The 72,089-nt window shown below is 36.7% G+C and overlaps 3 protein-coding genes across 3 annotated transcripts; all 3 read left to right on the forward strand.

Annotated features, from left to right (window-relative positions):
* The first annotated feature begins 13,994 nt into the window (after window positions 1–13,994).
* Window positions 13,995–41,974, forward strand: LOC143538102 (uncharacterized). The gene is made up of 5 exons (XM_077031728.1): window positions 13,995–14,225; window positions 40,120–40,777; window positions 40,896–41,113; window positions 41,165–41,187; window positions 41,458–41,974. The coding sequence occupies exons 1-5, from the start codon at window positions 13,995–13,997 to the stop codon at window positions 41,972–41,974; spliced, it is 1,647 nt and encodes a 548-aa protein (XP_076887843.1).
* A 327-nt stretch (window positions 41,975–42,301) lies between these two features.
* Window positions 42,302–42,613, forward strand: LOC143538104 (uncharacterized). The gene has a single exon (XM_077031729.1). It carries the CDS (start codon window positions 42,302–42,304, stop codon window positions 42,611–42,613), a length of 312 nt encoding a protein of 103 aa, XP_076887844.1.
* A 255-nt stretch (window positions 42,614–42,868) lies between these two features.
* Window positions 42,869–45,068, forward strand: LOC143538105 (uncharacterized). Its single transcript, XM_077031730.1, has 4 exons — window positions 42,869–42,967; window positions 43,076–43,667; window positions 44,780–44,959; window positions 45,061–45,068. The coding sequence occupies exons 1-4, from the start codon at window positions 42,869–42,871 to the stop codon at window positions 45,066–45,068; spliced, it is 879 nt and encodes a 292-aa protein (XP_076887845.1).
* Window positions 45,069–72,089: the final 27,021 nt, after the last annotated feature.

A 72,089-nucleotide genomic window follows, 5' to 3' on the forward strand; every position in this document is an offset into this window, starting at 1 on the left:
GTCTACAGCAAGCCCCGAGAGCTTGGTATGGCACGCTCGCCGACCATCTGAATGATAACGGCTTCAAACGAGGGACTTTCGACTGCACTTTATTTCATAAAACTGTTGGTGACGATCTTCTCCTAGTTCAGATTTATGTCGATGACATTATCTTTGGGTCTACAAACGACACGTTGTGTAAGGAGTTCGAGAAGTCTATGCAAACGAAGTTCGAGATGAGCTCGAAGGGAGAGATGAATTTCTTTCTAGGATTGCAAGTTCACCAGTTTGCAAACGGAATTTTTATTCACCAGACCAAGTATGTGAACGATGTCTTGAGCCGATTCAAGATATCTACCGGAAAAATTCCTTCTACTCCTCTCCCTGTGGGTCACAATTTATCACCGGATGAATTGGAGGATACCGTTGATCCTACCCTCTATCGTGCCATGATCAGTTCTTTAATGTATCTAACGGCTTCTCGTCCCGACATTATGTTTGCTGTTTGTCTTTGTGCTAGGTTTCAAGCAAGTCCCTGAGTGACTCACCTAGCTGCGGTTAAGCGAATACTTCAGTATCTGAGGGGAAATCCAGACATCGGGTTGTGGTACCCCAAGGACGATAACTTTGAGCTTACTGCCTTCTCAGACTCGGACTATGGAGGTTGCAAGATCAACTTCAAATCAACGACTGCAGGTTGTCAATTTTTAGGAAACCGGCTTGTTTCCTGGCAGTGTAAGAAGCAGACAACGGTCTCCACTTTAACCGCCGAAGCTGAGTATGTTGCAGCCTCCAGTTGCTGTTCCTAGGTTTTGTGGATACAACATCTTCACGACTACGGTTTGAAGTTTCTTACTACTCCTATTTTGATTGATAATTCTGTTGCAATTTCTATCACAAAGAATCACGTCCAACATTCAAAAACAAAACATATCGAAATTCAATATCATTTTATACGAGATTGTTTTGAGAAGAAGTTTATTGACCTTGAAAAAGTAAATACTGACTTTCAGAAAGCCGATCTGTTTACCAAAGCTTTTGATAAAACACGTTTTCAATTTTTGCTTGGTCTAAATGGATTGAAGACCCTCGCTGGTATCCTTAAACAAGGATGACTATCTTTATTTTCTGTCAATTTTCTTTTAAAATTTATTTTGGTTTTAGGGGGTGAAAATCTAAAAAAAATAAAAAAATATTATGCTTTTCGTTTGTATAGATAAAACCCAAAAACATTTGAAAATTCAGAAACATCAAAAATATTGTGATTACTTTTCTTAATGTTTTTCCTTTAAATATTTTGAAAAACCAAAAACATTTTAAAAACTAGAAAATACAAAAATATTGTGCTTTTTGTTTATAAGAATAGAGAAAATGACAAAAAGATTGTGTTTTTAAAGTATGTATAGAGAAAAACCAAAAAGATTTTTGCATGCGTTCGCTGAAAATTATGTCAATTATCTATATTTGAAGGACATATACTTGTATATGTTTGGCCCTGATAGTTTCTTGTGAACCTTCAGGATAGTCATTTACCTGATAATGGAAAGTAGTTGGGGCGTTCGTTATGCGTTTTAGATTATTTTTCTCGCTGAAAATTATGTCGGTTATTTAAGTTTGTGAAGCATGCTTGCATGTCTTGGTCCTATTATTCACTTGTTAAATTGATAGGTTAGCCATTTATTTATAGATTTAAGTTAACTTGGGTGATTAATTTTTTTTTTTTTTGTTTTATGCTCCTCAAAATTTTGAGTTTTTGAAACAAAAAGAGAAAATGATAGTACATTGACTATCTTGACTCCAAGTCCAGCAAGAAGTAAGCTTAAAAGACTGTGTGTTTAATCATTGGTGCATGGGTAAATCTTAAAACAAACAAGTAGAGTAAAGTATATGATATAAACATAAAGAAACGCCAAATTGAAAGGGGTGTTAGTCTCTAGGAAAAGTACCGGTGAGGAAATAACCTGTCATACTCAAGCCTTATAATTGTTTGATCACCAAAAATAAAATAAAGCAAATAACAAGCTTTGAGGTTCTAGACACTGTGAGTCTTTATGCGGCTTTATTATCTGGGTATTCATAAGCATGAATATTTCACTCGCTTTTAGAGCAAACCCAAAGTCATTAAACTTGATCACTGCTGTACTTTGTACAAATTTCTAAATTATTGACTTGATCAAAATCCGTTGTTAGTCATACATGGTTCCTCCCTTGCGTGCGTCTTAATACCATTAAGAAACGGACCCCAAGGGATACAATGTATGTAAGCCGGCAGATGGACTCGTGCATACTCACTCATAGTAATAGCAAATCAATGCATTGCTCATAAATTTCTATAAAATTCAAATTTTGATCAACAATATAATGGTTTAAGTCAAGTTGGGGTGATATGGCAAAAATAAAATTAAGCTTGAGCCGAGATTAGAGGCTGATAGTTTCTGATATTCCGTGCTTTAAATGAACCGTTAATCATATCACAAAAACCCTTGAAAGGTTGTTATTAGATTTAAGTGGACAACAATACCAATGACCGACTTAACACCAGTCATAATATCGCTGAAATATAAAACTGTGATGGAAGGGCAATTTGGTCAATATGATTCTCTGCTCAAACTCATATATAAATATATATATATATATATATATGTATACTGTATTAAAATACATATAGGAAGGGTAGGATAGTCATTTCGGCAAAAACTCTTAAAATTAAGAGTGTACAAGTGAATTTGCATATGTTACAACCCAATGTTGCATACAATAGCCTTTTACCTTTGTATGGGTGAGATTTGTGATTTGTCGCAGTTCCATTCCACCGCACCAATTTTTGAAATCCCGCCCAATGTTTACTCTTTCACTCACCTCTCAGCTCACCATCTGAACTCCCACCATCATTCATTCCTGAAATGATTTACAGATCTGCAATCCACAAAAGTTAAGCAGTCCACCGATTTATAGATCCGTCGACGTTCCAGATCGACACTATTGTCTAGATCTAAACGAGGAGATCGGCCGCTGTGTGTTTCCGGAGAAACATGCCTATCTTTTAGCGCTCTCTTTCTCTACCTTTGAAACCTTCAGTCTCTGACATCATACCCTTAAGATAAGATGAAGATGACGGCATCTGCCGCTGTGGTGGTAGGCAACGACGTCTAGGGTTTCATTGAGGTACTAAAATTATGTTTTTTATACAATCTCGATTGTTACACACTAGAGGCGGTCTAGATTTTAAAATTTTATTAATCCAAAGGGAATCCGACGTTTGTATTTAGATATGTGAATTATATTAGTGTTTGAATATGGGGTTTTGTGTTTTGCTGGTGTACAAGTTTGAATTTGTGTTTTGTTTTATGTACATGTTTAAATTTTAAAAGGGAATAAATTTATGTATTTTTTGCTTCATAATATCATGGTTCTTCTAACGATAATCCTAAGTTCCTAGCATAGATTCAGTCAAGATGGTTTTTCCAAATTTTTAGAATTTTTGAATGCCATAAGGCACCAGCAAGAGTGTAAATCTCCAATAGAGTGATTTAGTTACACTTTTCGAATTCTAAAATATTTTTTCATTTTTTCTTAAGGAACAAAGAGCACAAGCTACATGAAGCATACGTTTATTTACTAATTCCGGGTAAGAATATATTAGCCCTTATTATATATTTACTTGTTTTACTGATTTTTGTTTGTTGTATATATGTTTAAGAAGTGTCAACTATGTTTGACACTTCGTTAGACCAATCGTAAGATGAGTACGTATAAAAGAAATTAAAACAAGGATACAAAAAAATAACTAGCCGGTTTGACGGGCCACATGTTGGGTCAAACATTTTTACGTGTTGAGCATAAGTTTTTAACTTGTTTTCATAGTTATCAAATGCGATATGCGCTCGAAAGCGTTGAGGCTGGGTCTAGAGCGTAGGCGATAAGCGCAAAAAAACGCCCGATTTAAAAAAAACCTGTCACACCCTCAAATCCACTAACGGAGTTTTACCGTCAGAGGGTGTGAACTAACAGGATCGGAAGTTATAATCGAACCATAAATAAAGTTTTCAATCCACGAAAACATTTAAGTGTAAATAAATGCGGAAGCATAAAACCTTTAACCAAAAGTTGCGTCACACAGGACGACTTAAAAAAACCCAATAATAATAGTTTAAAACAAGTTTGCATAAACAATAGCGTTCAAAGTAATGCATGATCCTATAACGCGCGCCCGCCTCGGCTACCTGAGAATAACATACTAAAAGTGTCAACACGGGGTTGGTGAGTTCACAAGTGTGTATAAAATAAAGCGTTTGCGTTTACGTTTTGCGTTTAGCGTTTTGCGTTTAGCGTTTTGCGTTACCAGATAGTGTTAAATCAATTATATATCTATAGGTAGCTAGCCTATAAAGCAAGTATTACTAAGTGTTCGACACCGAAGCTGACTGTTTATCATGTGCCTTGCCACTAGGTCTATCCCGACCATGGTAATGTGTTAGCCAAAATTACACCCACCCGACCTCCAGTCGAGCTTAGCGTTGGGTGGGGTTTGTCAAACTCAGTAGTACTACTCAACAGTGACTCACTATTATCCAATACTAAACGGTTCGATGTGAAGGACTTCAGTTGTTTCGTTTGCCACTTAGCCTTTACAAGTGATATATAATCTAATAACAAAATTTAAAAGCGTTTCGGAGTATGTATTCTCCCCCAAGTGAAAAGCGTTTAAAAGAGTTAAAAAGGGGAAACGTGAAACTCACTGTTTGCGAAGAATTCCAAAAACGAGTAAACCAAAGGATGCGCGTCACAGAAAAATCCTCACTAGCGTTCTAAAACAACAAATGAGATTTTCTAAGTGTTGGAACTATTATCGAGTCTCTAGACTCGACATATAATACCTATGCATAAAATTCGTTTCGTGTTTCGTTTGTGAATTGTGTGTGTCTCAACAAACACATTCGTGATATTCCATGTGTGAACAACTATTTACGTGTCAAGTATTAATAGTGTACATATCTAGCAATTATTCCCCGCAAGGGCAATTTGGTCAAAACATAACAATTATTTAACAATTAGCACGTTTCATGTATTTTCACAAAGTTCAGCAGCTAGTTTCATCAAGACAGAATTCTACTTGAAAAATTACTTTATTCAACAGATCATAGCATCTCAATTAATTCACCAAAAATCGTCACAAAAGCATACATGAGTTAGGTTTTCAGAACATATTTTATTGTATTTTTATTCCACATAGATTTCTCACAATGATCAAAACATTACACCAAACTCACAGCAGTCAAAATCATGCGCAACAGAATGTTATTTGTTATTCCCGTTAAATGAAAAATCCAACTAATGCAAGACCAATTGGATTAGGTTCTTAACTCAACAAGTTAACTTCCAGAAGTGGAACCAATCCATTTGGTCTTGTATTTCATGAGATATGATAATTACAAAACAACCTAACAGCAGGTCTCACAATTCAGAATTACACTTCAGTTTTGTAAAATAATAAAAGTTAACTTTTACTCGTCCAAAAATTACAATTTTGGACTTCATAGAAACTAGACTCAACATAGCACCTTTTAGTGTTAACAACCTCTACCAATTTCCACATTAACATTTAGTTACAGTTGTCTAAACATAACTCACAATCTGTCCAGTACCAGTTTTGACCTTTAATCACATTTAAATCGTTTGAACAACCAAAACACCTCCAAATTAGGCGTGGTTGGGTTTTCTGAAAACTAGACTCAGAGTACTACCTTTTAGACTCATAAATAGTTCAGTTTGCTTTTATATTTAACAAGTTACATGTCGTTCAAGTTTAACAATCTCTGCTGTCAAAACTCAGCAAGCACAAACAATTGTCTAAAATGCATCCTAAGCATACAACATATCTCCAAACATGTAACAAACATAATTATTCATCAAAATCAGTAGTAACCCTCTAGGGTTTACAAACAATCAATGATTTAACAACCTTTCACCATTCAAAATCACATATGATCATCTAAATCAATAACCAAGGCATAACCAATCATCATCTAGCATAAATCAAGCATAAGAACACTTAATACATGATATTCAATAATTAGGGTTTCATGTTTATACCTTAAAAACACAGAAACAACCAAGAGAAAGGTGAGAGATGCTTAGAAACGAGTGTGGGATGCTCCGATTATGAAGAACAAGATCAAACGAAGGTGATATGGGTGTGGGTGTGGCTGCCGATCGCAAGAGAGAGGGGAGGGGGGGGGGGGCTGCCGATCGGGTTAGAGAGAGGGAGGGAGGGTTAGGGTTTATTAATATTATTTAATAATAATATGTTACACATAGGTCTCTCAACTTTTAAATATTACTTTTCTAGCCTAAAGTAACTTGTTTGCATCTTGAGTTAGTGTTTTAAAAGATATTATCAAATAACACATAAGCCTAACACATAATTATCACATAATTATTGTTTGGATGTTTTTCGTTTATTCACCAATGGTTTGCGTCAACTCGTTTGCGTTTCGGTGCAATCCCAAAAGACTACACATGTAGTAATTGTCAAGCGTAATTTAAAACTCTATTTTAAATGAAATGAGACGTGCGTTATAGATCAAGTGATCTTAAGTTTGAATTGACGGAGTTTGGATTAACGGAGTTAACCTGAAATTGACGAGTGTCACAAAACCGCACATTAAAAAAACAAAAATTTTAACTTAAATAGAACATCTTATGAAGAACACATACATTCATTCTTCGAATAGTTTATAAAACAAACAAAAACCAAAATCCAAAACATGAAGTTGTACCAAGTACATCATAATAATTAGAAAAACCAAAAACCAAAACATAGAAAAACCAAAATGGCTTTTAATACACATGGAACGGGTTTTTAAATGTAGTTTTAGGGACTCTTAAAGAATAGAAACATGTTTTTAAATAGTATTTAATACGCAAGGGGAGGTTTGGGAAAAGATGACTGCGCTTTAAATGTCCATATATTTTAATTCGAATATAAAGTTTGAAGATTTTTACCTTTGACCTCTAAAGTCAAACAAGGAATTGTGACCTTAATATTATAAATTTGTTGTTTTTCATAGAGAATCAATATTGGATTATGTGTACATGTAACTTGATAGATATTTTCACTCTTGCATTGTCATAGGATTAGATTAGCTTACTTATTTTTTTCGATAGTTACATTATGCTCATGTATCAAGTCAAAGTGATTCTTTTATGCAATCTCAGTGTAGAGAAGAGTTTTTTCAACACAAATGCTTATTGCAAAACTTTTAGGCTCCAGTACGATGGGAGCAATAAAATCAGATGAGGGTTCCTTGGATACTTTCATCTGGCAAACTGTTGAACCTCGTATCTTTTTTCTGTTTGGACCTTTTAATTAATACGTTTATATTGAAATATAGTTATTAGTTAACAAAGCTCATTTTTTCAAATATTAACAAACGTAAAAGAACAGGCTAAAATAAACGTAAACTAACGAACATAAACTGAAAAAATCAAAACTGAATGAAACCGGAAATTGAAACTAAACTCAAACCAAGCCAAAAACGGAAATCGAACTGAAACAAAAAAACGAATAACTAAGAACTAGAACCAAACCAAAACCTAATCAAAACAAAAAAACCGAACAAACTGAAAACGGAACCAAAAATAAAAAAAATCTAAAGCCAAACTAAACAAAACCAAAAAAAATCTAATGGAATGAAAAAAAATGCAAAAAAAAAAATTGTGACCAAAGTGCCCCTGAACTTATTTGATAAATACATGCCATATTTAATTAAAAAATAACTCTGCATTTTACTGTCAAGATGCAATAAAATTTGTTCATATTTAACATTGATAAAATCTAGCATACTTTATATGTAAATAGAGTTACCGTTCTTATAATATATTAGTTGCAATTGTTATGAACATTAGAGTCCTTTGTTTGTATTATGTAAGAAGAATGATTAATATTGCAGTTTTTGTATATGTAGGTTGTTGATACAAGTGTCAGAGTGATAGAAGGTGGAATGGATGTAATCAAGTTGGAAGATTGTGTGTCGTCAAGAACTTCAGCTGCAAAACACATCGTTGAAGCTGCAGTTATGCAAGTTGGAATTGCAGTTAATCAAGTAGGATTCCATTTACAATCTGCAGGTTCCTTTTTAATTTTTGTTAATTATATTTGTTTTAACTATACTGTATGCAAGTTTGATTAGTTGATTTTGTGTTTTGCTTGTTGATTTCTTTGCCAAAGATAGTTCAGGCTATAAGTTATTCAGAGAATTTGTTGATTTCCATGCCAATGCTGTTTCGTTAGTTGTGATGTTTAATGTTTTGTTTTATGGTTTTATTTTTAGGTTAATCGACTTTAAACACTTCTTTTGTTGGCTGTTGCTCCATTCCCGAAAGACGTGCCTCAGTTGAAACAAATTAATGTTGGTAGTGTGATCACCAATCTGTATGAAACTATGGTCCCCGCTTCTTTATACCGGCCTCATGATAGACCATCTGGTTATTCCACGCGAGATTACCTTTTTGCCCTTTGTGTATGAACATCAATCGAGCTGCCCCGGTTTACAGGTTAGATAAAATAGCATTGCATAAAATACTTTGAATGAGTAGTTGATATATTCTTTTTGTAATTTAGATGACATGGATCACCTAATGGTTCATCACATGTTCTTGCATTCAAGTATTGCGAGTCATAAGTGGGCACTTAAAGGTAACTAATAATATTGATTTTAGAATTTCAATGTATTAAAAGAATGAAGTTCCTCTTTTGCATGATGACTGCTTTTTTTATTCGTTTTTCTAGATTTTGCTCGTGATCGTCTCGCTAAAAGCTCGAATCGAACATAGCTTATACGAGCTCGAGCTTATATGAACTTGTTTGATAAATGAGCAAGTATCGAGCTCGAGCTATCTCGCGAGCCTAAACGAATCTGCTCTTTATTATTATTTTTATTTAATATATTAAATTCATATTTATAACAATTTATCTTTATGTTAAAAATTAATGATAATATAAAAAAATATATATTACTTTATGATTAGAATATTATTGAAGTAATATTGACGTGATTTAGTTTGAGTTATATGGGTTAAAAGCTCAAATTAGCTAATATTAAAATGGGTCAAACGGGCCAAAATTTGATTGAACATGTATTCAACTGACTTGAACCCATGTTGGTTAGTTTTATTTTGATATGAGTTAAAGTGTGTGCATAAAACGAGTTGCTCTGATCCGAGCCTGGCATGATCTGGTACCCAACATGGTCCGGCCTGCCCTTTGATCCAAAGTTTGTATATTTATGACAGGGCAGCCAAAGAGATCATGATTCTCTGAATCTGATCATACTTAGTTTACTTTACTTAATTTAAAACCAAAATCACAAACATTACACACGTTTGGGCGTTTAGTCTGTAATGCTTGATCTTTGTTCTATTGTAATAATGTAAATGATGGTTGTATTTGTTTGTTATCATTCAGGCAACCTTTTGATGTCGAGATGGATCCTAATGGATTCAATTCATGCATTCAGGAAATGGCTAATAAATCATGATTAGAGTGTACAAGTGGTGAGCACCTAAAACATTTGATGGTGTGTGCATGAGGCGCCTCAGATGACACTCCATGTTGAACTTCTAACCTAGACGTTTTTTTGTTATTTTATTTTGTACTATCATAAACATGTAAATGTAACCAAATATACCATTTTTTTAAATGTGTTTTTGGTTCTGTGGGTAGTGTTAAAACATTATATACAAGGATATTATATCAATATTAAAATTATTGGTATAAAAAATTAAAATAGTGAATCATATTACTTCATTTAAAAACATATTATACAAGAAAATTCCCTCCTTTTCATTTAATATGATGAGTGTGGTCTTGTACTGAGCCTGTAACGAACCGAGCGAATATTTACGGAATTCTCGTTGTGTTCCTGTCATTTTTAATTATCGCTGCCGTTTCAAATTATTGCAATTCTAGATGTTTGGCAGTTCCAGAAATCTTTAGTACTGTATTTGGTAACCATACTAAATTTAACATTATGTATTGATTTAACGTCTACAGACTACAATTGTGGCTTAGTTACAAATACATAAAATTGATGGTTTGATAAAACACGTCAGAAGTAGCCAAATCTACTCCCGTATATGTAGTAGTCAATGAGGAGAAGATACAAGAAAGTCTCATGGCATAGGTACACAACATCGATGCTACAAATAAGAAAACTAAGAGAAGCACCATACAACATATCACGAGATGATTCGTAAATTAACGAAGAACAATACCCCGTTATAAATTGTCGCCGCCCGCCGCATCGCGCGGGTTTCCTACTAGTATATATATATATATAATATATCGAGTGCAACGTCTGCCTCGATACCAATTGAGATTATTTAAATTATTTTATTTATCGGTTTCAAAATGTGAAACGGATTTTAAGGTATTCGATTATCGAGAGAAAGGTTCTCGGTGATTTTTTTTAAATTTAATTATTCAAATTTATTAATTCTTTAATTTATTTTAATATTTAAGATTCATTGATTTATTTTATTTAAAGTTAAAATTAAATAACTTTTAATTCGTTAATTATGGATAACGAATTAGGGTGTGTTTTTTAACGAACTACAGTCTAGTTCGTTCACCTAATTCGCTTCCGCACTCTGTAACGAAACACATCCAGTTCGTTATACATTTTTAACGAATCAAGACACGAATTGATTCTAATTCGTTATGCCACGTATTATGTATCCTTTAACGAATTGGCTGATTCATTAATTTAACTTTTTAACGAATCTGTTTGATTCGTAAATTGGGAAGCGTGTAAGGATTGGGTATATAGGACGACGTGAAACGAATAGTCCTATACTATTCACCTTTCTTCCTTACTCTTAACATTACCCTGCTCAAATTTTTTATACTTTTTCGATCATCGAATTTCAAACTTTTGAGTATACCAGTGTGTTGATAAGGTATAGATTATCACTTCTTTGTGATTTTCGTCAAAAATGACACACCTTTGATATGCTATTTATGTGTTTTTGATATCAGGGTTTTACGTCTTTTGAGACCCTGCATACTCGGATTCATACTCTGTTTATACACTTAAATTTGATATCTTTTTGTTCGGAATATAATTCCGACACCCTTGGTGATCTTTAATTGCAATTTGATTACTGATTGCCGGGTGTATAATTATTGGTAGTCTTGGACGTTTCAGTTATGTTCATTACTTGACTTATCTGTTGGTTTAGAACCTCGTAAACGGTATTGTTTGCTTCGCAATGAGTTTCCGAGACTTGTTTAGTCATTTTTTCGGCTACTCATCGTAAATTATGGAGTAATTGATCTTCGATTTGCTCCTTTGACCGTCTGTGTTCATGTTAATTTTGACTTTGACTATGAGAGTCAAAGATTAAGTCTAATTAGTGACCATTCGTTATCCTTAGCGAATTGGAACTCCTCCGTGTCCAATTCGTTAAGGATTCACACGAACTAGATTAGCGAATGAATTATTTAACGAATCAGAATTTAATTCGTTCTTTATAACGAACTAGAGGTTAGTTCGCTCCTTTTAATAGTAATTCGCTAAGTCTATTTTGTTAAATTATTTACTTGATAGAGAATCAGTTGATTCGTTACAGTCATATAACGAATCAGCTGTGTCCTTCACGAATGACATATCAAATTTAATTATTTTTAATAAAGTAAATTTTATTGATAAATTCCTAAGTTTTCAAATTATATAAAACAAATCGTGTTTATATATTTTCAATTTACTGATATTTGAATTTATTTATTCAGCATTATGGCTGATCAAATAGATCAAGATCCACCTGTTGCTCAACTAGAACAGCAACAACACCAAGAACAAGAAGGGGTGATCCTGCTACCATTTGACAAGAAACACAACATTTGTGCTTATGCAGATTCAGATGTTGCTGATGAAGTGTTATTTGGGCCTATGCTGGCATTCTTACGACGTTCGGTGATACATTTTGCTATAACTGCTCGACCCAAAGTCTATCTGAGCATTATTAGACAATTCTGGTATACGGCCGAGTACGTTGAAGTAGAAAATCATATTTGAGCCACAATCAATGAAACTCCTATAACAGTGGATATTGAAGTGATTAGACGTGTGCTTCGTTTTAGAGACAATGATGATAATCCTTGTGAGGTCGACAAGAAATTGATCAAGGGTTTGTTCCGTCGTGTATTTTATGGTGGTAACATCGGTGACTCACAATATAACAAGAATGGATTGTGCCCACCAAACAAGTATCTCCTACACGTTTTAATTCATTGTTTGGGTGGTCGTCGAGGTGGATTTGATGAATGCCGAATCATGCTGCAATCGGCTTTTGTAACACTTGTTCTCAACAAACCATTCAACTTCTCAGAAATGACCTTCTATCATCTAAAGGAGCAACTTCTACAAACGACTCAAAAGAAGAAGTTTCTGATGTATCCACATTTTCTAATGCTAATTATTCAAGATCTGATTCCTAATTTGGTCATCGATCAAACTTTGGTAAATGATGAGTTGTAGTTAGAACACATGAAGGCTGACACTGTACGACGAATGACAATATACAGGTCAGAAAAACCAAGGACCAAACGCCTGATTGGTCAGATTATTAATCCTGATTATGTATGTCCTCTCGAGGATCGCTGGATCCATGATGACTCGGATTCTGAGCGTGAGGGAGGAGAAGGTGGGAACGATGGTGGTGATGATGGAGGTGATGGTGGTAATGGAGGAGATGAAGATGGTGGAAATGGTGGTAACGGTGGTAATGGTGATGCAGCTCTCCGAGAACAACAAGCTGCTATTGATGCTGCGTTAGCTGCTACTATTGCAGCTCAACGAGAACGTAAACGAAAGGGTAAAGCACCAGCTTCTGAAAGCTCAGCAAAAAGACGTGTATCAGCTGGAGCTGGAGCTTCTTTTGGTGTTCAACCGTCTCGTCATGCAACTCCTCAACGCCCGGCTGTGCCGCTTACTCCTAGCACTCCGGAGATGACTTTGACGATGACGATGGTTCCTCATGACATGCTTGGTATGATTCCACAATCGGCCATAGCTGAAATACCGATGCCTTCCGCAACACTTTCTACTGTTCCTCCAACACCGTCCATTGGGCCTCCTCCACCTAGTGATGTCTCATTTATGAGAATCACAAGGCCTCAGGGACCAATCCAACCAGTTCATCCATCTTTGTATGCTATGCCACCGAATCGTCAGACAGACATGCTTTTGAATCTTCTTCACTTGTATGAAAATCAAATGTCTGCTGACCGAGTAAATCAAGAACGCCTGATGGAAAACCAGAAGAAGCTGGTCAGTTATGTTTCTTTCTGTCAAAGGGAAACAAGAGCCCTTCGTGAGATTGTTGAGTCTCAGGGGGTGAAACTTAAAGAACAAGAGGAACTTATTCTGCAGCTGACATGTAAAGATGATGCGCTGAAAAAGCTCAAGAATGACGATAAAGATCCTGATGAGTCTGATGCTGGAGGTGAGCCTAAACAAACTCAAGACCCAGCTTCTGGTGCGGTTACGAGTTCTTTTGATGATTCGGGCAAACAGATCATTGTTTATCATGATTATTCGGCTGCCAAACCGATTGAGATGATCGAGGCCGATACGGTTATTTTTATGGATGGTAAGGGGGTGATTCGGAGCATGGTGAATGCTGATGAGATTGTTGTGGGACAGTTTGTTGATAAGTCGCTGACATGAGAGCAGATTGCGATCTTGCTTGGTCTGAATGAAGACGAGATGACCGTGTTAGAAACTGAGCCCGATGCTGAGGTAATTAATGATGATGAGATCTTAAATGATCCTACTGTGGAGATGAGGACGAATTTTATTTATGAGAATGAGGGGGTTGAAGTGGAAGATGTGACTGCTGAGGATTACCCTGATCTGTTTCAACACACCAATGGTGATCAGGGTGCTCCTGTATTTAATGAGAAAACTGTAAAAGAAGCAGAAGATCATCTTGAGAAGACGTCCAAAGGGAAGATGGTCGTTGATACAAGATTTGAATCGCTTGAGAGTCCAACTGATGATGACATTACTAGATGGTTCAGTCATAAGAAAGTTGGTAAGATTATTGATGCATTTCGGTACGTGGATCAGGAACAGAAAGAAGAAGCTGCTGCACGTGCCAAAGCCAACCATAAGACTACATTCAAGGTCGTGTCAAAAGTACAAGGTGATATCGTTTCTTGGCTTTTTGATTCTGATCTTAAAGTATGTATTGTCAAATGGGAGAAAGGCGTCCAGTACTACGAAAGGATGTCAGATGTTCTTTCATTACTGAGATGGGACGTACGTACTCTGGCGTACCGTTCATTTATTAATAGGTGTTGGTGCATTTTGTGACCGTCGCTATGCAATTCTGACCAGCGGAACGCCACAGGCGAAGTTAGCACAACTTCGCCTTAGGCGAAGTTAGCACAACTTCGCCTACTGAAGCCCAGGCCCGAGAATGTTTTATATATATATACGTGTGTCTTGTTTAGGTTTGGGTATCCAGAAATTAGTGTGTGTTTTGAGTAGTTTGTTTGTTTAGAGAGAGTAAGAGACAAAGAGAGTCGTGTGAGACGACCCGAGGTAGAGCTCACCTCAGGTCAGTCATGTTTTCTGTTTGATTATTATATAAATCTGCAGATTTGATTATCCCGTTCTTGTATTTGTTCGTGTGTGTAACCGTGTTCTTAGTCTTCTACACCATTAACGAGTCTAGGAGGATTCCGCACTCCTAGACCTCGTGCGGATCTCGTATCGATCGGCGACCCCCCGGGGGGACTTACATTTGGTATCAGAGCCTTAGGCTCTTATGCTATGGTTCGAGATCGGCGTTTTGGTGTTTCTGGCACGAATCTGATGCATTCTTGGCTGAACAGCACCGCAGGCGAAGTTATGGGATTCAGGCGAAGTTGCCGTCACTGTTCGTAGGGTTTCGGCGATGTTATTGGCCAGGCGAAGTTAGCAGCCAAGCGAAGTTATGGCCAGGCGAAGTTATTGAGGGGCGAAGTTGACTTTTAGGCGAAGTTGACTTTTAGGCGAAGTTAACTTTAGGCGAAGTTAACGAGAAAAAAAAAAGAGTATTTTGGTGTTTTCGTCTGTATGGCCCGGTGTACACGATTATTGTGAGACCGAAGATGTTGTTCCGTCAACGAGTGATCTTGTTATCTCTTGGTCTTACGTGTGAACAAATACGTGTCAACTCTGGATTTGGAGTTGAGGTTGTGAATGGGATATTGTTTGAAACTGGATATTGACACATATTCGTGTGTTTGTGGGCAATGAAATTATTGTTGTTCGAGGTTGACCAACTGAAGAAAGTCAAATTGAACTGAAGGTTTTCGTCATTACTGGATTGCGGTCAGAGCATATTATTTATGTTATTTTCAAGGCGTTCGAGAATTGGATCCTGAAACGTGATGCTTATTTATTAGAGTGAAAATTCTGGAACAAGTTGGATTTAATCGGGAATTAACGTGTTTATGTTCTTGATCGTTATCCCTGGTGATTGAAGATGCTTCGGATTAATTAATGGTCATGTGTTAGATTCTGTCAAGGTGGTTTTGTGATGAAATTGATCACTTGATGTTGAGTAGTTGAAGATTAAACCTTATCGTATGCCGACGAGTTGGTGAAGTTGTGGAGGAAGCCCAACTTCACGTGTTGGTGAAGTCAGATGGACTCACGTGATTGGTTGAGATGATCTATTGGCACGAGGATGCATGCATTTCAAAGACCTCAATCTATATTGTCGGAGAAGCTAACACTGAAGGGGAGATCTGATATGGAAGACGCTGGGTGATTGGTAGATTTGTGAAGCTACATGACAGATTCAGACACGGCTGGTTGACTGCAAACAGAAGATCACCAGTTAAGAGGGGGACTATTGGTGCAAGTCGTGTAACAGATGATCTTTTGTGTTTGTTAGAATTGAGAGCAACGGTCGAAGGGGAGACTGTTGGTGCATTTTGTGACCGTCGCTATGCAATTCTGACCAGTGGAACGCCACAGGCGAAGTTAGCACAACTTCGCCTTAGGCGAAGTTAGCACAACTTCGCCTACTGAAGCCCAGGCCCGAGAATGTTTTATATATATATACGTGTGTCTTGTTTAGGTTTGGGTATCCAGAAATTAGTGTGTGTTTTGAGTAGTTTGTTTGTTTAGAGAGAGTAAGAGACAAGGAGAGTCGTGTGAGACGACCCGAGGTAGAGCTCACCTCGGGTCAGTCGTGTTTTCTGTTTGATTATTATATAAATCTGCAGATTTGATTATCCCGTTCTTGTATTTGTTCGTGTGTGTAATCGTGTTCTTAGTCTTCTACACCATTAACGAGTCTAGGAGGATTCCGCACTCCTAGACCTCGTGCGGATCTCGTATCGATCGGCGACCCCCCGGGGGGACTTACAATAGGGGTGGGAATAAACATGCAAGTTGGTTTCACTAACATCTGCTGTTTGAAGTGGACCACGGGTTCAAATTTTTTAAACCACGGATTCCATCCGTAAGCGTCTCAATGAGATTGACCCAAGGACTGGTTGGAAGAAGTTGGTTCTTAAAGTAAAGCCGCCGAAGACGATGAAGCGTGTGCCAGTGAAGCCGTTGAATCAACACATTTATTTATCTTTCAACCGCTGGTACTATGACAATCGTACGAGCGAGGCCGTCATTGTTTTGGGAAAGGGGTTGAAGACCGAGCTGATCAAGATCATCGATCTGATGTGGTTGGTTAACTTAACAGAGACCGACAGTGATGTGCTACACAAGAATAAGATATTGTTTGTGCGCAATGAAGACTATGACCTGGCTATGCAATTCCAATGGGTTGTGCGTGTTTGTTATGAAAACGGAATTCATAGTTGCAGAGACTGGCAGTCCAAGCGTTTCAAGTAAAGTAAAGCAAAGACAAAGAGCTCAAGACGAGGGGGTGTCTGTTAGTGCACGATTTTGCGTCTCGAGTCTTTGTATTTATCTTTAACGTATTTTTCGTTTTGTTTAATGTAATAAACAATTAACTTATGTGTAGTTCGTTAATGTAATAGTCTAGTTCGCTAAGGATGTTTAGCAAACTAGATCTAAGTTAGTTTCCTCCTGATTCGTTAAGGATGTTTAACGAATCAGGAGATGATTAGTTAAGTTATTTACCTTATTATGTATGTAACGATGTAGAGTCTAGTTCGCTATGGAATGTTAGCGAACTAGATCTATCTTCTATATATAGTGACCTTTGTCACTGTTTATTTAAGTTTTTGAGATTAACGTATCAAACCTCTGTCAAATCTCTCTCTAAAGCTTCAATCTAGTATTATCATACATACATACATACATACATACACCTAATATATATATATATATATATATATATATATATTAGGTGTATGTATGTATGTATGTATGTATGATAATACTAGATTGAAGCATATATATATATATATCATATAACATTCAATTAAACATAACTATGAGCTAGATCCGTACTTAGGCTAATATTATTAACAGATCTGAGATCTGGATTAGTTAAGATAAACCTGAGTTCTAACAAATATTTCACACAAAAAATATACTATATATATTTTTTACAAATCGTTTTTAGGTTAATTTACTTAGCCTTAAATATTGATATTTACCTTTGTAATTTCAAGACGCTCAAACATGTACACCATGTGTGAACAATTTTGCGTCTAAAAGGAAAGAAAGACGATTAATTTTAGATGCTAAAAGAACTGCTTTAGTTGACAGGAAGAAAACTGTTCTACAAAATAACTCTTCAGGTATTTTGTTTTTTCCTTATAAGTATTATTTTTAATTGTTAGAGTTTTTTTAAAAGATGAAACACTTATATGTACTTATTTGGTTTATATTTTTTTTAAGTAAGCAATAATGCTAATCTATTAGTTTTTAATATGTTTAAATGTAGCCCAAAGTCAACATTTACCATTGTCTACCATTTCCGATAATACAAACTACATGGATTATCAAGCAACACCGATTGTCATATTACCATATCATTTAAACGGAAATCACTTCGCAACTTACAATGGAAACCAAATCTTCCATTATTAATTTTAAAATTTTTTTTTGAAATGAATACTAACGTTGACTTTGTTTAATTCAGGTGGTTCTAATATACCGGTTATTGGTTACGAATATAATATCCACGGTCTATCTAATCTTCCAAATTCTAATCCGCATACAACATATTCCTCCTTTAATCCTTGTGTCTCTGGTATGTTAATAAAATGTTGTCGACTATATATTTTGGTTATCAGTTTTTCTTTCTCATGTTTGTGTAATATGTAAAATGATACAATTAATCGATCTTTGACACTTTGCGAAATATTCCCTCATCAACACAAGTAACGCGTTTACAATCTAATAAGGAGAATGTGTCTCCATCAACAACTTCAAATGTCTACTCTTCAAATGTAGTAAACAACAGTTAGTATTTAAAAATATTTCACACAAATACATATACTCTTTTTATTTTTTAACAATCGTTTTTAAAACACTTACTTAGTCTTAAATATTGATATTATTACCTTTGTAATTTCAAGATCCTGAAACATGTACACCATTTGTGATCTCTGTTGCGTCCAAAAGGAAAGAAAGACGATCAATTTTAGATGCGAAAAGAACTGCTTCAGTTGGCATAAACAAAAGTGGTCTACAAAATACCTCTTCAGGTATTTTGCGTTTTCTTTATAAGTATTAGTTTCATTTTTGGTAGTTTTTTTAAATAAATGAAACAGTTACATGTAAAAAAATTATGATACCTTTACTTATACAATCATCAATCATGATGATGATTGTATAAGTAAAGGTATCATAATTTTTTTAGTTATAGATGTTACAATTTAACACAAAATAAGATTTTGATATAATTTAATTATTAATTAAAAACATAGATAACAATATTTTATTTAAAATATTATGTGTATTTGTCGTAATTTTTTTAAAACCTTTATAATAACTTTTATTTATTTAATTATTGGTCGTCTAATTAAAGATAATGTTAAAGAATGAGCAAACGCGTCTTGTGTTGTTGATGACATTCCAGAGTCATCTAGGACCTTTTGTAGAAGGTCAAGAAAAAGAACTCCTATAATAGCTATACCTATGGCTGATTTAAGTGAACATGCTACAATTGTTGGTTATCAAAATATTGTAGATGTTTATAAAGGAATATCATCAGGTATAATATATATTTCATATTTTAATTTCAATCAATTATTATGTATTTATCGATACTAAGTAACTACAGATCATGATATTTTAATTTTTGTAGAATATGTTGATCATGGAAATCAACCCGTTATGTGTCTAAGTTGTAATGCATTGTTGTGGAAAGCCGAAGTTAACAGACCAAGTAGTAGTAATGAAGAAGGAGCTTTTTCCCTTTGTTGTTATAATGGCAAAGTCGAACTTCCCGATGTTAGACAACCAGATGAAACTTATCTAGAACTATTTCGTGGTGAAAGCACCATGAGCAAGTATTTCTTGAAAAACATTAGACGTTTCAATTCGATGTTTTCGTTTACGTCTATGGTAGGAAAGATTGACCATTCCATAAATAGAGTGACGAGAGTGACGAGAGAGATTTGAGACCAAACGGACGTTGCTTGTATTAGATCTTTATTACACAAGCTATATACAAGATCTAGTGTTCATAAACAAGTTAAACAAGATCCAAACGAGCACTAAAGGTATGTTCTTGACCCTTTAAAGTTTACGTTTTATAAGCGTTTAGCCTTGAAACTTAGAACAAGAATAGATCGGGTATAAATGAAACATAATGTTGTAAACTTGAGGTTAAAACGAACCTAATGAACCTGTATACATAAACGGCTCGTTTAAGATAAACCTTAGAACTAATATTGAACGTTTTGAGCTTAAAGATCCAAACTTTATGTCTTTCCGGGCCAAGTTTTTCCCGAACAAGACCATGGGAATGATAACGGGTTCGGTTAACATCATATCCAAGGATTTATTGATAAAGCGAGGATGATTTTGGGGATTAAGGTCGAACAGCGACGGCTGCCGAACAACTTCGCCTACAAGCCAACTTCGCCTGCAAGCAAGTTCGCTTGCAAGCAGGTTCGCCTACTGATCAACTTCGCTGTTGTTTAAGTTCGCTGCAAGCTAAGTTCGCCCATAGATAACTTCCCTATAAGCAAGTTCGCCAGTCAAGTTCGCCAGTGAAGTTTGCCAGTCAAGTTCGCTTAAGTTAAGTTCGCTTAAGCTAAGTTCGCTTGCGAATACAGGAGAGTTAAAATAATAATTTAAAATCCTAATGAAAAATACGTTAAGACAGTTAACGAAAATAAAATTTTTCCAAGCTGACCGGGCAGCTTAATCCCAGTCAGGGGCTCTGCCCTTTGGACCCCGCTATGGGCTGCTGCCCCTAGAACCCCGCTGCCAGGGGCGCTGCCCCCGGACCCCTGTTCGTTGTGGGTTATATAAAGATAGAAGAGCGATATGAGTAGTAATAGTTAATTGACAAATGTAAATATTATACAGTTAGCCGTGCACAGCTCAAGAAGGGAATAACTATTAACGGTGAACGTAACCGCATTCAGGTGAGTTTCTAGCCCCATTTCTGTGTTATGTTTTCGGGGATGTGTGCATACTCGATGTGATTGTTAATACATTTATCCTAAGTGATAAGTGTATGTCTTATGTGATTATGTGAAAGGTAAGAATGATTGCTTGTCGGTACGTGAACGATTTTCGGATATTGCACGCACTGTCAAGTTATAATGTTATGTATGGACTATGAATGATATGTATGTATGTTATGAATAAATGTAAGAGATAGAAAGGTAGAAAAAGGGACTGGACCCTAATAATATCCAAGGCAGAAAAGGGACTGGACCCTTATAATATCCAAGGCAGAAAAAGGGACCGGACCCTAATAATATCCGAGGCAGAATAGAATAGAGTAAAGTAGAATTTGAGTTATGAAAGTATGAATAAAAGAATGTATGTACGTATGTAAAGTATGTTATGTTATTAACTAGAACTCACTCAGCATAGCTGACTTTTAGTATGCACGCAGGTGAGTAGAATGAGACAGCTCGCTTGAGGGGAATACGTGTCATTGAATAAGAGGCTGGCATCGGAAGACGTTTATGTTTAATATTATGATATTTTGAAAGACAAAATGTTTATTTTAAGACAAGTTATGGATTAATGTAATGTTTATGAAAGTTTTTATATTCCGCGTATGTTTTTATTAACTTTGATGATTAGAACTATGTTGATGAGTAAATCCAACGCCCAAATGTGAGGCACCGGTAACGGGGCCTTACAGAAAACGAGATTTCAAACCGTCAACGTGTATTTGGGTAAATACTTTAACGATATTCTTCAACTTTGGTTATGATATTATTTTTTAGTATATTTTTATTATATTTAATCAAACTAAATATATTTTTTTTGTGGGCAGTGATAATAATTCAAAGGTCGATGAGCAAGAAAAGCATACTATTAATTATTTGAAGACAGTGTTAGATTCAAATAATCATTTGGTCCAAGCTTATCGAATGGTACGAGATTGTTTTGAAGAAAACCTCAACTAGATTCGAAGTTGCGTATTATTGGAACAAGACAACATGATGCCAAACAATATAACTTACCATCCATTTCTGAAGTTGCTGCTTTAATCATTGGTAATATTGGTGATGTCACACCCCGACCAAAGGCGGCGGAACATGCCGGGGCGTAACGTATGATTGGACAGTAGCTCAAAAGACACTAATTAAAGCGAAAATAATTATTTAATTTCATTAACATTAAATCAAGTATACAAAATTCAATAAACAGAATAAATACATTATACTTTTTGGGTTTTGAATAAATATCCTAAAGTCAAACTATTGTCTTCAATCTTGAATAATATCAACTACTTGTACCTGTAGCCTGTATAAAAATACAGTTAACATGAATGTTGGTGAGAGTACATAAGTTTTAGTTGATATATATATATATATATAGATAAATCACAATTCATATGTAAATGATGAGTATTACAATAATTATGAAAATGTAAACAACTAAATAGATATGGACCCGTTCTTATTGATACGGAATCAATGTATTTGGGTAAATGTATGATCATACTAGATGAGGATAGATGAGGATGAGATACTAACTACCAAATATAAAATAAACAATTAAGCACATAGAGCATTATCATAGAGCATGCAATAATTACACATAAACATGTATTGAATTGTGTTTTGAATAGATGTGGAAATAAAAATGAGTATTTTGAATAGGGTATACATGCCAACCCAAAATTTAAAAGATGAAAAAGGGGGATATGTAAACTCACCTTATAGAGTGGGATAAGCGAGGACGAGATAATAAAAGAAAGAGCTAGGATGAAAACGGTCAAGCTTCTCGAGATTTGCCGACAATTAATCCTAGTTGATAACAATAAAGTGAGTTAAATATAAAACATGACGTATCTTGGGTCTCGATGAGGTTATTAATCTTATTGTCATTTCATTATGGTTGTTGAGATTATTATCATTAGCGTGATTATCATTATTGTTATTAATATTATTATTATTATTATTATTATTATTATTATTATTATTATTATATACTTCCTTTATATAGAAAAAAGATATATTATAAAGTGATATCAAAGTTGCAAAAGCTAAGACGAAAACGAGCCTTTATAATGAACAAAAATTTGGGGTTATTAAGCGAGTTGGTATCACATATGTATTTACACATACATACATACATACATACATACATACATGCATGCATACATACATACATACATACATATATATATATATATACATATACATATATATATAAAGAATTTTCTGGAAAAAACTAAAGTTCAATGACGAAGAAACAACAAGACTAGAGGTTCGGTTTAACAAATTTTTCGTTTATTAAATGTTATAAACATAATTTATTATAAAAGAAAATTGTTTAAAAGAGTTTTTAAAAAATAAAAATCAAAAATCGCGTCCAGGGCGGCTCGAACCCGCGCCTGGCTGTTCTAAGAGTTTAGACAGGCATGCACCAGCCATTGGGCTGGTGCTACAACTTGTTAAAAGCACAGTCACATATATATTTATACAGATTTGCCAAAGAACCCCAAAATCAATATAAACCCTAATTCTGGTTTCGTTTAATTAGTTTATAGTTGATTCGAATTGTGTTAGGGTTTTAGTTTGTTGATTAAAAACGAGTATAAATCAATGTTTAATAACCGTAATTGATGATGAATTGAGTGATAAGGGCCGTTTAGGGTTACGACTCAAAGCTTGAATGCGAAATCGATCTTAACAACAGCGTAGGGGTTATTTGACTTAGGGGTTTGTGTCGCGATGTAGTAAGAAGGGTGTAGGCGAGTTTAATTGCAAAATGATCGAGTTTATATAGTTTTATGAAGGGGGTTTGAGCTGCGGTTCGTGATGAGCGAAATTGTTGTCAATTGTTGTCAATTCGTTAATGTTTACTAAAATTAAAGTGTCGGTAGACGCGTTTATGATTGTAGATTGATTTAGCATAATCAATTTCGTGATTTAGGCCGTTAATTACGGATCAAGAAGAAGGAGGGGGTGTATTGCGTCGGTAGTGAGAGGGAGAAGGAGGAGGGAAAGAGGTTGAATATTATTTGTAATCAGGTCCTCGATATACGGTTGATGGTTCGAAAGGGAATTAAAGTTAGTTGAGGGGTAAATTTTGTACATGAAATATAGTTATAATCAAATAAAAATAAATAAATAAATAAAATATTAAAAAATGACGAACTTTATTGATCGAATACCCGAACCCGAAACCGAAACCGAACCCAGGTCGGGTAATGATATAAAACCGAAAGGGAACGGAAAACCCAAATTGTTACAACATTCACTACTTTAGGAAATTTCATCCTGAAAATAAAGAAAAACATAACATAAAGAAGGAAGGTAATTGCCAAGAGATCTCTATTTTATATATATATATATATATATATATATATATATATATATATATATATATATATATATATATAACACAGATCTTCAGGTGACCCAAATAATGCTACAAACGGAGTACATGATAAGGACACTTATATATAGGATGTACCATCAGCGTATCCACTATGCCCTTATCACATCGTCATTTGTATCATTACCCAAAATCACCCTCGGTTCTGAGTTATGACACAAACCGTATTCACTATGAGTTCCATGCGGGGACTTTGATAATTATGTGTGCACTCATAATTATTTAGGTCGTCGCATGATGCACAAAGTTCGTCCCGTTGTGCGGGTTCGATAAACAAGGTAAATGAAAAAAAAATAAACTTTTTAAGTCGATAAATAAATGGAACTATCTGAGCAAGAGCAATAAAAATAAATAAATAAATGAGTGAAATTTGATTAGCATAAATAGCTAGTAACAACTTTGCAAAATAAAGCGAAATTACTAAGTTAATCGTCAACAGTAATAATAACTAAATAGATAGAAGGAATTTTGAATAGAAATACTTAGGATGACAACAAAATTCATGAATAAGTATTCACATAGACAGGTTCACATAACAAACGAATCACATGATTAGAAAAATATAATAACATATGAGGCTCGAAATCGAGATTATGAAATCGAATGAGAAAAGAGTGGCGTGAGAATGAAGTGAGTTTGGATGGTTTGGGTAGTCATGCATTAAAATATCGAAATAAAATTTGTACATTTGACTCCTATTAGATAACTATGTACAACACATGTTCATAGTCCCAATTTCCAAAATGTTTGTAGGAAATTGGTCATAGGTAGTTTATGATACAAATACGGTACTATTAGATAACTCTGCACATCACCATGCATATAGTCCCGGTAAATAATCGGTCATAGGCCACCTAAATTAAGATAATAAATCGTGTAACAATAAATAGTGCAATAAACGACAAGATAGGAATAATTGAGAGATTGAATGCCATTATAAATAATCAAAATTCTCATTCATAACTAAACTGGAGATTTAATGAAGTCAATACATTATATTTAAATGAAAAGAACTAAATAAAAGAAACGTCTTTTGCGTAGCATGTCTTCATAAAGGGTTAGGCTTAAACTTGGGAGCCGTAGATGTAACACACTTGTCCTTGAGTAGCTTGGTCACTTGAGGTTGATTGGTTGATCGGGGTTTGGTTGACTTGAATTGGTTGAATGGGTTGGACTTGAATTCCTTGGATGGGTTGAGCTTGGATTGGATGAAGTTGATTTACTTGGGCTTGGTAAGCTTGATATTGGGCGGTTTGGGTTGGGTAGGATTGAATTTGTTTCATGTGCTCGAGTCTTGCGCATGCATTGCGATAATGGTTAGGGTCTCCATAATTGTAGCAAGCTCTCAAAGTTGAGGGTGATTGAGTAAACGGTTGAGCATAAGGTAAGGGTTGGGTAAGAGGTGAGGTAAATGGTTGCATCATGAGTTGATTGCGTTCGCGGCATGTGGTAAAGAGGTGACCAAATCGATTGCAATGGGTGCATTGTCGACACTTGAGGTTAGGCGAATGGTGAAAGTTATAGTATGACATAATGGGTGGGGTGTAACATCCCGTTTTTCGAGTTTTGGTTAATAAATAAAATACGAGTCATTATGAGTTGGGCTAGTGTTGGGTTAAATGGATATGGGTTATGGACTTGGGTTATGAAAGAAAGAGGAAAAAACCATGGGCTTAAGCCCATGATCCATAAATATATAAACCCTTAATCACCCATTTAATTCATTTCACACACATTCCATACACCTCCTAAAACACACACTTAAGCTCTCTATAGTCTCTCTCTCTCTAGCCGAAATCACCAAGGAAAACCGATCCCGATCCCAGGTAATGATAGTATGATATTGTATGAGCTTAAACCCGATGGATATAATCACGAAACAACGAGCCGACACCGTTAAACCGTTTAAGTCACGAGATCCGGGTGGTATCGGGTATAAACCGAACCTATGATGAGCTTAGGGGTCACCCTAGCTCAGATCTGGATCGAACGGGACGAAAAACGGTGAAAAACGAGTTAAAACTCGTTTTTCCGGCAAATCCGCGGTTTTCCAGTGGCGGCGCCGGAAAAGTTAATACGAGGAAAATGATGTCAGGGAATGTTCTGACATTCCCTGACCTAAACCTAATTTGATAACAGGTGGTTAACGAATTATTGGTAATTCGTTAATGGGGAGTTAACGAATTCGAAGCGTTTCGTCAAGCGATTCGTTGGGGATAAAATAACGAACTAGCTTCTGATTCTCCATGACCATTCATTAAAGAAGATAACGAATTAGAAGGTCCAATTTGTTATATGGACTGGTTCGCTATGGGTTGATTCGTTAAGGAGTCCAGTTCGTTAAAGGGTTCAATTCGTTATAGGAACCAGTTCGCTAGGATAAGCCAATTCGTTATGAACCAGTAACGAATTAGAAGTTTAACGAGATGACAAGAACAGTCCCTGGACTTAGAAAAAAATGATAGTAATTAATACGCGTAATTGTTATACAGTTAGTCGTGCAAAGTTAAAGAGGGGAATAACTATAAACGGTGAACGTAATCGCGTTCAGGTGAGTTTCTAGCCCCACTTCCTTGTGATGTTTTTGGGGTTGTGTGCATACTCGATGTGATAGTTAATACACTTACCTTAGGTGGTAAGTGTATGCCTTGTATGATTTATGTATGATGATTGCTTGACGGTGCGTGAACGATCTTCGGATATTGCATGTACCGTCAGGTGGTAGTTAAAGATATGATTGATATGTATGATGTAAGATATGATGTATGTATGAATATATATGATGTATGCATAATGTATGTATGATATGTTGATGGTACATGAACGCTCTTCAGAGATTGCACGTATTGTCAAGGAAAGTATGCAAGAACATGTATGGTACAGTGGCATGAAACAAAGGGACCAGACCCTAATAATATCTGTGATGGTAGGGACCAGACCCTAATAATATCTGTGATGTTGGGGACCATACCCTTTGTAATATCTGTGATGTTAGGGACCAGACCCTTATAATATCTGTGAGGTTATAGGGCAGAAGGCTTTTTAAATAGGATGGATAGTTATATATGAAGAGTAAGAATGATTAATGTACACCCCTTCGGGAACGTGTGCAAGTATGAGAACAGATTGTATGTTTTATGATTAACTAGAACTCACTCAGCGTAACTGACTTTTAGTATGCACACATGTGTGTAGATTGAGGCAGCTTGCATAAGAGAAAGCACATGGAATGAACTTGAAGAAGCTGGCATCTCAAGAAATGTTATGTTATTTTAAAGACAATGTTTTATGTTTAAATAATTTGAATGCCTGTTAAGACAAGAAAGGATGGTTATGTGATATAATGGTTTGAATGTTTTAGTATTCTGTGAATGTTTTTATTAACTCTGATATTGTGAACTGTGTTTATGAGTAAATCCAACGTCCAATGTAGGGCACCGGTAACGGGGCCTTACAACGGGTTTAAGAATCCTACATGCATAGACTCGAACAGAGAATGGGATTAAAGTAAGAAAATAAAGAAGATGCCAGTACGAGAATGCCATGTGTGACTCAAACAAGCTAAGTGAAGGTAAAGTATGTAATTAAATTCACATGTAAAGTAGAATGATGAATGGACGTTTGCGTAATTGCAAAATAAATAATGTATGAATACTAGCTTGATTGCTAGGGATAGGAGTATATGATGATATGAATTGTTTGATTGTCTAACTGTTAGAAGTAGAACTAGCACAAGTGGAGTCACAAGGGGAAGTGTATAGGACACGGAGAGTAACGTGATCATATAATCACAGCTGGCCACTGTTATTACCTGTTAGCCTTACTATCCTTGTACTAAATGGTTCCTTAAGTGATGACGTTTGTGTTTCCTTATAAAATACGAATGACTGGAGCTAAGAAAGCTGCTGGAAAAGGAGGACGTACAGGGCGTCGTGGCAGGCCACACGTTGTCCGAGAACCTTCAGTGGAAGAAGCTACTAACATTGAAGGCGAAGGAAGTGCAGCTGGTTGAAATCCGAGTAACAATGAGGGAGTTCAACTGGATCCCGCGATTCAAACTGCTATTGCTCAAGCGGTAGCAGCTGCTGTGAAAAACATGAATCCCAAGAAGTCTGTTGGAGGCCGTGAAGGAACCACTGAGAGGGCGGAAGGGGATGGTAAGAAGGATGAAGAAGGGGGGAGGGAAGAATCGAGCGTGGTTAAATCGGTGAAGGTGGATGATAGAAAAAGGGGCCGAGGTGGATGCAACTACAAGTCTTTCAAAGGCTGTGATCCACCAAAGCTAACTGGCTTGGGAGACACAATCGCTACTCTCCAATGGATAACCGCGATGGACAAAACTATCCGAATTAGCGAATGTCATCCCGACCAAGCTGTGGGGTATGCTACCCAATCATTAGGTTAGGAGGCGATGTACTGGTGGGAGACAGTTGAGCAGAGGAAGAGTCGAGAAGAGATCAAGGCCTTGAGATGGGACGATCTGAAGGAGTTAGTGATGAAAAGATTCTGTGCAGATGCAGAGGTAGAGAAGGTTGAGATGAAGTTCTTGAGTCTGAAGGCGGGTAAGATGACGTACCGCGAATACCTCACTGAATTCAACCGTCTGTCAAGGTTGGTGCCAGATATGGTGAACACCGAGGCCAAGTGGATCAAATGCTACCTTAGGGGACTGCCATAGAATGTTCGCGTCTTGGTCAAGGCTGGTAGACCAGGTACTTTTGATTCTGCTGTGGGACTCACGGAAACGGTTTATGAGGACTGTAACATTCGTTATTTTTCAAATCCGAAACCCGAAACATTTATTATTATTAATATTTTCTTTTCTTAACTCTTTTGTCTCATTAATTATTCGAATGTTCAATGATAAATAAATTATTGCGCCGTTTAAACATATGTAATTTTCTTTTATTGATTTTTTTTATTTATCGATTTAACTATGAGTTATGTACAAAATCCAACCCTAGCTAACATTTATCCACTTGTGTACCCAATCCTAAATTTTAGGGACTACATTGCAAAAATTATCCAAAACCCATCTCTTTCTTCTCCCTTTCCCGTCACCACTGTCGCCCCCCCCCCTTGCTCCATGACCCACGATTAAGGCCTGGAATCACGGAATTGACTTTGTATAAATGTTAAGTGATCAAAAACGCGTCCAAATCATACCTTAAATTGTGTTAATCAACAACCATTTGACAGCTATAACTCGTTTAATGAACCGCGACCCAATTGATCCCTAAAACCTATAAATACTGGTCTTCAGTGTAATTAAATAGACACACACCATCCTCTTCCCCTCGTCGTCATAACCCCTCAAATCAGTTGAATTGACCTCGTCGTTTTCTTGTTTGTTCGTCATCAAACCCGCTGGCCGAGTTTTGCTCTTGTTCACCCACGTCTGATCTTCGTTAGAGGTAATTAAATACATGGTTAGAATCGCGATGTTGTGTAGATCAAAAGCCCTAGACTTGATTTGATTCATTGTAAACGGATTGGATCAATTGATTTCTAGGGTTTGTTTAAACCAATCTGTTATGAACTGATAGTGTATATAATTAATGAAAACCAAATCTGTTTGCAAGTACTGGTCAGCCCAGCTGGGTAACTCATGAACGTTTGGGGAGCAGAGATCGCGGGTTCGACCCTCTGCCACCCCGTTTTACTTTTTTTCTGTTTGTATTTTGTTAAACAAGTTATTTTCAATGATTTAAAATCCTAAATAAATGATAAATAATTTATATTTTATTAAAACCATCATATTAACTCGTTGCTTTTCCAAATCTCGGTTAAAACTAGATATAGATATACATATGTATAATAGTTATTAAAAGTTTATAAGGGTTTTTGTAATGAATACTTAAAAAGATTTTGTTTAATTAGAATACGAAAATTAAGGTATATAATAATAATTTGGCTAGGTAATTTATAAACAAATGACGTTTTTATAAATATATATTGTTACCGCTTAAATAATATTAGTACGAATATTTTATAAACTGTCATATTTTATGCAATATTAAGTTATAAGTAATCCTTATTAATCTTGAAATTTTAAATAAAATATGTTATACGCTCAATTCCCGTTCCTATCTCGTTTTCACTCTTAGTCCATTTGTTAATTTGTAGTTTTCCCGTTATTACACTTGTTAGGATTTGACTTTGCTACCTCTCGAGCGCGACGCTTATTCTCCTAACAATCTTAGCGTATTTATTCATTTGCTTACTCTCTAAGGTGAGTTTACATATCCCCCTTTTTCCATCTTTTATATTTTGGGGGTAGCATGTATACCATATTCAAGTTTACTTATGTTTTATTCCAACATCTATTCAAAAAGCAATTCAATATACGTTTATGTGTGATTATTGCATGTTCTATGATAAATGCTCTATGTGCTTAATTGTTTATTTTATGTTTGGTGGTTGGTATCTCATCCTCATCTATCCTCATCTAGTATGATCATACGTTTACCCAAGTATGTTGATTTCGTATCAATAAGAACGGGACCACATCTATTTAGTTGTTTACATTTTCATAGAAATAGTAATACTCATCATTTACATATGAATTGTGGTTTTTATCTATATATGTATATCAACTAAAACTTATGTATTCTCACCAACATTCGTGTTGACAAACTCTATTTTTATACATGCTACAGGTACAAGTAAATTACATTGTTCAAGATCGAAGAATTTAGTTTGACCTTAGGATATTTTCAAAAATACAAAACATGATGTAATAGTTGTTCTGTTTATTGAATTTGTGTACTTGTTTGATATTAATGAATTAAATAATTATTGTCACTTTAATTAGTGTCTCTCGAGCTACTGTCCAATCAATACGTTACGCCCCGGCATGTTCCGCCTTTGGTCGGGGTGTGACAAGGATTTGACAGATGAGGTGGCTATGGAAGAGAAGAAGGAGAAGAAGTGGGTCGCTCCTGCCAAACGACCTGGTACTCAGTTATGGAACCCCAAGAACAAGCAGCCGAGAGTTTGGGAAAAGAGGTCGTGTAAGACCTTCAGAAAGATGCATGGTGGTGACTGTAAGTGGGGTAAGAGTTCTGATGTGTGTAACAAGTGCGGAAAGGCTCATGGTGGGGAATGCAGGATGGGGTCGAATGCATGTTATAAGTGCGGGAAAGTAGGGCATTATGCCAATGAGTGAAATGCAAAGCCAGCATGTTACAAATGTGGCAAGACAGGCCATATGGCAAGGGAGTGCACTGATGGTGAGGCTGGAGGTAGTGGGAAGAAAGATGCTGATCAAGCAAGGCCGAGGACTAGAGCCTACATGCTGACCCAGGAACAAGCCAGACAGATTCCTGATGTTGTGACTGGTACGTTTTTAGTAGACGGTATTTCTGCTTCAGTATTATGTTATTCGAGTGCGAATAGAAGTTTTGTAGCTACGACATTTAGTAAACTAGCTAAAATGAAAAGTTGCCGAGTGTCTGAAACCCATAGTAGAAACCACTAGTGACACTTCGGTTAAAATAACAAAAATGGTTAAGGATTGTAAGATAGAGCTAGAGGGACATGAGTTCCCTATTACTTTGTATGTTATGACCTTTTGAGGGTTCGATGTAGTTTTGGGAATGGATTGGTTGTCCGAGTATGAAGCTCAGATAGTATGTAAAAGTAGGATAATAAAGCTAAAGTCATTGGACGGTAGTGCGGTGACGGTTTATGGTGATAAAGAAAGTTCAGGGTTTAACGTCATTTCAATGATAAAAGCCGAAGGGTTATTAAGACGAGGGTGTGGTGCCTACCTGGCATATGTTGTCAACGCTACGGCCGAGACGAAAAAAAATGAAAGATTTTCCTATCGTGTGCGACTACCCAGAATTATTCCTTGAGGATCTTCCAGGGTTACCACCGGAACGTGAGATAGAATTCCAGATAGATTTAATACCAGGAGCCCAGCCCGTCGCGAAAGCACCTTACCGTCTAGCGCCGTCTGATATGAAAGAATTGATGTCCCAATTGCAAGAACTCCTCGACAAAGGTTTTATAAGGCAAAGTGTTTCCCCGTGGGGCGCGCCAGTGTTGTTTGTGATGAAGAAAGATGGAAGTATGAGGACGTGCATAGATTATCGTGAGTTTAACTAGCTTATGGTGAAGAATAGATATCCTTTGCCTAGGATTGATGATCTGTTTGACCAACTGCAAGGTTCAAGTTGGTTCTCACGAATAGATCTTATATCAGGATATCATCAGCTGAAAGGGAAAGAGACTGACATCCGTAAAACAGCGTTATGGACGCGGTATGGACACTATGAGTTACTCGTAATGTCATTCGGTCTAACGAATGTTCCCGCAGCATTTATGGACATGATGAATAGGGTATGTCGGCCGATGTTGGATAAGTCAGTTATCGTCTTCATTGACGACATATTGATTTATTCAAGAAGTGAGTCTGACCATGCCGAGCATCTGAGAGAAGTGTTGGAAGTTCTGAAGAAAGAGAAGTTGTTTGCTAAGTTTTCAAAATGCGCATTCTGGTTGCGAGAAGTGCAATTTCTAGGTAACGTGATCAATCCTGAAGGGAATACCGTGGACCCAGCTAAGATTGAGGCAATAACAAATTGGAAGACTCCACAGAATCTGACTGATATACGAAGCTTCTTAAGGTTAGCTGGCTACTATAGGAGATTCATCGAAGGTTTCTCCAAGATAGCCGCACCGTTGACCGGTATGACCCGAAAGTCGATAGTATTCAGTTGGGGTAAGTTTCAAGAAGAGGCTTTTTAGGTGTTAAAGAAGAGACTCACGCAAGCTCCAATCCTTGCTTTACCCGATGGTGACGAGGATTTGGTTGTTTGTACTGATGCTTCGCATCGTGGGTTAGGTTGCGTGTTGATGCAACGAGGAAAGGTGATAGCTTACGCATCTAGACAGTTGAAAGTCCATGAGAGTACTTATCCGACGCATGATTTGGAGCTAGCAGCAGTAGTGCATGCTCTCAAGATATGGAGACACTATCTGTATGGTACTAAGTGTACCATTTACACAGATCATAAGAGTTTAAAGTACTTCTTCGAGCAGAAGGAATTGAACATGAGGAAGAGAAGATGGTTAGAATTGATAAAGGATTACGACTGTGATATTAAGTACTAACGTGGTCGCTGATGCGCTAAGCCGTAAGAATGAGGAAGTCATTGCAACAGTGAATTCATACAAGTTGATTATGAACTCAAGCTTATTTGAAGAAATCATCAAGGTGCAATCAGAAGTGCTGGTAGATGAAGGGCTAGTAAAGAAAGGATTTTCGGCCAGCAAGATGAGTTGATGGAAAGCACGCATGGTGTTAAGACTAGGTTTGACCGTATGTGGATTCCACGCCATGGAGATCTCAGAGGTCGAAAAGCTCATAAGTCAAGATATTCGATTCATCCAGGAGCTACTAAGATGTACCAAGATTTGAAAAGAGATTATTGGTGGCCGGGAATGAAGAATGATGTAGTAGATTATGTCAGTAAGTGCTTAACTTGTTTACAAGTCAAAGCGGAGCATAAGGCTTATGGGAAGATGCAACCTTTGGAGATACCAGAATGGAAATGGGAACACATAACCATGGATTTCATAACTAATCTACCTTGTACAGCTAAGCATCATGATACCATCTGGGTGATAGTGGATCGTTTGACCAAGAGTGCTCACTTTCTGCCTATACGAGAGGCTATCTCGTCAGAAACGTTAGCAAGTTTGTTCATCGAAGAGGTTGTATCTAAGAATGGAGTGCCACTGTCGATTGTGTCTGATAGAGATACTCGGTTTACTTCGAGGTTCTGGAAGAAGTTCCATGAAGCTATGGGAACGAGACTGAACATTAGTACGGCGTATCATCCTCAAACAGATGGACAGTCTGAAAGGACGATCCAAACCCTTGAGGATATGCTACGTGTTTGTGTTTTAGACTTTGGAGGAAGTTGGGACGATCATCTGCATCTAGCAGAGTTCTCTTATAACAACAGCTACCATTCAAATATTGGTATGCCATCATTCGAGATGTTGTATGGAAGACGTTGTAGAACTCCAGTATCCTGGGAAGAGATTGGTCAAAAGGAGATGGGAAGCCTAGAGGTTGTGCAAGAAACCTCCTCAAAGTTCGATCAGATCAAAGCGAGAATGAAAGCTGCTCAAGACAGACATAAGTCGTATGCTGATAAGCGACGACGACCGATTGAGTTTAATGTTGGTGACAATGTGATGCTCAGGGTCTCGCCTTGGAAAGGAATTATTCGTTTTAGGAAGAGGGGAAAGTTGAGTCCGAGGTACATTGGACCGTTCAAGATCTTAGATCGTGTAGGTGAAGTGGCTTACAAGTTGGACTTGCCAGAAGAGTTAGAAGGAATTCACTCCACCTTCCATGTTTCTCATCTGAGAAAATGTTTGGCTGATGACACGTCGCACGTGCCATTAATGGACATTGAGGTAGATGAACAGTTGAACTACATTGAGAAACCAATCGAGATAGTTGACCACAAGGAAAAGCAGCTTCGCCATAAAGTTATCCCACTAGTGAAAGTGATATGGAAGCATTGCAAGGGATCGGATGCTACATGGGAAGTTGAAGAAGAGTTGTGCAAGTTTTATCCAGATTTGTTTTAGTAATAGTTAGGTTTCGGGGACGAAACCTCTTTAAGGAGGGAAGACTTGTAACATCCCGTTTTTCGACTTTCGGTTAATAAATAAAATACGAGTCATTATGAGTTGGGCTAGTGTTGGGTTAAATGGATATGGGTTATGGACTTGGGTTATGAAAGAAAGAGGAAAAGACCATGGGCTTAAGCCCATGATCCATAAATATATGAACCCTTAATCACCCATTTAATTCATTTCACACACATTCCATACACCTCCCAAAACACACACTTAAACGCTCTCTCTAGTCTCTCTCTCTCTCTAGCCGAAATCACCAAGGAAAACCGATCCCGATCCAAGGTAATGATAGTATGATATTTTATGAGCTTAAACCCGTTGGATATAATCATGAAACGACGAGCCGACACCGTTAAACCGTTTAAGTCACGAGATCCGGGTGGTCTCGGGTATAAACCGAACCTATGATGAGCTTAGGGGTCACCCTAGCTCAGATCTGGATCGAACGGGACGAAAAACGGTGAAAAACGAGTTATAACTCGTTTTTCCGGCGAATCCACGGTTTTCCGGCAGCGGCGCCGGAAAGGCGGCGTCGGAAAAGTTAATACGAGGAAAATGATGTCAGGGAATGTTCTGACATTCCCTGACCTAACCCTAATTCGCTAACCGGAAGTTAAAGAATTAGAGGTAATTCGTTAACGGGGAGTTAACGAATTAGAAGCGTTTCATCAAGCGATTCGTTGAGGATAAAATAACGAACTAGCTTCTGATTCGCCATGACCATTCATTAAAGGAGATAACGAATTAGAAGGTCCGATTCGTTATATGGACCGGTTTGCTATGGGCTGATTCGTAAAGGAGTCCAGTTCGTTAAAGGGTTCAATTCGTTATAGGAACCAGTTCGCTAGGATAAGCCAATTCGTTATGAACCAGTAACGAATTAGAAGTTTAAAGAAATGATAAGAACAGTCCCTGTACTTAGAAAAAGAATGATTTAATTATAAAGAAGCCCTTGAACTTTAAGTAGCAAATTAATTAATGATTCAAAATGCTAATGGAAAATTTTAAGTAGCTCGACCTCAGCCAGGGGCTCTGCCCCTTGGACCCTACTAGGGGCTTCCGCCCCTAGACCCCGCTGCCAGGGGCGCTGCCCCCGGACCCCCGTTCGTTGAGGGTTATATGTGGACTAGAAATACGATATGGATAGTGATAGTAATTAATAGGCGTAATTGTTATACAGTAAGTCGTGCACAGCTAAAGAGGGGAATAACTATAAAAGGTGAACATAATCGCGTTCAGGTGAGTTTCTAGCCCCATTTCCTTGCTATGTTTTCGGGGCTGTGTGCATACTCGATGTGATAGTTAATACACTTACCTTAAGTGGTAAGTGTATGCCTTGTATGATTTATGTATGATGATTGCTTGACGGTGCGTGAACGATCTTCGAATATTGCATGTACCGTCAGGTGGTAGTTAAAGGTATGATTGATATGTATGATGTAAGATATGATGTATGTATGAATATATATGATGTATGCATAATGTATGTATGATATGTTGATGGTACATGAACGCTCTTCGGAGATTGCATGTATTGTCAAGGAAAGTATGTAAGAACAGGTATGGTACAGGGGCATGAAACAAAGGGACTAGACCCTAATAATATCTGTGATGGTAGGGACCAGACCCTAATAATAACTGTGATGGTAGGGACCAGACCCTAATAATATCTGTGATGGTAGGGACCAGACCCTAATAATATCTGTGATGTTGGGGACCAGACCCTTTATAATATCTGTGATGTTAGGGACCAGACCCTTATAATATCTGTGAGGTTATAGGTGGAAGGCTCTTTAAATAGGATGGATAGTTATATATGAAGTGTAAGAATGATTAATGTACACCCCTTCTGGCACGTGTGCAAGTATGAGAACAAATTGTATGTTGTATGATTAACTAGAACTCACTCAGCGTAACTGACTTTTAGTATTCACGCATGTGAGTAGATTGAGGCAGCTTGCATAAGAGGAAGCACATGGCATGAACTTGAAGAAGCTGGCATCTCAAGAAATGTTATGTTAATTTTAAAGACAATGTTTTATGTTTAAATAATTTGAATGCCTGTTAAGACAAGAAAGGATGGTTATGTGATATAATGGTTTGAATGTTTTAGTATTCCGTGAATGTTTTTATTAACTCTGATATTATGAACTGTGTTTATGAGTAAATCCAATATCCAATGTAGGGAACCGGTAACGGGGCCTTACATGGTGTCCTGTGTAGGGCTTCTTGGTGGGTTGGGTTTGCGATTGGGCCTAGACATAGTTTTGGGAATTCGACTTTTATTTATTGTTGCGGTAGTGGGGAGAGTTGTTGTTGTGCTTGAAGGATTCGGGCTTAGAAGACTCGAGTTTGGAGATTCGGGCTTGGGTTATTCGGTGGGCTCGGATGCAGGCTTATCATTGGGCTTCTTGGAATTTTTCCCCGTCAAGGTCCCAGCCTTGACGTGGTTTTCGGTGAGGGTACCGGCTAGGGTGATGGCATCATGGAGGGTTTGAGGGTCACGACTTAGGACGGAATCTTGGATTTGCATAGGCAAACCCGAGTTGTACTTGCCGATTGAACGTTCAAGGGAGTGACCATGTGAGGGATGAGAAGGCTCAGTTAATGGAAACGATCGTTGTAGATGGCGCCATTTCCACTTTCTTGTTTCAAATTCCAAAACCCCTCTTCCAACTTCCGAATCTCATGTTTCGGACAAAACTTCTTGAGCATGATTTTCTTGAGGTCATCCCATGGAAATGCCATGGCAACCTCAGCGCCAAGCGTGCGTTTCTCACCGTTCCACCAATTGAGGGCATTCTTCTTAAGCATGCTCGAGACGTAAGTGGTTTTCTTATCCTCAGGACATTCACAATGGAGGAATATGCTCTCCATTTCTTTGAACCATTGGAGGAGAATGGTAGCACCGTCGATACCGAAGTATTCGGGCGGGTTGGCACTCTTGAATTGTTTGAGGGGGTAAGCAATTGGGTTCGAAGTTGTGGATGATGAAGAAGCATTCACAGTTTTCAATTGAGAGATGATCGTTGGGAGGGCTTCCACGATCCTTTGGCGATGTGGGATGATTGGAATTGGTGCGACAGTTACGGTTGATAAGGCAGGAAGAAGACATGCTACAATGACGACACGTGAAAAAAATTTATTATGTTTTGGGGAAAAATTTGTATATCTATGTGAAATTTCGAGTTTTGTGAAAATTCATGAGAATACAAAATAAAATTTTAATAACCTTAACTTAGACTATTGATGAAATTGATAATTTGAAAAAATATTCATTCTTAACAAAATAGAAAAATTTAAACAAAAATCTCATCGTTGATATAAGAGTGTGATCGTCACATGACCACGTTTGATACAATGAGGGTAGCAGTTTCGGGTACGTTTGGTGTGATATGCTTTGGCATAATAAGTTCCACACCCTTACCGAACACTCCAGGAAGGCAACCAGGTCTCGCAGTTGATTGAGATTTATGTGCATTGCACTTCCTTAGGCTCGCAAGCCTTGGTGTCAAGGGTTCGGTAAACAAGTGCGTCCCTCTTACAGTTACTACATATCCGTCCCACGAATCATCCTCAAGGAGGGAGGTGAAAAAGGCGGGATTTCTTAAGGTTTTGAAAACAATTTTGAGAGTCAGGCATAGCCCCAGATTAAGTGTGTGATTTTGTGTACAAGAATAATATTAAATCATTAAATAGTATTTAAGCTACTGCAATCAATAATATAATTCAAGGTGCAAACACGTAAAGGCATATCACGTATAGGGACCCTAAGCATGCTAGTAGGCCGTTAAATCTAACCACCTATCTTATAGCCTTCGGATCTGATACCAATCTGTCACACCCCGACCAAAGGCGGCGGAACATGCCGGGGCGTAACGTATGATTGGACAGTATCTCAAAAGTCACTAATTAAAGCGACAATAATTATTTAATTTCATTAACATTAAATCAAGTACACAAAATTCAATAAATAGAATAAATACATTAGACTTTTTGGGTTTTGAATAAATATCCTAAACTCAAACTATTTTCTTCAATCTTGAATAATATCAACTACTTGTACCTGTAGCATGTATAAAAGTAGAGTTTGTCAACACGAATATTGGTGAGAGTACATAAGTTTTAGTTGATATATATATATATATATATATATATATATAAATCACAATTCATATGTAAATGATGAGTATTACAATTCTTATGAAAATGTAAACAACTAAATAGATGTGGACCCGTTCTTAGTGATACGAAATCAATGTACTTGGGTAAATGTATGATCATACTAGATGAGGATAGATGAGGATGTGATACCAACCACCAAACATAAAATAAACAATTAAGCACATAGAGCATTATCATAGAGCATGCAATAATCACACATAAACATATATTGAATTGTGTTTTGAATAGATGTGAAAATAAAAATGAGTAATTTAAATAGGGTATACATGCCACCCCCAAAATTTAAAAGATGAAAAAGGGGGATATGTAAACTCACCTTATAGAGTGGGATAAGCGAGGATAAGATAATAAAAGAAAGAGCTAGGATGAAAACGGTCAAGCTTCTCGAGATTTGCCGACAATTAATCCTAGTTGATAACGATAAAGTGTGTTAAATATAAAATAAGACGGATCTTGGGTCTCGATGAGGTTATTAATCTTATTGTCATTTCATTATGGTTGTTGAGATTATTATCATTAGCGTGATTATCATTATTGTTATTAATATTATTTCTATTATTATTATTATTCATGTTTACTTCCTTTATATAATAAAAAGATATTTTATAAAGTGATATAAAAGTTGCAAAAGCTAAGACGAAAACGAGCCTTTATAATGAACAAAAATTTGGGGTTATTAAGCGAGTTGATATCACATATATATTTATACATACATACATACATACATACATACATATATATATATAAAGAATTTTATGGAGAAAAATTAAAGTTCAATGACGAGGAAACAACAAGACTAGAGGCTCGGTTTAACAAATTTTTCGTTTATTAAATGTTATAAACATAAGTTATTATAAAAGAAACTTAACCCCGTTAATTATTTTTCGTTTATTAAATGTCACTAAGTAATCGAGGGGGGGTGAGCCATGTAGGATAATGAAAAATCCAAGTCACTAGCCATATCAGCAAAAACTTAACCCCGTTAATTATTTTTAACGGGGGATCATAAAACAAAAAACCTTGAAAAGGTGAGACTGATAGCGGGAAATACCGGAGATGGGATTATTATTGGCCAACCCATTAAAGGAGGGATTATTTAAATCCAATATATTAAACAATGACGAACTTTATTGATCAAAAACCCGAACCCGAACCCGGGTCGGGTAATGATTACAAAACCAAAAGGGAACGAAAAACCCGAAATGTTACAGGTGACGCTGTTGATAACCGAGATATAATTATTACGTAGAAATATGGTTCGTTAAAGCGTATCAGTGAACTTCATCCATCATATACACCTCTTGAATACCCGTTGTTTCATCCTATTGGTGAGGATGGTTATCAGGTTAATATACTTCATAAGAATGTTTCATCTTCATCAACCGCAGCACGCAAGAAGGTTACAATGCGTGAGTTTTTTGTTTATCATATTCAAGATAGGCCAAAATCATTTTCAACCATGTTAAATGGTAGGCGTTTGTTTCAGCAAATTTTAGTTGACAAATATACGATTATTGAGGCTCAAAGATTACATTTTATATGCGGTAAACAACATGAACTTAGGTGTGATACTTACCAAACTTTACGAGGTATGCAATCTGGTGGAAATATTGATGTTTCAACAGCTGGTCAACGTGTTATTCTACCATCCTCATTTACTGGCGGAGCAAGATATATGATGCAAAATTATCTAGACGCTATGTGTCTTTGTAGATGGTTCAGCTATCCTGATTTTTTCATAACCATAACATGTAATCCCAATTGGCCAGAAGTTAAAAGATTTCTTAAGGATACAACGTTAAAGTCGGAGGATAGACCTGATATATTATGTCGGCTTTTTAAGCTCAAGCTTGATGCAATGATTAAGTTGGTGAAGGATAAGTCTTTGTTTGGAATGGTTCAAGCAGGTAATTTTATTTAATGTTATGAATATACAATTATAATAAAAGAGCTACTTGCATATATTATAAATGTTAATAATATTTATAGGCTGTTGTATATTTACTTTTATTATCTTTCTTGCAGTTGTTTACACGATAGAGTTTCAAAAAAGAGGTATACCGCACGCCCATATTTGCATATTTTTGCATCCAAGTAGCAAGATTCATAATCCAAAAGATGTAGATAAATTTATTTCTGCTGAGATTCCAAACAAAGACAGTGATCCAGACCTATACAAACTTGTATCTGATCATATGATTCACGGTCCATGTAGTGATGCTAACCCGAAGTGCACCTGCATGGTATACAAAAGATGCTCAAAAATTTTTTTAAAATATTTAATGATGAGACAGCGGTTGATTCTTAAGGTTTTCCGGTATACAAAAGAAGAGATAACGGGCAATATGTTTTTAAGTCAAATATAATGATGGATAATAGAAGTGTTGTTCCATACAACCAGGCTCTATTAAAAAAATTTCAAGCACATGTTAACGTTGAGTGGTGCAATCAAGATGGATCTATAAAGTTATTTGTTTAAATACGTTAATAAGGGTCCAGACCGAGCAACAATTTCGCTTGTACAAAATAACAATGGTGATAACCAAGATACTAATTTAAATGAAATCAAAGCGTTTTATGATTGCAGATATGTCTCTGCATGCGAGGCAACATGGAGGATATTCGCAATTGACGTGCATTATAGGCTTCCGTCTGTTATGAGGCTTGCTTTTCATTTTCCCGGTGAACAACAGGTAATATATGGTGCTAACGAAGATATTGAAGATATTTTAAACAAAACAACTAATGCTTCTTCGATGTTTACCGGTTGGTTTGAGTGTAATAAGAACTATGACCTTGCAAAGAGTCTCACATACTCTGAGTTTCCAACAAAGTTTGTTTGGAAAAAACAATTACGTAAATGGGAACCGAGGCTAAGGGGTTTTGCAATCGGCAAAGTTCATGTTGTTCCACCCGCATTCGACGAGGCTTATTATCTAACAATATTATTAAATAAGGTTAAAGGACCTGAATGTTTTGAAGACATTCGAACAGTTGATGGAGTTGTGTGTGAATCTTTTCGAGATGCATGTTACAAAAGAGGTCTTTTAGATGATGATAAGCAATTGAAGAAGCAAGTCATACTTCTACCGGATATTATTTAAGGAATTTATTTGCAAAAATTTTGATTACTTATAGTTTATCTAGACCTCATTTTGTTTGGGAAAGTACTTGGCTACTTTTAGTTGACGGTATACTATACAAACAACAAACGATCAAAACAACCCTGGTACAATTTATTTTTTTTGTAATGTTTTCAATTATGCCAAATATCTAATATCAATAAATATTTATTATATATTAATTTAAGTAGGTTCTTATATTATTTTCAGGGTTGATTCTTAATGAAGAGCAGCTAAAAAACTTAGCACTCCTGGAAATTGAATTTTTTTTTAATTTGCAACCACTCCAGTCTTAGAAGACATCAACAAATGCCTTTTCCAGATACGGAAACAATTTCAAGAGCAACTAATCTGTTGATGGTGGAAGAGCTTTCATATGATACAGAGACCATGAATAACGAATTTAATAATCTATTTGATTTGTTAACTGATGAACAGAGAGGGGGTTATAATGAAATAATGAATGCTTTGGTTGATAAAAAAGGTGGTGTGTTTTATGTTTATGGTTACGGTGGTACTGGAAAAACATATTTATGGAAGACCTTATCTGCCTCAATAAGGTCAAAGGGAGAAGTTGTGTTGAATGTTGCTTCAAGCGGTATAGCTTCTTTGCTTTTGTAGGGTGGAAGAACATTTTTAATACCCATTAATTTGACCGAAGATTCCATTTGTCCGGTAATATTACAACCTACATTCTGTTACTTTTAATATGAATCCTTTTTTATTATATATGGTTTTATTTGTTACTCGAATATACATTTACTTTAAAATATCTTATGTTATATATATATATATTCTTATAATTAGGTTAATGGAAATACCGACGTCTATAAATTATTGAAAAAGACAAGCTTAATAATTTGGGATGAAGCACCAATGATTCATAAGCATGCTTTAGAAGCTTTAGACAGAACTTTAAACGATGTTATGAATGGTGATTCTGCAAATACTTCCGAAGCACTTTTTGGAGGTAAGGTTGTTGTTTTTGGTGGTGATTTTTGGTAAATTTTGCCCGTTGTAACGAACGGTACCAGAAGTGAATGTGTCAATGCTTGCATCAATTCTTCTTATATTTGGTCAAAGTGTAAGGTTCTTAAACTAACTAAGAACATGAGGCTTACAGTTGGATGTCGATCTTTAGACGTTGAAAACATCAAAGAATTTGCTGATTGGCTATTAGACATAGGTCAAGGAAGTGTGGGTGGTCCAAATGACGGAGAGTTGGTTATTGATATTCCAGAGGATCTCTTGATATTGAACTCAGTTGATCCGATTGGTGATTTAATAAGGTTTGTATATCCTAATATATTAGATATATTCAACGAACTTACTTACTTTCAGGATCGCGCACTGCTTGCACCTTTGGATGAGGTATATCAAGAAATTAACGAACGTATGTTAGCCCTCTTTCCTGGTGAAGAAGTCGAGTATCTAAGTTCCGACAGTTTAGCTGAATGTGAAGACGTTTCAGACGATGTTGATCCACAGTTGTACTCCCCTGATTTGTTAAATGGTTTAAAGATGTCAGGAATTCCTAATCATAGATTGGTTCTTAAAGTTGGTGTTCCCGTCATGCTATTAAGGAATATTATTCAGAAAAAGGGTTTGTGCAATGGAACGCGCATTCAAGTCGTTAGTCTCGGTAGACGTGTAATTGAAGCTAAAGTTGTCTCTGGTACGAATATAGGATATCGCACTTTAATTAGTCGAGTAAGCCTTACACCAACTGATAAGAAACTTCCTTTCAAATTAAAAAGAAGATAGTTTCTTATTTTCGTATGTTTTGCCATGACAATCAACAAAAGTCAAGGTCAATCATTGTCAAGAGTTGGATTGTATCTTAAAGATTTAGTATTTTCTCATGGTCAGCTTTATGTTGCTTTGTCAAGAGTGAAGAGTAGAGATGGTATTAAGTTAGTGATACTCGACAAAGAATCAAAGCTTACAAATAAAACAACAAACGTTGTGTACAAGGAGATTTTTGGAAACGTAGGATGACAAATATTATGTATTTGAAATTGTTCTATTCTACACTAATGGTTATCATGTAACTTATTTTGTTCTATACTTTTTTATGTAGTTCTAAAACGTTTTGTATATTTGTTTGTTATCCTAACTTAAAAATTGTTATTAAGTTATAAATAAATATTTAATGTTAATATATACCAAAAATATCCGGATATACATGTTTTATAAGATACCATTGTTTATATTTCAATTTTAAGTTAAAGTATTTAAAATATTTATAATATCTAATAAAATATTACAAATATAGGGTAACTATACATGATACTTATTAGATAGATATAATCATTTAGATCATTGGAAAAATAAACTGTCACTTCCTTACTATATTTTATAATTATCAATTTAATTCATCATCTTCTTTTTCTTCTTTTACAATCTAAAGCTTTTCATAACAAACTATATTGCAAAAAAAATGTCTACCATTGTCAACTGGAAGTTTTCTACGGTTTTACGTAAGTATGATTCCTCTTTAGCGATTTCCTCATGATACACAAAGATAAATTGAATCTGTGTTGATGTTCAATAACCTCCTTAAACATCAGATTCATGAGATTGGTGTTCATAAACTTTCTCCATGTATACAAGAAACCAATCTCATAAATCTTTTACGCCATTACCTTGATGATCTCCACCAAGATGTTTTACCGTTTGAACATGTTAGGGATTGGTTTTTTTATCCTAATCAAAACAAAGTTGCTATCAAGTTTGAGAATGGGCAGTATAAAAATTTGAATCCTAAACAACTATTGTCATGTGAAGATTTGTTCCTTTTGAGAGAGCTAGATATATTGAAGTTATCTAACCATAGAAAAGAAATTGCACATCTTGAGTTGGAAAGGGAGGTGAGTTTGAAGGTTAAATGGTTAGCCGAATGTGCAAACTGTGAAAATGATTATGATGGTTATCCCGAAAGTTTGTTGTCCGATGATGAAGTAGAAGGTAATATATTAATGCTTTAGATATTGTTGTTAGATTTAATAAAAGAAGTATATTGTCAACATCTTTTTAGACTTACTAATAACTATATTTATGAACTTTAGATTTGTAGGTTGTACATAACTTTGTAATTTTTAGATGTTAGTAATTATTAAACATGTTGTTATGTTAAGTTTATTTTAATTGAATATTGTGTTGTTTTTAAAAAATTTCAGGTGTTTAGGAAATGGGAGTTTGTGTTGGTATAACTTTTGAAGACTTTGATGATGTTTTAATATCAAAGAACATGGTTAGTGTTTTTGTTAATGTCTTTTGGTGGTTTGGTTTAAATTAAGTTATTGTAATTTTGAAGTTTGAATCTATAGACAATGTAATTTTATAATAGTTTGGTAACAAACTATGAACAAGTATTATGTTAACTTAAACGTATGTTTAAATTGATTATTTGTAGTGACATGTTATTCCACCTGCGTGTCACGCGGGTCTATACCATAGTCTTATAATTAAAGCACTACAATGTTCCACATGAAATTCAACTAGGGTGTCCACATTAATGCCACATCATTGCTAAGTCACCTATTTCCTTTCTTATTATTGCCAAATCATCTCAGAACTTTTTTTTTATTAAATCAAAAATACTTGACGAAGACGGGATTCGAACCCGGGTGTGAAACCAAGATAAATGTTTTAAGAAAATCCCCTCTAGCCATTACACCAGGCTGTCACACCCCAACCTACGACGGAAATCCCGGGGCGTGAGCTGATTGCCCAGCTCTCAAGGTTACTATCATGCAAAATTATAAATTTCAATATCTATTTAATAATTTCAAATAAAATAAATATACGTTACAATATCCCAAAAACAAATAAAGCATCAAACAAATATAAAATCATAAATAATATTGTCTCATTATATTTCTTCTAGCATAAATCCTTAAGTGATCTTCTAACTTCAATTACTTCACATCACACGATGGCCTGCATATGCGTTGAAAATAAAATAGTTTTGTCACACAAGGTTGAGTGAGCAACAAGTTTAGATGTACATGTAGTATTTATAAAAAATAAGTTGTTGCAACAGGTCATATGAGAATAACAAATTAACCAAATGAGCAAGTATAAATGATATGTCGAGAAGCATAAAGCTATAACGACTGGCGTATGATCATACTATTCTGAGATTATATTGGACCTCTCTGAATGCGGTTTACGTAAAGCAAATAAGCACATAACAAGTATGGTATAAAATTCGTTAGCACATAAGACAATAGTTGCAATTTTGTGTATAAGTATATATGAGAAATACAATTTACGCATATGCCCCCAAAACGTAAGAAAATGAGTAAAATAGGGGAATGTGGTACTCACCTGATCAGATGAACGAAATTTAAGTGACGATGAGAAAAGTAAACCCTTCGGGATATACCGTCAAGGATCCTAGTTAAATAATATAAATATGAAATAATTATGAACAACATAACATAATTTAATGAATTAAGATTTCGATGTGATTTGTGTTATGATTGGGATTAAGATATTTATTGATTAATCACTACGGCCATTGCTTTTAATAGGTTTATTAATTATAATCATCCCAATAATTACCCATGATATAATATATAATTAAATACTTAAATAATTTAATTAATATAAGATATGCTTGAAATAATAAAATCTTAATAAAATAAAATAATCTAATTAAATATAAAATGAGATATACTTTTAATTATACTAATATAAATAAATAGACAATCATAATAAATATAATATGTAGTAAGATGAAAATAAATATTTTGTATAAACCTTTTAAGGAAAAAATACTTAATTCCTTTACATAATATATATATATAAAAAATTAATATAAACAAATTTATAAAGACGTTCAATGACGAGACACCAATAACGGTGTCGGGTTTTTAAATAAAATAACGATGATTTAAAATTATTAAAAATAGGCTTATAATTCATACTTACATATATATATATATACACGAAAACTTATACGCGAAATTGATTTACGAGAACGTTGTCTTTTAAGGTGTCGGTTTTATAAAATAAAGTTTACTTGATGATTAAAATAATAGTAAACCATTCATATATTTAAAATAACAAAATATAAATATAGAACCAAAAAGGGGGCTGGCCAGGCTCGAACCTGAGCTGATGGTCGGCTCACCAAACACGCACACTCCTGTAGCCAACTGAGCTTGTAACATCCCGTTTTCTCGTTTCGGTTAATGAAATAAAATATGAGTTATTATGTGTCGGGCTAGTGTTGGGTTAAGTAAAATGGTTAATGGACTTGGATTAATAAGGAAAGGAGAGAGACCATGGGCTTAAGCCCATGACCCATAGTATATAAACCTTAATTAACCCATAATCCATTCATTTTCACCCATTCCATACACCATCAAAAACACACACTTAAGCTCTCTCTCTCGTCTTTCTCTTTCTGTAGCCGAAATAACCAAGGAAACCCGAGCATCGATCCGAGGTAATAACGTTATTATATTATATGGATCCAAACCTGCTAGATCTAGTCGCGAAACGACGAGCCGACATCCTAAACTGTTAAAGTCACGAGATCTGGATGGAATTGGGTATAAACCGATCAAATGATGAGCATAGGGGTCACCCTAGCTCACATCTGAATCGAACGGGACGAAAAACGGTGAAAAACGGTGGAAAACGAGTGAGATCACGCTAGTCCGCGCGAGATCCCGGTTTTCCGGCGATGACGGCACCGGAAAGGCGGCGCTGGAAAACGGCGTACGAGGTTAAGCATGTCAGAGAATGTTTCTGACATTCTCTGACCTAACCCTAATTCATTACGGAAGATTAACGAATGAGCCTTAATTCGTTATTCCCATTCGCTAAGTAAAAGTAACGAATAAGCCTTAATTCGTAATGCCCATTTGTTAAGGAATAATAACATATTTGCTTCATTCGTTAAGCAATTCGTTATGTCCTTCGCTACAGAGAGATAACGAATGAACCCTCATTCGTTAGAAGGTTCATTCGTTATAAAGGGTCATTCGTTATAAAGGTCAATTCGTTATAAAGGTGTTAGGAAGTAACGAATGAGTCCATTCGTTATGAAAGACAGAAGCAACGAACGAGCCCCCATTCGTTAGAGAGCAGTATAACGAATTAGAATTTGAAAGAATGACAGAAAGGTCCCTGGACTTAGGAAATAATGATTTAATTACATAGAAGCCCTTGGACTTTATTAACTGATGAAAGATACCTTAAAGGATTAACGAGTTAACATTAAAATATTATTAAAGAATTCTAATGGAAATTGTGTTAAGATAGTTAATAAAAATAAATGTTTTCCAAGCTAACTTGGACCCTAGCTAGGGGCTCTACCCCTTGGACCCTGCTAGGGGTTGCCGCCCCTAGAACCCTGGCTGCCAGGGGCGCTGCCCCCAGACCCCGTTCTTTGAGGGTTATAATTGAACTAGAAACGCGATATGGGTAGTGATAGTTAATTGATACGTGTAATTGTTATACAGTCAGTCGCGCACAACTAAAAAGGAATAACCATTAACGGTGAACGTAACAGGACTCAGGTGAGTTTCTAGCCCCATTTTCTTGTTATGTTTTCGGGGCTGTGTGCATACTCAATGTGAATGTTAATACACTTACCTTAAATGATACGTATATGTGAACATATATAATAGAATGTATGTATTAAGAAGTGTAGGAATGGCTGTTAGGAAGGAAGGGACCATACCCTAATAATATATGAGATAGAGAAGGAAGGGACCAATTCTTAATAATATCTGAGATAGAGAAGGAAGGGACCAGACCCTTAAAATATCTGAGATGGTAAAGATAGTTATGTATGTATTATGAATGTATGAAAGTATGAAAGAAAGTATGTATGTACGAATGAAATAAAGATAACAGGCTAAATATGTATTATGTATCTATGGATACATATATATATAAATATGTGAATGTGTTGTATGTTGCCTGATTAACTAGAACTCACTCAGCGTAGCTGACTTTTAGTATGCACGCATGTGAGTAGAATGAGACATCTGACTTGAAGGGGGACACATGGCAGATGAATGAAGAAGCTGGCATTTGAAGACTTAGTCAATAATGTTTGAACTGAAAGACATGTTTTATGTTATGTTTTAAATACAAGTTATGAATGTATTGTAATGAATGTTGAAGTTTTATCTATTCCGAAAAAAGTTTTAATTCACTATGATATTCAGAACTGTGTTTATGAGTAAATCTAACACCAAAGTAGGGCACCGGGAGCGGGGCCTTACAAGTTGGTATCAGAGCATAAGTTCAAGAGAATTAAGCATAATATATGCTTAGACTCGAATAGAGAATGATATATTTTTCCACCCGTATGTAACACGAGCTATATCTTAGTAACTAAGTAAATTAGTATAAATAGGTGATCATGGCACTCATTTGTAACCACACAAACACTAAACAAGTTACAAACTTGTACTTGTAATCAAGCCTTATATATAAAACTCTTGTTGTAACACGTGTATTATGCGTGTTTCCAATAGTTTTATTCTCATTTAAGTCACATGTGTATTACACGTGCTTTTTTTTCTAGTAAAATATGGTTTAAAAGCTGTACTATTTCCATAAAAAAACTTACATGGAGTTTTAGAGAATTAGGTTGAACCGATTTACACTGAAATTAAGAGACCGAAGATTGAACCGATCTTGATGATCAGTTATCGGTCTTAAACCTAGTCGGTCTTTGCTTATAGACCGAACCTAAACTGAAAATAGAGCTTCAATTATTCAATCAATTATGGTATGAATCAAGAAAAGGATCTCTGGATGTGCTACAATTGCAAATTTCAATCAATGAACAAATGATTGATTACAACTTGGTGTTCAACAGGGTTTTAAACCTTCACCTAGCAAATTTCAATCAATTACACATACGACTGGGTCTTTAACATGTAAATTATTTAATATTTTGAAGTATATGTTTAAATTGTTCCAGAATCTTTTTGTTTAATTGATTTATTCAATATGATTTTTCAATTTTGGTGCGTAACTGATTAATACATGCCTAATTTATTGTTTGACGTAGTGTGCCCTCCAACTGTTTGATAAAATGCCTCAATGAACATGTGTTGGCAGCCACCCATAAGCATTGTTGTTTCTTGGTGAGCTTCAATGAATGATAGGCCATTTGCAGTTTAGGTTTACAAAACTCAAGTTTATAATTGTATCTAATTGTTGTGCATTGCCTAATTAAACTAATATATATATATAGGTACGTTATCTGTAATGTTAATTACACTCTTTTTTAGCAATGAGATTGTCATATGTTTCTTCATAATAATGCTCAACTCATTCATCGCGACTATCCCGCGAGGTATACACAAGCTTATTTGTTCTTACTTATTGATCATAAGTTCAAAATGGTCAATGCTAGCATTTCATTTGCCCATTATATGGTTGTTCTAAATAATTCAAGTGGAGCTCCGAGCTTGGAAGCCTAGTGGATTCAGTTTTGAAATATCTGTAGATCCATATACTGTGCGGCCATTTCATTATTCTTTAAGTGGTAACAGTTGCAGAGACTATATTTTTTAGACTTATGTTACACATATTTATGTTTTATCAGGATTATGATGTTGAAGATTCACTGCTGCCACTTTAGCCAGCACTGAACTACAGTGCACCAGAGCTAGTGCACCAGAGCTAGTTAGGGCCAAACCCCTTCATTTGGACGATCATCTAATATTTAAGCTTTGCGTGCCTCGCGTATCACCTTAATTGCTAAAAAAGACTTTGTTTGACTTTGTAGTTTTAGTTACTTATTCATTTTGTAGAATTGAACACGTTTGTTAATAAAATACATTATATACATGTGGTTGTGTTCACTTAATTGTTATAAAGTCTTTGTTTGACTTTGTAGTTTATAGTTACTTTTTTCACTTTGTAGAATTCAACACACATGTTAATATAAAAATGACATACTCAATACATGCATTTGCAGCTGTTTCAACGGTTTACATATAGTCCAATTCACCAAAATCACTAAATCTTTATAGTCAAAATCACCAAAATCAAATAACAATGAATCCCAAATACATAAATATCTTTTAACTAAGACCAAATAATAGTAATTTAACTAGAGCATCAAAACTGAACATAATCACATAAAAATCTGTCTTCAGGCTTCACTACGTGAATATCGCCTTTTAGCCACACATGTGGTCTGGGTGATTTGCCACACTTCGGCTTAAATGTGTGGCTAAAAGGTCTTTGACCATATTTGAAAACCTTCCAGAATGTTTTGGCCACACATGTTATTCTTCATGTGACCATTTATACCTACTCAGGTACTTTTCGCCACACTTTGAAAAAAACTGTGACAAAACTTTGCCACACTTCAGATTAAATGTGTGTCTAAAGGTCACTAATCATAGTTTCAGCTACACAACTTTTATTTGTGTGACAAAAAAACACACCTGCTAGAACCTTTAGCCACACATGTTTGGTTCATGTGACAAAAATACACATGTTCTGAACCTTAGTCACCCATGTTCGGAGCTTTAGCCACACACGTTTGGTCGTGTGACCAAAAACGATACCTGTACACAGCTGGTCGAAACCTTTAGCCACACTTTCAAAAAAAATGTGACATTTACTAGCCCCACTGTCGGACCGGTGCGGGACACGGTTTCCCAACGATTCACGGGGCAACGTGTTAGAGTGCGGAATCCTCTAACACGGCGATTCGGTGGTGATCAACAACGCACGGTTACTATTCCTAAGACGGTTTGACACCTAGGGACGGAGGAAAAGACCGACACGACGAAGATTGGCAGAGAGGATTTTCGGCAGTAGCAGGTTCGTGGCTGTGTGTAGTGTGTGCTCTCTCTTGTGAAATTTCCTAAGTTTCGTTTATATATCGTATACTGATTCGATCGAATGAGTATCTCATTCGATCGAATGAGTCCTGGTTCGATCGAATCAGTCACTGATTCGATCGAATCAGTTTCTTTTGACATTTTCAGTCCGTTAACTTGGTTTCACGATCGTTATTTTCATATCGAACCATCCTGATAGAACTGGGGACATACACATGACATTTCATGTCCTAACAAACTCCCCCTTGGAGCCAGTTCTATTTACTTATAATCAATCGAGTTCTCCTGCTCGATCGTAACTCCCCCTTGGAGTTATCTCACTCTCTCTTTTCTCAAAGCTAGTGGTGCGCACGTTGCATCCACGAACTCCTTTCTTCATGAAGTTCTCTCAAGATCAAATGGTTCAGTCAGTCAGACTTACCATAGGTTCCGCAAATCCTGAGAAGCTGTCAATTGAATTTTTAGATAAACATTTAAGCACAATCTATCACAATGTTCCAAAACAAATTACATTCAACTCAAGAACAATTACAATCAGAAGATTAAACCTTGAATTACAACAAGAAACAAAATAAACATGACAATTAAGCTTCAGTTTCTTGTGCATACTTCTTCTGTTGCTCTTTCCAGTTTGATCCTGCATGTATGTCATAGGCAAAGCAAATCCTAATGACATTTCTATACGTTAATGCTTGCTCTCTGTCTTCGGGGGCATAAAGAATCTCTGTCTTGTATAGTGTATAGACATCCTCCCGTGACAAGTTTGTGAGCCACATAGGATCAAATATGCGAATTGTGCTCCAATTTCCATTGTCGTTGAGCACGATAACTGCTTCATGCAGTCTTCCATCATAGTACCAATGCCTGAATGCTTTGTAGAAGTCCTGCTTCATCTTTCTTAGAGGAATCTTCTTCATCGTGAGTGGTGGCATGTACTTCAAGATAATCATTGGCTTGTTGGTGATCGGATCGATCTCCTTTTTACTTGTATATCTCTTTGGCCTCTGTGGAGTGATCATCTTCCATTTTGAGTTGTATTCCTTTCGCAATACACTCTGATAGTACGTGGCAAATGGAGATGAACTGGCGTAAAGCATATCAAGATAGTTCAGACGGTTTAGATCATAAGTAGGAAGAGTCTTCAAGTCAGTGATACGTTGAAAGTACTCAACCCCTTTTTCTCTCTTGATAGCAATGCAATTAAGATCCTTCAGACACGCCCAAGCAATAATCTCTCCTGAAGTTCTACGACCCTTCATCTTATAAGACGTTGTGTGAGGAATGGTCGGCTTTGCTTGTCGTCTGGACCTTATCTTCTCAAGAATAGCGTTGAAAGCTTTCTTGCATTCTTCTGTTTTCTCAACGAATTCGGCTTGATCTGCTTCAGAAGGCTGTTTCATTGTGTTTGACCTTTTGTCAGCCTTCTTCTGTATTTCCTCCTCGGTTACATTTTGGAAGAAACTTGCAGAGTTAGGAAGATTGTCAGTTTGAGACGTGTAGTATTCTGGATATTCTTCCTGTGTCAAGTCTTCCATTTCAACTTCATCAAATTGAGAGGGATCAGCGGCCGTAGATGATGTTGAGTCAGGCGTAGCAGCCGAAGAAGATGTTTGTTCTGTTGAAGGCAAAGCCAGATACTTGCCTGTTTCTTCATTGTATAGCTCAAACATTTGTTCCAGTTCTTCTTCTGTGAAATTGTGTGAAATTTCACCTTCTTCCAAGTCTCCACTTGCGAAGTTTTGCTGCTCATATGGATTGTCCAGTATAAACGTGAAATATTCCGCTGCTGTTTTTGATTGCAGCGGTTGGACATTAAACGGATCAGCATCACCTGGTTGATTAAAAACCACAATGTAACACAAATTTTAAATAAACATATGTAATATCATAAACATGAAATACAATACCATTACATATGAAACTAAGTTTACACACAAATCATTAATTAAAAAGATTTAACATTTAAGTCGTCACTACATTCACTCAAATTCCTCTTAAATACCTTCACCTCCATCATCAGAAGAGTCCAGTTCGTCAGTGTCCACATCGACATTGGTTGGACCTTCCAGACGAAGAACATCTCTTTTCAGCTCGGTCACTTTTGCTTCAAGGCTTAGATTTGACTCTTTCAGCTTGTTGATCGAAGATCCTTGTTCAGCGACAGTAGCATTTAGCTGACTGTTTTCAAGCCTGAGCATTTCGTTCTCAGCTTGAAGTTTAGCAATCTGCTCATCTCTGAGTCGATTCTGTTCTTCTTGCTCTGTCTTGAACAATAACATCTTCATCATAGCCTTGTGAAGATCAGCAATTTCAGATGCAACCTTTTGAGGTATAGACATTTCCGGTTGAGGTTGAGGAGTAGGTTGTGGTGCTGACTGCGGTGTTGGTGGCTGTGCTGGTTGAGCAGGAGGGGCAGCAGAAGTCCCAACTGATGGTACCATTGAAGGACGTGGTTGATCGGAAAATAAACTCCGATACTTTCTTGTAACCTTCTTCTTCTGCCTCTTTGCAGGCCTTTCTTCAGTCGCATCTATCTCAGCCGGTTGTTTCTCGGCTCTAACTTCTTCACCAGCCTCCAGATCCTCAACATTTAAATACCAATCAGCCTGTTTTTCCTCTTCTGTCCTTGTGTCTTCCGGGGCCGCCACCTCCTCAGTGTCAGAATCGTCGCTGGATTCCTGATACGGTAAATTCTCGACGTCTGAATCACTGGCAGCATTTCTCCACTTCCTCTTCGGAGGGGCCCTGTAGGACGGATTGACTATATGCCCGAAGCATCGTTTGAGTGGTGGCCTGGTGGGACGTTCTTTGTAGGATTTGAGACGGTTGAGAGTCTCATTCTTCATGTGGTCCAGTTTCACCACATCACCTTCATTTTCTTTCAGTAGACCCGGTGCTTGAGTATCAACTATCATCTGAACGAACCTCGGGTACTGAAGAAACTTCTTGCTCTTCCCTTGTTTCAACGTGATGTTTTCCACCATATGACCAAACGTCATTTGAGAGAAGTTGTAGGGGCGGTTCATCACTAGAGCAGCTACGGTGAACTGCATGCTTTCCCTCAGCTTGTCAAAGCTAGTTCGTTGAGGCCCCAAGCAATGCATCACCACGTGTGCCAGATACTTGAATTCGGGGCACAGGTTGGCTTTGTGAAGCAGACCAGCATTGAGATCGCCGTCATACTTCATTCTTGCGAAACATCCTCTAGTTGCCGCAGGATGTAATGATGTAGGGTCTGATTCTAAGTCTACAAAGCCGCAGACTTCTCGGATTACCTGGGCAGATATTACGATGGCATGCCCTCTGACCGTGGAGCGAATAACCGACGGCACGACTGTTTTGTCGTGCGTGGCATTCCTCCAGAACTCTTGTTGAATTGACATTATAGGCTCAACGATCCTCGAGATAGGTCCAGAAATCCTTGACCTCTTCAGAAATTTGATAACTGTTGCAAAATCCTTCCCGTGGCTAGACTTTTCGTCCAGGAAAGCCACGATATTGTGCTTGATAGACGTTTTGAATGGAGCAACCACTTCTGCAACTTCAGCCATTGAATCTGTAAACTTAAACGTGTTAGAACGAACAGATATCGAAACGACTGAATGCGTTTAAAATTTTCAAATTTTCTGGACTAGTTCGATCGAACGAGCAACACATTCGATCGGGTGAGCTATTCATTCGATCGAATGAGATCTGGTTCGATAACAGACAATCGAATGAGATAGATCTTATCATTTACTTCTGATTCGATCGAACTACTAATCGAATAAGTCACATTCGATCGAATAAGAAACTCGTTCGATCGAATAGACTGATTCGACTCATTCAAGCAGAAGCCCGGAAATGAAGAACACCCGAACCCGGAAAACCAAAACGACCAAAAACCCGATCAAAACACGGTTAAAAACAAGTAAAACTTACATTTTTGTAATCTACGTGAAAAACTGAATAAAGTGATCGGATCAAAAAGAGGGTTTGAGAAAAACAAATTTGAGAGATAAAATCCGTAATATTTTTCGAATAATTCTGTCCGATCGAATAAGTTTGAATATTTATACTGTTTTTGGACTTATTCGATCGAATGGACTTGTTCGTTTGGATCATTCGATCGAATGAGATTCTAGTCGATCGAATGAGTCTCTTCACAACTGTTCGCATTCTCTCACACACTGATTCGATCGAAACTGTCCATTCGATCGAGTTATTCAATCGAATAGCAACCTATTCGATCGAATGAGGGAAAACATTTGAAAAATAATTTTTTTTTTTTTTTTTTTTTTTTTTTTTTTTTTTTTTTAAATTTCTTATTTCCCGTCCATCGATCGTGATGCCTTTGAACCTGCACGAAAACATAAACTTTTGACACTTGGTTAGTTTTCTTAGACATTTTCCAATCCTGAGAGCTTCGTTCCTACAGAACATATAGATCATAATACATTAGTAACAAATGGAAAAATATCAGGCTCAAACATCTTTGGGTTTTCTTGTCACTTCATTCTTTCTTTCATGCACAGCCTGTTGCACAGATGAACATTCAGCAACCTGCATGAAGTTTTCTTTCATTCCTACACACTGGATAAACATTTAGTAGGAACAGACAGGGATCAGACTACCTGTCACGATGATTTCTCATCGATTCTCAAACAAACAGAAATAGATAAAATGAAAAATAAATAGAAATAAGATCTTTTTTGGTTTTTATCAAAATATTTACAGGGAGGGACAGGGATCAGACTACCTGTCACGATGATTTCTCATCAACATTAAAGCAGAATAAAATTAAAAAAAATTAATTCAGAATAAAAATCTTTTTGTATGTTTTTTTTTTTTTTTTTTTTTTTTTTTTTTTTTTTTTTAATATTCAAACTGAAATAAACAACTGTACAAAAATTTAAAACACATTATTTTTGGTTGAGAAGGATCTATAATAAGAAATCATACAGACGTATATGACTATCTACTGAGACTTTTCGAGATTTTTCATTTTTTTTTTTTTTTTTTTTTTTTTTTTTTTTTTTTTTTTAGAATATACGAAGTTAAACAAGACATAATGAATATTCTTTTTGTGAGAAAGATCCGAACAGGAATCATACTAATTACGTGACTGTCACACAGATCCGTGTTTAGCTGTATTATGACATAAAGAAACAGGTTGTGAGCATGTAAATAACTTAAAATGGTTTTCATCGTTTCTGTGATACTAGTTAGGTTCAATTATGTCTCAAAATTTAAGTGGGTAACAACTCAGAGATTATGATGCCTCCTATCTATTCTCAAAGCGTATTTGGCTTTCCCCAAGTCACCCCGAATTGACCTTGACCCATAGTGTCTGATTAAGGTTGTAAGTGTCTTCATCTGCTTCCCGTTTTCTTTCTTACTCCATGATTGAGAAGTCTTGACATTGTTAACTCTAGAATGTTTCAATCACTCATAAGGTAAATTTTTTTTTTTTTTTTTTTTTTTTTTTTTTTTTTTTTTTTGAATGTTACATAGACTTCAGAGTAGTAAACAATTGCAAGTCCCGAATCTGGATCACTGCAGTTTCTTCACACACTATCTTTACGGGAATCAGAACACTTATGGGCTCGTGTATGACTGGGTAATCGCTTTTCTGCCTATCATTCGGAAAGATATATATGAAGACATACAAAACTCTTAAGGAGTTTCCACGTAAAATCGAGTAGATTTAGTTTGTATCACATCTACTTTTACGCACCATAAAAAGCTACCATGACACACAATGACCGTTCTAAAGCCTTTTAAGCCTAATAACTTCACTAGTTAAGCACACAGAATCAGTGTATCTATCATTTTCCAAGGTTGGATCAATTTCTCATTTTCTGAATATATATGAATGCCTTTTAAAAAAATAACGTTTAAAATATTTCGCCCCGATCAAGTCAAAGTCTTCAGGTAAACGGCTATCCTGAAGATCCAATGGATCAACTGGACCGACCACATACGAGTATGTGTCCTTCTAACTAAGTATAACCGACTATTTTTCAGCGAAAGAATAAAAACCCATCAAAACCCGCCCCGATCACTTTCAGTCATCTGGTTAATGGCTATCCTCATAATCTACTAGTAGAAGTAAGGACCAAAACACATCCGAAAATGTGTCCATCAAACTGAGGTAACCGACATAATTTTAAGCGATAGTGATGTACAGAAATAACAAATCTTTTTGATGTCTCAGTATGATAGCGTCTGTGTACTATCACCTTTCTTGTAACAAGATCAACTTCTGAAAATTTTGAAAATTTTTTTTTTTAATGTTTTTGGGTTTTTGTATTTTATATTGTTTTTGGTTTTTCTTGAAACCTTTCTCCCCCTAGAATTTATAAAAAACAAAATCTTTTTGGATTTTTCAAATTTTTAAGAAAAGAAAAAATGAAAACAATTTAAATGATATCTTCAGGAACATCATCTGATATACGTTTAACGCCGTTGATCTCTAGTAAATATAAAAACCGTGGTTTATCAAATGCTTTAGTGAAGAGATCAGCGCGTTGTTCCTGAGTGGGGATTTTTATCACATCGATTAACTTCTTTTCGTAGCAGTCACGAAGGAAGTGATATCGAATTTCGATGTGCTTCGTTTTGCTAAAATGGACCGGATTTTTGGTAATTGAAATTGCAGCAGAACTATCAATATATATGGGAGTAGTAAAACATTCAATACCGTAGTCACGCATTTGTTGCTGAATCCAAATAACTTGAGAACAGCAACTGGCAGCCGCAATATATTCCGCCTCAGCTGTTGAAGTGGAGACTGACGTCTGCTTTTTGCATTGCCACGTTACTAAACGACTTCCAAAGAACTGACATCCTGCTGTTGTTGATTTGTAATCGAGTTTACAACCACCATAATCCGAATCACTATACGCATGAAGATCGAAGTTGTCATCATAAGGATACCAAAGACCCCAATCTGGAGTACCCTTCAGATAACGCAAAATTCTTTTGACTGCAATCAGATGGGAGACCTTCGGCTTTGACTGGTAACGTGCACAGAGACACGTAGCAAACATTATGTCTGGCCGAGAAGCAGTCAGGTACATTAGAGATCCGATGATCCCTCTATAGTGAGTTGGATTGATCAATTCACCCTTCTCGTCAGGATTAATCCCGTGATTAACCTCTAAAGGAGTTCCCTGTGAAGAAGAACTCAACATCTCAAACCGTTTCAAGATGTCATTGACGTATTTTGTCTGGTGAATGAAGATACCGGAATCTTTTTGATCAACTTGAAGTCCTAAGAAGAACTTCATCTCACCCATGGAGCTCATTTCAAATTTTTCTTTCATCACTTGTTCGAACTCCTTACAAAGTGTTTTATTCGTGGACCCGAAGATGATGTCGTCCACGTACACTTGTACCATAATTAGATCTCCTTCTTTTTCTTTTGAGAATAGCGTGCAGTCAATGGTTCCCCTTCTAAACCCGTTGTTCAGAAGGTGTTTGGATAGTTCTTTATACCAAGCTCTCGGGGCTTGGTGAAGACCGTACAAAGCCTTGTTGAGCAGATAGGCTTTGTCCTTGTGATATGGGTCTTCAAAACCTGGAGGTTGTGCCACATATACGGTCTCTTCGATGTGACCGTACAAAAAGGCACTCTTGACGTCCATTTGATATACTTTGAATTTCTTGAAAGATGCATACCCCAAGAACATCCGGATTGCCTCCAAACGAGCAACCGGAGCATATACCTCATTGTAGTCTAGGCCTTCGATTTGCCTAAACCCTTGGACCACCAGGCGGGCTTTGTTGCGAACAATCACTCCACGATCGTCACGTTTACATTTTAGTACCCACTTAGTGCCAATTTTCTTCTGTCCTTTGGGGAGATCCACCAGCTTCCACACACCAAGTCTTTTAAACTGCAATAATTCCTCTTGCATGGCTGAGACCCAGTTGGGATCTTTCAGCGCATCGGTGGTGCTGTGTGGTTCTTCTTGTGCTAAGAAGCATTCATGGGCATTAAGAGCAACTGATCCTGACTCCATCATTTCTGTGTAGAGACCAAAATTCAGCTGTCGACGAGTTTTGACACCCTGTTGAATGTCCCCTATAATGTTGTCTTGTGGATGATCACGTTCAGTCCTAACAACCGGATTGTCAGGAACGACAACATTTTGTTCCAAGTTAGTTAAGTTCGGCTCAGGAACTGGAGCGGATTGTGGTGCCTCTGAAGTAGACGTTAGAGGCTGATCTGCATTCGGCACTTCTTGATTTGACAATGAAGGTTGTGAAGTAACCTGAGTTGGTGCCGATTGTACATCATCTGCTGGAGATTCATCTTCAGATTCAGATTCGGAAGATTCTTGAACTTGATCGCTAGACTCTGTGGAGGAAGATGATGACGGACCAGGATGAGTTGAAGATTGCAAAGATTCATCAGGAGGTGCATTTTGCGCCTCATACATCATTTGAATAGCAATCTCATACAGATTGAAAGACTTGAACAATTTGTCATAATCAAACAACCAGTCTTCTCCTGTCCCCTTGGCTGGTTCTGTGTAGCGTTGAACATCGACATGGTACCATTCTTCAACTAATTTTGTTGTTCTGTTGAAGACCCTTTTGAGAGGTACGCTGTAACCCAGAAAATAACCCTTGATAATCTTCTCCTCGAACTTATTATCAACGTGCCTTTTAAGTAACGTGCAAAGAGCTCCGAATGGTTCCAGGTGCTCTAAGTTAGGCCTTCGTCGTTGAAGAAGCTCGAAACTTGTCTTGCCGTGGCGCTTGACAATGCCTACCCGATTTAATGTGAAACAGGCGTTGGCAATTGCCTCACTCCAAAACGTAACAGGTAACACTGAGTCGGCTAACATTGTTCTTGCTGTCTCGATTAACGTACGATTTTTCCTTTCAGCAACCCCGTTCATTTGTGGAACATATGGAGCACTGAACTCCTGAACGATCCCTTTTTCTTTGCAGAAATTTTCAACATTCGCATTTTTAAATTCTGTACCGTTATCTGACCGCATTCTTCGAACCTTCAGATTGTATTGAGACTCAATAGTTGTAACCAGCAGTTGTATACATCCAAACGTTTCTGATTTTACTTTCAAGAAAAACACCCAAGAGAATCTAGAATATTCATCAGTAACCACTAGACAGTATGAGTGCCCAGAGATACTTTTGACGCTTATTGGGCCAAAAAGATCCATATGAAGGAGTTCCAACGGAATATCAATCGAGTGGAAACTCTTAGACTTGTGGGACCTTTTTATTTGCTTTCCTGCTTTGCACTGCACACACGAATCAGGGAGACGAAAGCTTCTCAGATTAACTCCCTCAACTAGTCTGTTGTGCACAAGCTTGTTCATGTTCCTGACATTTATGTGTCCCATCCGTCTATGCCATAAGACAGTATCACGTTCGGATGCCTTGGACACAAAACATGTCGCCGTTGGAGACGATGACCCTGCCTTAGCCATATCCAGAATGTAGAGATCACTCTGGCGTGCAGCTGACATTAAAACCTTGTCTTCAGGAAAGTTGAAATCCTTAGCCAAGATGTGGCAATCTCGGTCGTCAAACATAACTTTGAAACCTTTGTCGCAGATTTGACTTATCGACAACAGGTTGTTCTCCAACTCTTTGATGAAATTAACTTTCTCAAACGAAATTCGCCCATTAGACACAATTCCTTGGGCCGTGATATAACCTCCTTGATTTCCTGCAAAGGAAACTGCACCTCCTTTTATTTGTCTGACACTTGAAAGGAGATTCATGTTTCCAGTCATGTGCCTGGAAGCTCCTGAGTCTATGATCCACATGTTGAATCTTGGATCATATAGAGCAACCTGCACACAAAAACAAAAGGGTTTAAATATCATTGGAAACCCAAGCCCTTACGGTCTTGGGTTTTCCATTTTCATCACGAATGTACAATTCAATCCATTTACCCTCATTAACACTGTTTTCTGGTTTGACATTGTTGTCAACAGTGTTAGTTTTCTTTGGTTTCCAAAAGTCAGTCTTCTTCTCAACATGTTTGAGATAGATGGTTGAAGACTGAGTTTCACTTGTCGAAGTGGAAACATTTGGATCTGAGGTGTTTGGGGATTGGTGTGGTGAGGTTGGCAGAGGTTTCCGAGGAGAAACCGACCTCGGTGTGTGAAACCGTTCTTGACCTTGAACGTCAATGGTCGGTCGCCTCCTAGGAGGTGACTTGGCATACCTCGGATCCGGAGTCGATATGTACTGCTTAGGATCCGTGTACTTATAGCAAAATCTTGCTATATGCCCTACCTCTCCACACGAAAAACAGTAGTTTCTCCCCCTTTGACTTGGTGGAGAGAAATAACTCTGGTTTTGTCTGTTATCATAGTACCCCCTGGATTTGACATTTTGGGGTGTAGTTTGTCTAGGAGGGTGTTTTGGGAAATTATGTTTTTCATTAACGTTACCCTCCTTTACAAACTGGGTACTATGTTCCACATAGACTTTCTCAGATTTAGGATTAAACTTTTTCTTCTGAGAATTTCTTGTTGTTGTTGCCTTTGACTTAGATGGTGGTGGGCCCGACTTAGTTGTGGAACCTAAGTCTGTGGCAACAACATTTTGTTTGGACTCAGGAGCCGGGTCAATGACTTCTTTTCCCTTAGACTTAGAAATTTGGTTTGTGTCCTCGGGTATATAATCATTTGATTCATCATCCGGCACAGCTCCTGGTGTGCTTGCAAATTGATTCAGGATCGGGGGTGGGACATAGTTATATCCCACGCCTTTTTCCTTTTTGCCTCGGAACTCGGGAATGATGTGTTCTAATAAATAAGATGAATTTGAGTAACTTTTTAATTTGAAATTCAATGATTCAAAATCAGCTTTCAAGTTTTCCAATTCTTTTTTCAAAACATTATTCTTATTTATGTGAAAATTGATAGAATCTTGTTGATTCAGAACACATATTTCAAGTTCCTTGTTCTGACGCTTAAGGCTATCAATCTTTTCTTTAAAAGCAGACTCTTTCTGCTTCCAAGCCTTATTCTGTGCAAGCGCGTCAGTCAGTTCCATTAAAGATCTTGAGGCTGCTTGTTTGTAAGCCTCGAGATCTTCAATTCTCTCTTTTAGAGATTGAATTTCTTGTTCATACAATTCACATTTTAAACATTTAACATTTTCTGGTTTGGGAGTTGATGGGTTAGAACTTACCTTGGCATTTGATGTCTCTGCCATGAATGCAAAGCAAAGATTCCCAGCTTTTTCCAGAAACGATGCAGAAGTTGCTTTAGACTCTACTTCGTTGACTTCTTCAACTTTAGCAGCCTCTGCGGGAATTGTCGAACATGGAGATATTTGAGGAACATTTGACTCTTTATCGTGATCCTCCTTAATCTCCAAAGATACCACTTCAACCTCAGGTTCTTCTTCATGGACTTCAGCAGCTGGTTCATCGACAATATATTCTTCATTGGTCGAGGAAACAACAGACTCGGTTTCAGAGTTTCCATCTACTATTGTGACATCAGCCATGTTGATGCTGAAGTTCCATGTCTCGCCTTCATCCCCTTGAAATGCAAGAGCAGTTTCATTGTTGATGTTGACGTTGTTTGCTGCGGTTAGATTTTGAGGGACCAGTTGTCTCTCAAGGTTGACAGTTGCAGCAGCTTCAGCAGGAGTGGATGATGATGAAGTGGTTCGGAAGGGATATTGGTGACCTTCCCTTCTTGGCTTCGAACACTCCTTGGCAAAGTGACCAAGTTCGCCACAGTTGTAGCATTTTACTTTGTTTTTATCAAAGCCGAACTTGGATTTGTTGTTTATTGAGAGGGCCTGACCTGTTTTCGTCGTCCACTTTCTGGCCCTTCGGAACGCACTGCCAAGAGCCCACATAATGTCTATGCGTTCCATGTCATCTTCGTCAAGCTGTTCATAGTCATCACTGTCCAGATGACTATTTCCTAGCTTACCCGCCACCATTAAACTGTAGGACTCAATTATCGTGCCTAGAGTTGCCATGTGTTCTTTGGCAACCTCCACTGTTACTGTTCCCAAGCCTTCAGTATTCAACGTTGCTTTCTCCGTTGACTTGGGTCCGGAGTTAGTACTTGAATTTCCAGAAGTTGATGATGGGACGGAAGATCTCGTTTCAGTCCCCTTTGATTGATTTGACGTTGAGGAGACAAAAGCGGTCTTCATCGGAGCATGATCAGTTGAATCTGACATAGGAGGTTTTGACATGTAGAGTGATTTGTCAGAAGTTGATCTCGGTTTTCTGGAGGAGGCTCTTAGTTCAGCCTCTTCTTGTCTGATTTCTTTAATAAAATCAGACAGGAGAATCGTCTCCAGCTGATGACTTCTTCTCATTACTGTCAGGAAGGTGTTCCAGCTGGTTGGAAGTCCTTGAGCAAGACATCTAACCTTTTCAGTCCCTGTTGTTTTGACATTATAGGACTTGAGTTCTGACATTAGATGATAGAATCTCGACAGTAACGATTCAATGTCTTCTCCCGATTCTGGACCAAACAAATCAAATTCACGCTTGAGTTCCCGTGCGTGAATTTCTCTAAGTGAGTCAGATCCTTTACATCGTTCAACCAGTGCGTTCCAAAGAGTTGACGCTGTTGTAAACTGGTTAAACTGATGGAAGAGATCGCTTGAAAGTGCTTGTGACAGTAACGAGAAGGCTTTCTTCTCAGCATCAAAGGCTATCCTTTGATCTTCAGACAGCCTAAAGTAACTCAAAGTCTCACCATCATCATTTGTCGGATGCACCCAAGTTGTCTGAACAGCTTCCCAAAGTCCAGGATTTACACCTGTTATATGAATTTGAAATCTTGTCTTCCAGGTTGTAAAATCGTTTAAAGTCATTAGCTTTGGTGGCTTGTTATAGCTTCCCGATTCAGAATCACTTTCGAGAATCGATTGAATCCTCTTGTTGGTACTCGAACTTGCAGCCATCTTTGTTTCTTTGCTTTAACGTTGAACTGTTGATCGAATGGGTTTGATTCGATCGGATGAGTGACCTATTCGATCGAATGTGTTCTGGTTCGATCGAATGTCTCTCTGAAATACAGATCTGATCTTCTGAAAGTTATTCGATCGAATGTGAATCTGGTTCGATCGAATGGGTTGAGAGGTTCGATCGAAAGAGTTTCTGGTTCAATCGAACGGGTTCTGACAGTCGAATAAGACAAAGATCGAATCGGCGGATCGAATAAAAAACTTATTCGATCGAATGGTGACTAATTCGATCGAATGAACTAGGCGTAATTCTCGGCGGGAAAAAACTGATTCGGTCAAAGTTTAAACTTGTTCGATCGAATAGGAAGGCTATTCGATCGAATGAGTTCCAAAAATAGACTGGTTCGATCGAAAATTCTGGAAATTCTAAAATTAGAAGATTTTGACGGATTTTCGAATTTTGAATCAAAAACACGAATTTTGAAAGATCAAGAGGCAAATTAAGATCGAAATATGACTTTTAACACAAAAACAACTTAAGATCAACCAAAAAACGGATCAAAACCACCAAAAATACGAAGAACACGAAGAACGCGAAGAACGTTCTTGACGAAACTCGAACTTTTAACACACAATTCTAAGATCAAAACACCAAAATATGACAATTTTAACAGTTTTTGACAAGAACACGACGAACACCAAGATCAAAAACACCAAAAATTCGAAATTTTCCGGCAAAAATTACGATTTTCGCGAGAAAAACACGAATTTCACCACGAATCTAACGTGAATCAAGAACCAAAGGCTCTGATACCACTTTGTCGGACCGGTGCGGGACACGGTTTCCCAACGATTCACGGGGCAACGTGTTAGAGTGCGGAATCCTCTAACACGGCGATTCGGTGGTGATCAACAACGCACGGTTACTATTCCTAAGACGGTTTGACACCTAGGGACGGAGGAAAAGACCGACACGACGAAGATTGGCAGAGAGGATTTTCGGCAGTAGCAGGTTCGTGGCTGTGTGTAGTGTGTGCTCTCTCTTGTGAAATTTCCTAAGTTTCGTTTATATATCGTATACTGATTCGATCGAATGAGTATCTCATTCGATCGAATGAGTCCTGGTTCGATCGAATCAGTCACTGATTCGATCGAATCAGTTTCTTTTGACATTTTCAGTCCGTTAACTTGGTTTCACGATCGTTATTTTCATATCGAACCATCCTGATAGAACTGGGGACATACACATGACATTTCATGTCCTAACACCCACTTAGAAAAAGTGAGGCCAAATGTCATCTACGGACACAATAGTTCTTTAATAATGTGGCTGAAAGCTAATACATATGGCCACACTTACAGGTTTATGTGACCATATAACATTGTTTGTTAGCCACTTATAATATTTGATGTGTGGCTAATAGCTAATAGTGACAGCAAAACAACAAATGTGACTATTATTAGTTAATGGCCACACTTTATGCTTCATGTGACCATCATCTTCACCTCCTCCCAATTACAAACCTAATTCATAAACATTGATTGAAGCTCAATACTCTTCTTCATCACTTTGCTTCTTTCTCCAAACTTCATCAACCATCATGCGATCAAATCTAACGGGGGTTTTAAACATGATTAATTAGAACCCCATAGATGTCATAAACATGTTAGGGTTTGAGTTTTGTTGAGAACAGTTGGCTGACAGATTCGTTCTCGTTTATTGATTGGTCTGTAACTCGATGTTAAACAATTATTATTGATCGATTTTTGATTTTTGGATATAGTATTCTAAGTCTAGTTTCCAGAAAGGTAAATTTTGTAATTTTTGGATGAGTTTTGAATACCTTTTATGATGTTACAAAAACATATGTCAAAGCTGGTCCATTATTCAGACATCATAACTCCCTAATGACAAACCCAAACGGGTTGGTTCCACTTCTGAAACTTAGTATTATGAGTTTAAAAGATAACCCAATTAGGCTTACACAATTTGGTTTAATGAGTTGATAGAACCATTAAATTAGTTTTTGTTGCGCAATCTGCTGAACTGTTAGTACCTATCTGTAATGGTTGAATTATTGTGAGTTTTCTATGCTTGAGAAAAATATAATAAAAATTGTTTGAGAAACCTGATTCATATGTCATATTGTGGTAAATTTTGTAGAATTTATCCTTAATCTTTTCTTTGTGAATAAAATCAGTTTGTACATGCCAGAATCTATCTCGTGAACTGAATGATCATAAGTTAAGTTTTATGATGAATATTTGGTTGCTTTGCCATGATATGATGTGTGGATACATGTTAGGACATTCGGTATTGTTGACATTACTTATTATCATCAACGATTCATCGGGTCAAGTTTGTGTTTGTGTGTGAGTTCATACGTGGGTCTTAGAGTCATGTGTTGTTGAACATACTCTCATAACTTAAAACACTTGTACTAGGTAACAGTTAGCGAGTCAAATGCATTCATTTGGTTTTGAGAAAACTCTGTTACACGCGACACCAGGTTTTGGATTGAAAACACGGACATACTTGCATACTGGTTTTGAAAACACTAAATGTTTGCCTATACTTGTTTTCTGGATTGAAAAAACAAAATGTTTTGAAGTATTGGTTATGTAACGTGCTGAAACGGGCAAAAACGAGCTGAACTGCTGATTTTTTGTTACTGAATTGCTGCAAAACTGGTCAAAACGCGTTGAAACGATCTGTTAAGTGCCGAAACGAGCTGTTAAGTGCTGAAACAGACTGAAAAATCGCTGAAACGAGCTGTTTAACATGATGTTTGCTGTAAAAACGAGCTGTTACGTGCTGAAACGAACTGAAAACTTACTGAAACAAGCTGTTTAACATGCTGTGTGCTGTTAAAAATAGCTGTTAAGTGCTGAAACGGACTGAAAAATCGCTGAGACAAGCTGTTTAGCATGTTGTTTGCTGTAAAAGCGAGCTGTTAAGTGCTGAAACGAGCTGTTAAGTGCTAAAATGGACTGAAAAATCGATGAAATGAGCTGTTTAACATGATGTTTGCTGTAAAAATGAGCTGTTACGTGCTGAAACAAACTGAAAACTTGCTGAAACGAGCTGTTTAACATGCTGTTTGCTGTTAAAACGAGCTGTTAAGTGTTGAAACGGACTGAAAATCGCTGAAACAAGCTGTTTAGCATGTTGTTTGCTGTAAAAACGAGCTGCGAAGTGCTGAAACGAGCTGTTAAGTGCTGAAACGGACTGAAAAATCGCTGAAACGAGCTGTTTAACATGATGTTTGCTGTAAAAACGAGCTGTTACGTGCTGAAACGAACAGAAAACTTGCGGAAACGAGTAGTTTAACATGCCGGTTGCTGTTAAAACGAGCTGTTAAATGCGGAAACGGACTGAAATATCGTTGAAACGAGCTGTTTAGCATGTTGTTTGCTGTAAAAATGAGTTGTTAAGTGCTGAAACGAACTGGACTGGAACATGAACTTTAATGATAAAACTAAAACATTTCCTCCGTTGTCCTTGTTCAAAAAAAAGACCCAAAACCTGTTTTGACCCGTTCCGACCTTGACTCATTTTGACCCGGACCCGTTATGACCCGAACCTTTTGACCCTGACCTGTTCCGACCCGAACCATAACAACCTTTTCTTAGTTGACCCGTTCCAACCCTGACACGTTTCGACCCTAACCCGTTCCGACCCATAACCCGTTTCGACCCAACCCAACCCATTTGCCACCCCTATGTTTAATGTATATCGACGGGTTAGGCGAGTTGTACCTCTTAAGACACAATTTAAAATTATATGCATAATGAGCCATTAGAGATTTCAAGGCCCAATATGGCACATTAGGACATGTATGACTTGTTTTTGTCTATTATGGTCTAATATGACTCCCTATAACACGATATAACCCTTAAATATCTAATGTTACATATCACATGCCATAATAGACCACTAAGAGATTTCAAGCCCTAATATGGCCCATTAGAGCGACTATGACATGAAAAAGGCTATAATGGGCCACTAACACCAACAAGGCCCAATAAGACCTACTGATGAAAGTATCACATGTTATTGGCCATTAACATCTATCTATGACTAATGACATTTCTATACAACCTTCTTAGAGCAACTATGATGTGATAAAGGCTATAATGGGCCACAAACACCAGTTAAGGTCCAATAAGGCCCATTGATGAAAGTATGACATATTATTGGGCGTTAACCAAACTATGACTCACTAAACTCATATTCAACCCTTTTAGAGCAACTATGATATGATAGAGACTACAATGGGTCACTAACAACAATCAAGGCCCAAGCGACCCATTAATGCAAAGTATGACATGCTACTGGGCGTTAACACCAATTATGAGTCACTACACTCCTATACAACCTGTTAAATTAACTATGACATGATATAGATATATTGGGCCATTAACAACAATCAAGGCCCAATATGGCCCATTAATAAAAGTATGACATGTTGTCGGGCGTTGACACATGCCTATGGCTCACTACACTCATATACAACTCTCTTGTAGCAACGAGGACATGATAGATGCTATAATGACCACTAATACCAATCAAGGCCCATTGATGAATGTGTAACATGTTGGGCCATTGACACAAATCAAGGCCAAATAAGGCCTATTGACGAAAGTATGGTGTGTTTCAGGCGTTAACACCTAACCATGACTAATGACACTCCTATACAACTCTTTTAGAGCAACTGTGACATGATAGATGCTATAATGGGACACTAACACCGATCAAGAACTAGTATGACCCACTAATGAAAGTATGGTTTATTAGGCGTTAACACTGATTACTACACTCTTATACAACTCTTTTAGAGAAACTATAAATATCACTTGTATTTTTTTGATATGTTTTTATATTTAAAATACAATTTCTTATATAATTTAAGGTTTAATTATTTGTTATATATATATATATTTACACTAACAACTCTTTATTTTAATTATTAAAAATAAAATTTATATTTAGTTCATATTAATTTCACTTCCCTCAAAATTTCAAATTAAATTCACCCCCCTCTTTTCTTCAAAAAATTTTGAATTACCCTCTCATTCTTAAATTTAATTTGACCACATATTTGACATACCTTTATTTCTCTCTTCATTCCTTCTTATTATTCTTCTTCTTTATCTCTATACATCCACCATAATCCTCAATCATTAATTCTCTAACTCACTCAATTCTTAACCAAATCCTTTGATTCCGGGCTCTAATCTAATTATTTTTGCGAGAGGAATTCACGTGTGGTGTCGGTTTCCATCAATTCTATCTTGATTTTTGCCGGATTCGTGTTGAGTGTGAAGAACCCTAACAACCAAGTTTGGGGATTTTCAATTTTAAGTGTTATTTCTTGTAATTGAAGCTTAGTACATCTTCTTTCATCGCTAAAAAGGTATGTATTTCACTTGTTTGATGACAACAGTTTGCTGACAGATTCGTTTTCGTTTATTTATTGGTATGTAACTTGATGTTAAACGATTTTTTATTCTAGGATATAGCACTATGAGTCTAGTTTCCAGAAAGGTAAAGTTTGTAATTTTTGGACACGTTTTGAATAGTTTTTATGATTTTACAAAAACACTGGTCAAAGCTGATTCGGGGAGTTATATTTTGGTCTGTCTTTCCGACACCATAACTCCCTAATGACAAAACCAAACGGGTTGTTTCCAGTTTTGAAAGTTAGTATTATGAGTTTTGAAGACAACCCAATTGGTCTTGCACAATTTAGATTAATGAGTTGATAGAACCATTAAACAAGTGTTTATTGTGCAATCTGCTGAACTGTTGGTACATATCTGTAATGGTTGAATTATTGTGAGTTTTGTATGTATGAGAAAAGTATAATAAAATTTTTTTGGAAACCTAATTCATATATTCTACTGTGGTAAATGTTGTAGAATTTATACTTAATCTTTTCTTAGTGAATAAAATCAGTTTGTACATGCTATAATCTGTCTCATGAACTAAGTGATCATAAGTTACGTTGTATGATGATTGTTTGGTTGATTTGCCATGATACGATGTGTGAATACATGTTAGGACATTTTAGTACAGTTGACATTGATTATTATCACCAACGAGTCGTTGATTAAAGTTTTTGTTTGTGTATACATTATGTCTAATGTGATTGTGCGTGATAGTCGTCGTGCTTTGAGGTTTCGCCTCACATTAACCCTTTACTAGTTACGATGCTAATATTTTAACAATTTTATGTTCAAAAAGTTAGAGCCGAAATGGAAAAAGATGAAAGGAAGTCAAGAAACGAGTTGGAAGAACGAGTGAAACGAATGGAATAAATGAAAAAAAAACTTAAGGAAAGTGAAGAAAGGAGACAAAAACAATTTGATGAGTTTATGAGAAAGTTTGAGGTCGGTAGTAATTAGTATTAGTTTCAAATATTTGGAATTCATAACTTATTAGTGAAGCTTTGTTAATGTAAACTTGTTTTGAATTTATGTTATTGGGTTTGTTAAACTTATGAAATATCCACATTTATCTATGTGTGACCAAAAGTATGATAATAGCCACACTTTATATTACAAAAGCATTATGTGTGACAAACGGTAAGACAATGGCCACACCACAAACTACAAAAGAGTGTTTGAGTGGCAAGTTCACATTTTAAACCACATTGACAATAACCTCCAGTGTCTATATGATATGATTGGCCACATCACTATGTGTGACGAAAAGTTTGACAATAGCCACACTTTAAATTAGGAAAAGCATTATGTGTGACAAACAGTAAGACAATGGCCACACCACAAACTACAAAAGAGTGTTTGACTGGCAAGTTCACATTTTTAGCCACATTGACAATAACCTCCAGTGTCTATATGATATGATTAGCCACACAGTACCTCACTATGTGTGAGGAAAAGTTTGACAATAGCCACACTTTAAATTACGAAAGCATTATGTGTGACAAACGGGACAATAGCTACACTATAATCTACAAAGGAGTGTTTGGGTGGCAAGTAAACATATTTAGCCACTTTTAATGTAATATCCAGTGTCTATATCATATAATTTGCCACTCTATTATTAAATTTAAGTGGCCATTTCTTTGCTATATCCACACGGTATAGGTCACAATGCAAGCTTAACACAACCCTATTGGCCACATTATTATAAAATTCATGTGGCTGAAACATTAATTCATGTGGCTCTATACGTGCAATGGTCACTCATCGTAAATAGTCATGTGGCCATTTTCAACCGTTTAGCCACACTTATTGGAGAGGTTTCTTGATGGCCAGCAACTAATGCATGTACCCTTTAGCCACACTTATTACCACATAAGGCCACTAAAAAC

Source organism: Bidens hawaiensis, unplaced genomic scaffold (genome assembly GCF_021521415.1).
Source record: "Bidens hawaiensis isolate Kalapana, Puna unplaced genomic scaffold, B.hawaiensis_p1.1 tig00011469_1, whole genome shotgun sequence".
NCBI classification, from domain to species: domain Eukaryota; kingdom Viridiplantae; phylum Streptophyta; class Magnoliopsida; order Asterales; family Asteraceae; genus Bidens; species Bidens hawaiensis.

Excerpts from the sequence above, each read along its gene's own strand:
- LOC143538104 (XM_077031729.1), top strand. The coding sequence starts at position 42,302 with ATGCCTTTTCCAGATACGGAAACAATTTCAAGAGCAACTAATCTGTTG.
- LOC143538102 (XM_077031728.1), top strand. The coding sequence starts at position 13,995 with ATGGTCGTTGATACAAGATTTGAATCGCTTGAGAGTCCAACTGATGAT. Across the intron at positions 41,114-41,164 it reads ACCCGAAGTGCACCTGCATG|CGGTTGATTCTTAAGGTTTT; the intron begins GTATACAAAAGA and ends ATGATGAGACAG. Across the intron at positions 41,188-41,457 it reads TTGATTCTTAAGGTTTTCCG|ATATGTCTCTGCATGCGAGG; the intron begins GTATACAAAAGA and ends TTATGATTGCAG.
- LOC143538105 (XM_077031730.1), top strand. The coding sequence starts at position 42,869 with ATGATTCATAAGCATGCTTTAGAAGCTTTAGACAGAACTTTAAACGAT. Across the intron at positions 42,968-43,075 it reads AAGCACTTTTTGGAGGTAAG|TGTAAGGTTCTTAAACTAAC; the intron begins GTTGTTGTTTTT and ends ATTTGGTCAAAG. Across the intron at positions 43,668-44,779 it reads TGAAGCTAAAGTTGTCTCTG|ATTTGTTCCTTTTGAGAGAG; the intron begins GTACGAATATAG and ends TGTCATGTGAAG.